The 72,089-nt window shown below is 36.3% G+C and overlaps 1 protein-coding gene across 1 annotated transcript; it reads right to left on the bottom strand.

The window, feature by feature from the left end:
• Positions 1-19,215: 19,215 nt before the first annotated feature.
• On the bottom strand, positions 19,216-48,969 carry TMEM144 (transmembrane protein 144). The gene is made up of 11 exons (XM_047090728.1): positions 48,861-48,969; positions 46,367-46,489; positions 44,277-44,376; positions 42,292-42,372; positions 36,547-36,628; positions 34,560-34,636; positions 32,249-32,367; positions 29,576-29,695; positions 28,362-28,459; positions 24,986-25,039; positions 19,216-19,299 (listed from the first exon to the last, which is right to left on the bottom strand). The coding sequence occupies exons 1-11, from the start codon at positions 48,967-48,969 to the stop codon at positions 19,216-19,218; spliced, it is 1,047 nt and encodes a 348-aa protein (XP_046946684.1).
• Between the last annotated feature and the right edge of the window lie 23,120 nt (positions 48,970-72,089).

Genomic DNA, 72,089 nt, shown 5'->3' with positions numbered 1-72,089 from the left:
GCAGGCTTAAAAAATTCTCAAAGTGATTGCTGGAATTAAAGCTATAATTTACTAGCTCCAGCCCCACCTGCACAATATTCTTGAGCAAATTGCATAACCAAATATAACAGCTTCATTAAAAAAACATGATATTCAAAAAGGCCTAACACATGACCTTTCTTCAGATATAACAAAACAGCAGAAAAGAAGTGTGGGAAGTAAATGACAAATGAAAAATTCACATAAGTAAAATGATTTCTTCAGTATGCAAGAGAATGGGACAATTCTTGGTTTCTAAACATCATTTCCCCGTAAAAAGAACTAATTTCTTTGAAGGAAGTATTGCTAATGGTCTGCATAGGAGAAGGTACAATGTGACTTAATGCACCAGAAAGCAAAAAAGTGCACAAAGACTGATGAAGGAGGCACTGAGGGGTCCTTCCCACTGGCCAACTTTGAGGAATTGAAGTTTTAAAAACAATGGTGTTTAAAATAGATATTGATATATTGAACATAAACAATAAGTTTCCAAGTCCATAGGAAAGGAAAGGAAGGAGGGAACAGTGAAAGTTCATTTTCACAGAAGAATACCAGGTAAAAAATACACAATTAATGACAGAATTACAAAATCACTTTTTTTGCAATCACTGATATAATTTATTCAGGCAGAGATCATCACTGGGTTCTATAGCCAATGGATGAACAGGATATCAACAAACTCTCAAAGTATTTTTTAATAATGTATGAACATGAAAGGAGACATCTTAACCAAATTATCAAACTTACCATCTCTCTGGATATGATACAATGTGATGTTAACAACATTACCTATTGTATTCTGATGAAAATATCTAAACAGAAGCTATTCACAAGTAAATAATCAGAAAAATCAAAATTACAGACTAATTTATAAGACAACAGGCCTGGATTCTTTAATTAAAAAGTCAATGTCATTAATGATAAAAACAGGTAGGACAGGGGACAGGTATAAATAAAAAGGCAATAAAGAAACTTGATAACCAAATTCAATGTGTAAGTCTTGAATGGATGTGAATCAAAAAAGTGGTAAGAAACTATAGAGGGACATTATTTTGACAACTGGGACAGTTTAAATACAGACTAAATGTCAGATAGCTATTGTTGTACAACAAATCCAAATTCAGTGGCTTAAAAAATAATTTATTGTTTCTCAGGGTTCTGTGGGTTGGTTGGGAGGTTCTTCCATTGATATTGTTAGCACTCACTCATGCAGCTAGAGGGAACGACTCGATGGCTGGAATCCTCTCTTCTTAGGCTCTTCATTTTCAAGGCGCCGGATCAGCTTCCTCGGTGGTACCAGCAGCCCTCCTGGAGGATGGCCCCAATAGGCACGTGCTCATCCAGTCTCTGCTTGCGGCAGATTCCTTTGTTGATGTCTCAGAGGTACATAGTGGCCTTTAGTGTAACAGTCAACTACAGATACCATATTAGATAATAGTTTTGGATCAATGTTAAATTTTGTGGCTGTGTTAATAATATTGTGATCATAAAGCACAATATTCTAGTCTTAAGCAGTAAGAGCTGAAGTCATTAACAATAACGTGACAGGATTTGTTTCAAGATTGGTGGAATTTATCTTCAGAAACTCTAGGGAGGGAGGGCAGGAGAGAGAGACAGAAAGAGAGACAATGAGAGAGAGTGAAAGAGTGAGAGAGAGCAAGTAAAGAGAGCAAAATGTTAGCAATCATTAGAGTTAGGTGGGGGTGTAACAGGGGTTTCTATTACTATTCTTTCAAATTTTCAAACCTGGGTTTGTTGCACAAATTTTCAATATGTTTGAAACTTTGCAAAATAAGATTTGGTGAAATTCAAAAGATCCCTGGCAAGCTTGTGAAAAGCATCCCTTTTCCACGTCTCAGGTCCTGGATTCAGGAGGCCTGGGATCTGCCTGTGTGACAAGAATCAAGGTGACTCTATTACCTCTGTGGTTCATACTTGTAGAAACACTACACCACGCTATAAAAGCAAAAAGGGGCCCATACACTTGAAGACAGAAGGTCAGAAAATACAAATTATATGGAAAAAGATAGAAAAAGAGAAGTTATAAAAAATGAAAAGGTAACAAAATAAGATGGAAGAATTGAAACCAAACATAGTGTTTATAGGGATAACCATAAATAGAATAAACTCATTGGTTAGATGAAAGGCCTCACACTGGATCACAAACAAAAAGTCAGCTATATGCTGCTCACCAGCAGTCACCTAAAGATAAGTCAAAAATGCATTCAAAAGACAGAACTTTATAAAGACAAATTTTACCTTTTGCAAAGAAGATCTAACTGGCATTCATTCTTCTGAACTAAATAGTATAACATCACAGAATTCAAGAAGCAAACCTACAAGAAATAGAAAAGGAAATGAATAGAAAAACAATATTTTCAGGAAACGTTAACTCACAGATTAAATTTAAAGGATGCGAAAAAGGTAATAAATAAAGTTGATTTAATTTGTACATGCAACATTTAAACACCTGAGAATGCTCATGACATCTTATTTTCAAGCTTCCATCATGCAGTTATAGAAATTGATCCTATCTTGGTGAATAAAAACTAATTCAATAAGGGGTGGCTGGGTGGCTCGGTTAAGCATCTGACTCATGGTTTCAGATTAGGTCATGATCTCATGGTTTCTGGGTTCAAGCCCCATGTCAGGCTCTGTGCTGACAGTGCAGAGCCTGCATGGGATTCTCTCTCTCCCTCTCTCTCTGTGCCTCCCCTGCCTGCTCTCTATCCCTCTTGCTCTTTCTCTCTCAAAATAAATAAATAAAAACATTGGAAAAACCTAATTCGATAAAATTTCGTAAGTAGAAAGAATATAGATTACATTAATTTTATGAAAAATAAAAATTATAGAAATTAAAATTTAAAACTTTAACCATCTGGAAATTTTAAACTGCTATTACAGTTATTCTTGTGTAAAATGGAATATTGAAACTGGTGGTGCAGAATATATCTAGAAAATGAAAATAAAAACTCTAGATATCGAAATTTAGGTGGCTTGTCTAAAACTGTATTCATAGAAAAATTAATAGATGTTAAGAATTTTTACTTACTAAAAGAGAATAAAATATTAAATTAAACACTTAACTCAGATTTAAAATAAGGAGGACTAAAATGATTAAAACAGAAATAAAAGTTAGATAAATAGAACTGATAAATAAAACCAAGAACTGTTTTTTCCCCCAAGAACTGGTATTTAAAACTGGTGACAATCAAATATAAAACGATGCAGTAGCACAACTAAAATACTAAAATATTTGAAAGATGTTAATTGTCCCTGAATTAAATTTACAAACTTATATGCTATCCAATCAAAATATCAACAAATGTATTGTTGCTGTTGTGTTTGTTTGCCTGGAACATGCTAGACTTATTCTAAGGTTATCTTGAAAAGTAAATATATATATATATATATATATACACTTTTACATTTCACTTTATATATATATATATATATATATAAAGAATAACTAGAAATAACATGAAAGGGACAAACAATAAGAGTGAATATGCTGAACAATTTTAAGATGTATTATTAAGACATAGAAAGTATAACTCTTTGGTCCTAGCATAAAAAAATGACTTCTTGTTCCAGAGATTTACTCAAGTACCTATAGGAATTTGACATACATTAAAAACATTTCAGAACATTGAAGGAAAGCAGAATTATTCAACAAATGGGGTTGAAATAACCCATGAGGTTTTTGGAAAAACACTATAGGTAAATCTTTACCCCTTGCTCTATAATTAACTCCATATGAATTAACATTTTAAATATAAAACATGAAAATAAAAGTGTTAGGAAAAAATCATAGAGATTTAAAAGAATTATTTTGATGGTGTGACCAAAATCTATCATTAAAAGGGAACACTTGATACATTTTACCTCGTAAGACTTAAATGTGTGGGTGGTAATCATCAAAAAAAAAAAAAAACAAAATAAAAAATAAACTAAGAAAAGTATTTACCAAAAAATACACTGCAGGCAAAGGGATTAAATCCCTTAATACACAAAAAGATCCTACAAATTTTAATGTTAGGCCCCCAAACTCCCTAGAAAAAATTGTCAAGAGATATAAACAAGAAGAAAGGTCACAAAAAGGCAATACAAAGAGCTGGTATATGTAGGAAGAGTTGATTAATTCTGCTCACAAACTAATACACACTTAGACACACTTGGATGTTTAGATGCCATTTTAATCTAATCACACTGGGAAATAATTAAGAAAGTGATAAAAATCATTTGGGCAGTGTGTAGAGAATCTGTTAGCAGGGTTAAAATATAGTTACAACTTTTGCTGAGCATTATGGGAATATCTATCAAGATTTAAAATAAGATATATATCTTACGATACAATAATTCTAGTAGGAATAAACATACACAAAAAAGCACAAAATATATATGTATAAACATTAATAGCAGCATTTAATTAGATTTTTTAGTAACAAATATAAGAGATGATGTCTAAGACCGTGTGTGTGTGTATGAAAGATAAAAATTGAGAGATAGGGAGAGAATGAAAGAATCAATCAGGTGCAATTTAATTTTCAGTTTTATACTTTTGTTTCTAAATTTTTTTAAAAGAAACTTGTTTTATTGGTAAGCCAATTTAAACTACATCTTTGTCCATTTCAGTGAGAATGTACATGGGCATCATAATGTTAAAAAAACAACAAATTCTCGTTCTATAAAGAGTTTTATTTTTTAATTAATTATTTTTGTTTTTAAAGTTTATTTATTCTGAGACAGAGAGAGAGAAGGGGGGGAGAGAGAGATTGAGAGAGAGAGAGAGAGAGAGAGAGAGAGAATCCCAAGTAGGCTCCCTGCTGCCAGTGCAGAGTCCGACATGGGGCTCGAACCCATTAATGGTGAGGTCATGACCTGAGCTGAAATCAAGAGTTGGACGCACAACCAACTGAGCCACCCAGGCACCCCTAAAGAATTTTCTTTTAGTGTAGTTTAAACTTCAACCAATATGAATAACAATTTATGTTGATGAGTTTCTCGCTTTCCCTTCTTTTCTCTTTTTCTCTTTCACACACACACACACACACACACACACACAACTAAACTGCATAGGAATGGGGCCATTTTGGCCCTTTGGATTTCTGAGAGACTTTTCTGAAAAGTTTGCCTGAATGAATAGTAGGTCAAACAGCTGGGGCTGCAGAACTCAGTAAAACCACACAAAAGCTGAGGGAAATTATGTTTTCTTCCTTTGATTTATGATCCTGAAACATCTTTTCAGGAGGAGAAATCAATCCCACAAAGCACTGAAGTTAAGAAATAATTAGGCATTTTGAATTTTTCAACAGCCACAGAAAAGAGATCCACATTTTCATAAAATAGTGTAGCATGTAGAGAGAGCCTTGTTTCTGCAGAAAATCCCTCCTATATGGAAGTGTTCAATTCCATATTGCCTTCCAATTGCTCCTCCACCTCCCAAATAAAATGCACAAAAATCTATTGGAATATATTGTGAGATTTAGATTTTCATATATTTTCTTACCACTTATTGAAGAATATGTCACATTCCCATATTAAAGTTGATGGTTTTATTACCAAGACAATACATATATGTGATTTTGAATTTCAGACCTGAGGTCCTCAATAAAAAGCATCACAATTAAGATGATGCAAGTGAAGAGACAGGATTCTAAATGACTTTGTTGTGTAAATGAAGAGAAATGAAGAAGGTTCTGGAAAATATCTCAGCTTATGATCTGAGTATTTTAGACATGTCCAACTTTCCTATCTCCATGGAATTTGCTTCTTGGTAATTTTCCACTAAGAATTTCAGTGCTGAAACAAACAGGATCATTTGGTACCCCACTTTACATCAGACATTTTCCTTAGTAAAACATCATTCTGAACCCAGGAAATAGGAACTGAGGACACACATTTCTTTAGCCAGTCCACCCAGTGATGGTAAGAACCCATAAGAATCCATATCCAGAATCTATCCAATTACAGCAAATGATTACTTAATAGCCTATTGGGAAAACATTTCCGCCTCTGGGTTGCAAAAAGGTCTTCAAAAATAGCAGGGCAGATAGTCCCAGGTCTCTGTGACCTAAAATGTCCAATGAAGCTGAAGAATTATTAGAGCATCTTAGAGAAACCTGAAGCCATTCAGCCTAATGATTTAGTAATGATGTCTCTGTCATCTGGTCAGAGAATAATGTGGCTTCTAGCTTAGTATTTATTCAGCCACATTTACCAGTGCCAGTAGCACTGGCTTTGAGAAATTTTCTATGCCCTGGATATTCTCAGGCAACACACTCTTCTGGTTAAATAACTCTAAAAATGGATTTATTTTGTGATGTGTTCCACTTCTAGGAAATTAAATGATAAAGTCTAACTAATAAAGTCAAATGTAATAAAGAACCAAGACTGAAAAGCAGACATCATGCTGAAAATTCGACTTGTGTGTATGAGGTATAAGAAAAGTTTTTTCTTAGTTCAAATTTTAAAAATCCATATATGGCAAAGTACGATCATTTCAGAGGAGAGATGCAGGGAAGGGGGAGAAAGAAAGGAAGCCCAAACTTAAAAAAAAAAAATCTACATTTTTTTTTTAAACATAAAGACTATCACAATTAAACCTGCACTGGCCTCTGGTGGTCAAAATGGAAAATGTATTTGTACAGATGAATTACATGAATGACTGTTTAATATATATTAACAACTAAAGGTGAGACAACGAGACATTTCACTTTGAGTAAATACTTCATTTTAACCAACTCACTTGGCTACAACATTTCTCCTAATTATTAAAATTGAATGTTTCCTCTTAGGAGAGGTTTCAGTTCTAAAGTTTTCGACTTTAATGCAGGTGCTATAAGCAGTAAGTTGATTGGCTGACACCACTCATAAACTTGGGATTTAAGTATTCACATGTGTTACAATTTATGTATAGGAAAGAATATTTTCCTGGATTTCTTAGGCTACTTCATTTTAGGAAGGTAGCCTATGAATTATTTAATGCCTTATTTTATCATGCACACTAAAAGAACACTATTAGGAACATAGAAACATACGTGATTGTCAAAGAATATCAGGATATAGAATCTTAACCCAGCAACTAAACTTAATGCTTTTTTAGTGGTTACTGTATGTAATATTAGAGACATCTTAGAGTACTGATCCTTAAGCAAAACAAAACAAAACAAAAGATGTATAATTCATTACAGCTCTAAGAAATATAAGATTTTTAATTCCAAGCTTACTTAGAATATTAATTTTTCTATTTCAAGAAAATTAAAGCCTGCATTTTCCTGGCTGTTTACTTTAACATCTTCTTGGATAATTTCATGTGGAAGCCAACAGATTTTTTTACTAATATGTTCCTTGAGCTTAAAAAAAACTACCAAAATGTATAAATCATTTTATCTGGCTCCTCTTCTTATTTTAATAGCAAGGCATGTTTTTTACAAAGGAAGATATGACAGAAACTGTGTTTTACTTTTGTTCTTTCCAATAATTAGAACATTTAAAATGATTTCCTGTTAAACTTTGTAAATTGTGTCTACTGTATTAATTGGATATGAGCTATTATTAAAAGACAGCAGCAACACAGTGAAAGTATAAATGGTCTTGAATTTTAACATCTTAATTTTTCTCAAATAAACTTCTCTCAATATAAAACCTAAATATGTGATAGAAGATAATTTTAGCACCAAACAAGGCCTTTGGGATTTAGCTTATTTCAATTCATTCAACAAACATTCATTGTGTACCTATTTTATAAAAATATTGTGTTGGCTACTTAAATCAGTGAGGGAAAACTACAAAGATAAAAATGTATCTTGAGATTAAGATGCTTGTAGTTTTTTAAGTTTATTTATTTATTTTTGGGAGGGGCAGAGAGAGAGAGAGAGAGAGAGCCAGCGGGGTAGGGCAGAGAGGGAGAGGGAGAGAATCCACTGCTCTTAGCATGGAGCCCTACATAGGGCTCATTCTCACAAACCGTGAGATCATGACCTGACCTGAAAGCAAGAGACAGACACTTACCAACTGAGCCACCCAGACACCCCTGATGCTTATAGCTTTGAGGAAAGACAAGAGGGTTTAAAGAAAGTGAGATTATGAAGTGGATTGTGAAGACATGCATTGTATCAAAGAAATGACACATAGCACACTTAAGCTGAAATAAAGTCTCCTTTGAGGAGAAGGGCAGATGGTAAACTAGAAAGAGGAGCATTATTTACAATTTTTAGAGAGAGAGAGAGAGAGAGAGAGACAGCAGCATTTAAAAAAATATATGGAATGGGACACCTGGGTGGCTCCGTTGGTTAAGCGTCTGACTTCAGCTCAGATCATGATCTCCCAGTTCATGCGTTTGAGCCTGGTTGTTGGGCTCTGTGCTGACAGCTCAGAGCCCAGAGCCTGCTTTGGATTCTGTGTCTCCTTATCTCTCTCTCTGCCCCTCCTCTCTACTTGTGCTGTCTCTCTCTTTCTCTCTTAAACATAAATAATAAAAAAAATTTTTAAAAATATGGAATACATTTAAACCAGAAGAAAAAATTAACAATTTAATAGTGATATGGGTGATAGAAGCAAGGCTTTAAAACTTGATTTGTGTGATGGCAGGTCAAATGTACAACTTTGTAAAAATTTATCAGCATGTGCATTTATTGCATATAAATTGTGCCTCAAAAAAGTAAGGGTCATATTCAATTAAATTTTTTCTATTAGTTGGGCTCTTATTATTGTCTCTTCAACTGCTCTTATCCATGTTCTATCAACTTGCAAATTTCATAAATTGCTTCAAATAAGTGTAATCCTCAAAGTTCCCTCAAAACTTCTCTGTCTTACTAAATCATAGTCTTAACATGTTTTCCCCTCAAAATTTATGGAAGTTTATCACATAATAAAACATTTTATGTATGTTTAAAATTTATCATGAATGAATTGACCACCAACCTCATAATACTGTGCCCAGTCAAGTAAATGACAACTTACTTTACTTCTTCTATTAAAAAAATTCTTTTTGTGTTTATTCATTTTTGAGAGAGAGAGAGAGGAGAGAGAGAGAGAGAGAAAGGGAGATGGAGAGAGAGAAAGAATGACAGAGTGTAAGTGGGGAAGGGGCAGAGAGAGAGAGAGGGAGACATAGAATCTGAAGCAGGCTCCAGGCTCTGAGCTGTCAGCACAGAGCCTGATGTGGGACTTGAACCCATGAACTGTGAGATCATGACCTGAGCCAGTCAGATACTCAACCAACTGAGTCACCCAATGACCCCTACTACTTTGATTTTTAAGAGGTATATGTTGGGTTTCAATTTAGAGATACATTATATATGTGGAAAGAATACATTGAGTTTCCTTCCTCAGAGTGTATATAATGATTTATTTATTTATTTATTTATGGGAGAGTACAAATGGGGGAAGGGCAGAGAGAAGGGGACAGAGGATCTGAAGTGGGCTCTGCACTGAGAGGCTGACAATAGCAGCTTGATGTGGAGCTTGAACTCACAACCTCGAGATCATGACCTGACCCAAAGTCCAATGCTCAACTGACTGAGCCACCCAGATGCCCCATGCATAATGTTTTTAAGAGTTGGAACCATATTTTTATTAGGCTCCTTATCGTTACACTGCCCCCGACCCATGCTTTTACTTAATTTGACTAGAGTTTACTTTGATTTCAATAGAAGTGAGTGAAATTCTAATGTCAGACTAGGTACGACCCAGAGGAAAACTTCCTAAGAATTGCATGTTCTTTTGTGTGTCTATAATAAACAAGGTTTTACTATAGTCTCAGACACATTCTAAAACAATTTCCACAAATAATACCAAGCAGTGTATTTAAGGGTTTAAACTCAAATTCTTTTTATGGTTGAAGAGCTAATTACCACAAAATGGCCTACATGTGATGGTTGATTTTATGTGTCACTTGAATGGGTCACAAGGTGCCCTGATATTTGGTTAAACATTATTCCTGGTGCGTGTATGAGAGTGTTTTGGGAAGAGATTAACAATTGAATTGGTAGACTGAGTCCAACAGATTGCCATCTGCAATGTCAGAGGCCTCATCCAATTCATTAAAGGCTGAGTAAGAAGGGATTCACTCACAGTCAGCCTGACCGTTTTTGAGCTGAAATGTGGGTTTTCTCCTACCTTTGGGGGACCTGGACTCAGAGCAGAACTTAGAGCATTGGTTCTCCTGGTTCTCAGGCCTTCAAACTCAGACAGGAATTTAGGAATTTACACCATCAAGCTCTCCTTCTCAGGTTTGTGACTCGGATTACAACTATATCATGAGCTCTCCCAGGGCTGCAGACTGCCAACTGCAGATCTCAAGACTTCTCAACCTCCATAATGATGTGAGCCAATTACTTATAATAATTTTCTTCATATATATATATATATATACACACATTTATATATATAGGTTCATATATATATATACACATATATGTATACATATGGTTCATATACATACATATATATATATAGGTTCATATATATGTAGGTTCATATATGTATAGGTTCCTATACATATATGTGTGTATATATGTATACATATGTATATATGTATATGTGTATATGTATACACATATACACATATACATATATATATAAAGCGTCAGTGTAAACAAGTGATAAGTAAGTCACAGCACACATATTGAAATTCTCTGTTCAATTTTATTTTTCACTTTCCTCAGGATGCTTAAAAGATAGGAGTTTAACTGTCGTCCAGAGAGTTTGTCTTCAACAGGAGAAAAGTGAGATGACTTCCACATAAGGAGCCCAGTAGCTAAAAAAACAATTGAGTTAACTCTGATATCCTTGGTGTGCTAGAAGAATCTTACTGTAAATATCAAGAAACTTAAAAAAAAAATCCTGCTCTTTTTCTTATCTAATTCCTGTCACAGCTTTTTCTACACAGAGATGTGTGCCTAAAATGCTTTATACAACATTCCAGGTCATATGATTTATTTCTTTCTTAAAAATAAAAAAAACCCAAATGAATATTACTTGACATATTCTACTTTACTTCATGGAGGAAGAGAGTATGCCCCATCCTATACTATCTAAAGATGAAATGCTGAACTTTGTTGAGGCAAAAAAAGCCACTTTTTGAGATCTTCACAACATGTAATTGTTCTACTTATTCTATGTTTGCTTTGTAACTTAGCCAATATCTTTATCTGAGCAGTAGTACTGCTAGGACTAAAGGTTTTGGGTTGCATTTGTGCATCTTATTTTGTGCAATGTCTTATATGCTCATTGGATTAGTTTCCTAGGGATGGGACAACAAATTACCACAAACTTGGTAGCTTAAAACAACAGAAATTTATTCTCTCACTGTTATAGTGGCTAAAAAGTCTGGCAAGAGGGTCTGAGGGAGAACTCCTTTCTATGCCTGTCTCCCAGCTTCTAGTGGCTTCCTGAAATCCTTGGCATTCCTTGGCTTGTAGTTCCATCACTCCAATCTCTTCCTTCATCTTCATGTGGCCCTCTTCTCTGTGTCTCTGTGACAAATATCTCTTTCCTTTCTCTTATAAGGATACTGGTCATTGGATTTAGAGTCCTTCCAAGGTGATATAGAGATCCTTAATTTAATTATATCTGTAAAGACCCTATTTCCAAATAAGGTCATATTCACAGGTACTGGAAATTAGGACTTAGACATATTTCTTGAGGAACTATATTCATGCAAGGATAATGTTTAATTATTCTTTGGTGTTGCTGTTCATGAAAATGTGACAAAAGAGAAATTGAAATTAAAATGTAACAAAATGTTAATCAGAGGATTTATGCTTCTTGCAAAGTTAGAGTAATAAGAACCAGGCTAATCCTTCTACATTAAAGAAACTGCAAAATGGGTAAAATATATGAAACACTGGACCATAGGCAGGACAGGACTATGATCCCTGTTAGAAGGAGAAACAAGTTGAGCCCTATTATTTTTCAATTTTACTGCCTAGGTAGAGTTTACAGGCTGCAGTGCAGTAAGGGAAACACAAATAGAGCCCAGAAGCCTTCCTGAGTTGAGTAGATAGTAATAAGAATTTGGGAAGATCAAGGCTGGTAGAATGTATGTATATATAGTTGGAGATTTAGAAAAAGAGGGAGGGGATGGAGAATCAAAGCAAGTTGAAAACTTATAAGAAATAGAATAAATAATAGAGAAGAACACAAATCAATGAAATAGGAAAGAAAAACATAATAGAGAAAACTCAACTAAATCTAGAGCTAATTTGTTGAACAGACTAATAAAACTGATGAACTTTTAGCTAGAATGTTCATAAATAGAAAAGAAGAAAAAAATTATCAACATTAGGAATGAGAAAGGGACATCACTACAGATCCTACAGATATGAAAAGGAGAATAAAGAAATATTACAGGGGCACCTGGGTGGCTCAGTCAGGTAAGCATCCAACTCTTGATTTCACCTCAGGTCATGATCTCGTGGTTTGTGAGATTGAACCCCACATGGGGCTCTGTGCTGACAGCGTGGAGGCTGCTTGGGATTCTTTCTCTACCACTCTCTCTGCTCCTCCCCTCCTCATGCTCTCTCTCTCTCTCAAAATAAGTAAACATTAAAAAATATTATAAACAATATTGTGCCAATAACGTCTCCATGTTCACGAAATGAGTAAATTCATTGGAAGACATAAATTAAGAAAATTCACTCAAGAGGAAATAGATGACCTGAATCACCCTATATATGTTAAAGAAAGCAAGGCCTAGATAGCTTTACTTTTGAATTCTACCAAACATTCAAGGAAGAATAGTATCAATTCTTAGTAAATGTTTCAAAGCTACTACCCTGATATTACAGACCAATATCCCTCATGAACACAAAGACAAATTAAATCCAGCAATATATAGAAAGGCTAATAAACAGATCATGACCTAGTAGTGTCTACCACAGGAATGCAAAATTAGTTTAATATTTGAAAATCAATCAGTGTAATTCACCATATTAACAGAACAAAAAGAAAAAGCATGATCATCTCAAAAGATGTAATTTTCCCCCCACAAAATATAGTATCATTCCCTGATAAAAAAACTCTCAAGAAACTTCAAACAGAAGGTAATTTCCACAACCTGATAAAGAGCATCTGGGAAAAAACATACAGCTTATATTATATTTAATGGTGAAAGATTGAATGCTTTTCCCCTAAGATTGGAAGTGAGATCAGGGTGTCCCATTTTACCACTTCTTTTCAAAATACGGCAGAGGTCATAGCCAGGCCAAGCAATGAAAAGAGATGAATGGCACCTGGATTGAAAAATAAGAAGCAAAACTCTTTATTTGCTGACATCCTGACTGTCCACATAGCAAATCCTAAGAAATCCATAAGAAACCTATTAGAGCTAAGAGCTGAGTTCAGCAAAGATGCAAGATACAATCTGTGCTCTTTATTTATTTTTAAAATTTTTTTTAAATTTAATGTTTTTATTTATTTTTGAGAGAGCGATAGAGTACGAGCAGGGGTGGGGCAGGGAGAGGGAGACACAGAATCTGAAGCAGGCTCCAGACTGAGCTGTCAGCACAGAGCCAGATGTGAGGCTTGAACTTGTGAACAGCAAGATCATGACCTGAGCTAGGACGGATGCTTAACTGACTGAGCCACCCAGGTGCCCCTAATCTGTGCTCTTTAAAAAAAATATCAAAATAAAAAAGCTTTCTTATAATTCTCTTGGTTTCACCATGAGCAATTAATTTGGTTAAGGGCTCATTTTAAGGATTATCTTTCACGATCGGTTCCCCTTACTGTATTCCCTCAAAGTACCCCCAAATTTTCCTTCACAGCCCTCGAAGATTTTTACCTGATTTCTTAGGATTTTCTGATTAAGTTCCATGGCTGCTTTATTGATGTGTTTCAATGCCTAGCCTGTGCCTCAGCTGCAAGGAAACCACTCACTAAATATTTAAGGTATGATTCAGTAAATTTACTAAGAATGTGTTTTAGAAGAATCATTGGCTAATAAATTTTGGACTGTAAATTAAAGATATTCTTCAGGGTACAATGCAAAAAAGTTATTTTTTTTCTTGTGTGCCATGCATTGTGCTAAGTCCTTGAGGTATAAAGATAGAACAACTGCTCTCAAGGAGTTCACAGTAATTTTAACCATCACATGCATATAAAGCCAATATAATTCTCAAATATTTTTGGAGGAAAGGGAGACAATATAGCCTTCTCTGTTGGAAAGAATTACTTGAGTAGAGTTTTATAAATCAAAACCTTATGGTGTGTATGAAAGATTTATAGACTTTTATTAATGTGAGGTATAAATGAATTAGAAACAGTGCTTATAAGATCCTGTTGGTAAGAGAAAAAATACAGTCAGTGTCTTAGAAGGTTCTTCAGAAGATCATATGAATGCTTTAAGTTAGGCTCTAGTTTGCAGCCTACTGTTTCTATCCTAGAAACTATTCTCATCCACCTCTCCTCTTCATTTCAGTGATTTATTTCATTAGGACTTGTTGGAAATTCTCCATTTTGAAATTAGGATTTTTGAGTGTGTGTGTTTGTTTTCATGGGATTTTGTCAACATGAATTATGTTAGAGATTTTGTTACTAGAGAAAGATATAATTAACCTGCAGAATCTGAGTGAAAACAGACTTGGCCACCAACCTCAGAGATAATTTATGTGGAAGGTAAGTGGTTTGACCCAAAAAAGAAAAATAATATAATGCTCATTTATTATTACCATTGTTTTTTTTTTTTTTTTTTGCCAAATAATTCCATTTAAACAGATTGGTTTTATGCGTTTTATTTTTTTCTCCTAAAAGTCTGCACAAAATTAAATGGATACTTATCTTTAAATTTTCTCTCTCTTTTTAGGAAGGAAAGACAGAATTTTGTTTTACTTTTTAATAACCTAGTTCTTTGAAATCTTTTAAAGAGTAAAGTATAAGTCACAAATTCAAAAATTTTGGAGCACAAGTATGATAAGAATCACCAGGAGTATTTGTAAAAATGCAAATTCACACTTTCCAGCCCTGGAGATTATAATCCATTTACTAGTTGTAGGAAATCCAAGATACACTTTTTTTCAACATGTAGAAAAGGTAGGTGATCTAGTTTAAGCAGCTTAATATTTTACATCCCCTCAAAAATAAACATTATACACTGAAGATGGATTCAAAGAGTAATTGAGAATTTTTCTTAACTATACTATTAATTTAAAACTGAATTTCTGGAACAAGACACATCACATACTTAAATATAACAACTCCAAATGTTAATCATTTTTGTTTTAGTTGTTATTTTGTTTTTTTTTTTTTAATTTTTTTTTCAACGTTTATTTATTTTTGGGACAGAGAGAGACAGAGCATGAACAGGGGAGGGGCAGAGAGAGAGGGAGACACAGAATCGGAAGCAGGCTCCAGGCTCTGAGCCATCAGCCCAGAGCCCGATGCGGGGCTCGAACTCACGGACCGCGAGATCGTGACCTGGCTGAAGTCGGACGCTTAACCGACTGCGCCACCCAGGCGCCCCTAGTTGTTATTTTGAATACACATGTATGCTTTTTTCCACTAGGGAAAATAATTGAGAATGAATTATAATTGTTTTAGATCATAAAAGTAGATTAAAAATGGCTGTAAGATAAAAGAAATCAGACACAAAAGTGTACATACTATATAATCCCATTTATATGAAATTTTAGAACAGGTAAAAGTAATTCAGAATGACAGAAAATAAATTGGTAGCCAGGGTATGGGGATTAACTACAAAGGGGCATAAGGGAACTTTATGGGTTGCTGGCAATGCTCTGTATCTAGGTTGTAGTGGTGATTACATGAGTGTATATATTTGCTCATAACACTTCCACTTAAGCATTTTATTGGATGCAAACTATACCTCGTTAAAGTTGATTAAAATAGGCTATATTTGTGAGGTTATTTTTTTTAATGAGGGTAAATTTCTGAAGCAAGTGTTTTAGGTAGCTCACATAATCTCCAGCAGGACCATAAAATTGACCTTGGAGGCTACATAATCAGGAATGTCACATCCTACTGCAAGGAATTCTAGAAAAGTGAGTTTCTGGATTCGACCTTTAGAAGGTGGGATTTTTAAGTTGGGTAATTTTCCAACTTTGTCTTGATCCCTGTCTTCTTTATTTGTGTGCATGTGTGTGTGCATGCTTTCTTTGGAATTTAAAAATATTAAAAAAATAAAGAGGAACATAACATTCATCCATATTCTCTTTATCTAGACTTAATTACTTTAACATTTAGACACATGCTCTGAGCTCTTTTGCTGTTGATTCTTTAACACATATTAAAGAACCAATGTATGAATTCATTGCCATAAAAATTAGAGAATTACAGATAATGCTCAAGCTGACATTAACCCCAGAGTTGCCATTTTGATCTCATTTACCCTCACTAGAAGCAAACATTATTATGAGTTTTGTGTATTTTTTCTAACTTTTTGCATATATAGGCATGCATAGAAAAATATATATATTACTTTGATTTTTGAAAATGTACCTAAATGGTATCATGCTGTGCACATGGTTCTAGAACTTGCCTTTTTAACTCAATGTGTTTTTCAGTTCTACCAATATTGATACATATAGGTTTAGTGGTTAGCAACTCTAAGTGCAAATAAATGAGCACAACAGGAACAAATGTAGATTTGGTAGCTCAGGAGAAATACTGTACTATTAACTCCATAAAACTCATTAGGAATTTTTAGGAATTAGGAGTTTTTATTCTGCTAAGAAAAAATTTTAATAATCTGGATGCCAGCCTCACTGGTCTCCTACTTCCCTACTTCAGGTAGTACCTTCTCTCTACACAGAGACAGCCAAGCAATAAAGAGTTAAAACACAACAATATGACCATACTAGATAAGAAAAAATAAAGCTGCAAAACTTGGAGAGAGACATTAACTTCCTAAGTTGAGCAAAGAAAGTGTAGAATTGGCAATTGCCTGTTTATTTATTATTATTTTTAATGGTTATATATTTATTATTTAATGTTTATTATTATTTTCATTCTTTATTTATTATTTAATGTTTATTATTTATTTATTTTAATGTTTATTTTGTTATTTTTAAATGTTTATTTATTAAGTAATTTAATGTTTATTTATTTTTAAATGTTTATTTATTATTTTGGGTGCAAGCATAGGAGGGGCAGAGAAAAAGGGACAGAGAGAATCCCAAGCAGACTCTACACTCAGCACGGAGCCCCACAGCAGGGGCTGATCACACCACCATGAGATCATAATCTGAGCCTAAATCAAGAGTTGAATGCTTAACCAACTGAGCCACCCAGGTTCCCCAGTAGTTGCCTATTTAGACTAACCTGTATACAATGAGTTTTTGTATGGTAATTATTTTGAAAAGCTTATTTTTCCCCACACTACTCTAACACTAAAGGCATTGTATGGTAGCAGAAACTATATAGTGGTAATAAGATTAAAACTTTTTTTTTCTTCTGCAATTGTTTAATTTCACATTTAAAACTTTGCATATAAATTGGCAATCTCAACTAAAGAATAATTATGTTAACTTATATTTAAAGTTATCAACATAATTAATGGTATTTCAGGTTAAAGTTAAAATGAGTTTTGGTAAGGTGTGACAATTAAATAATTCAATGAAATCGAGACTCCAGTATCATTTTTAAAAGTGCACTCATTGGGGCGCCTGGGTGGCGCAGTCGGTTAAGCGTCCGACTTCAGCCAGGTCACGATCTCGCGGTCCGTGAGTTCGAGCCCCGTGTCGGGCTCTGTGCTGACTGCTCAGAGCCTGGAGCCTGTTTCTGATTCTGTGTCTCCCTCTCTCTCTGCCCCTCCCCTGTTCATGCTCTGCCTCTCTCTGTCCCAAAAATAAATAAAAAACGTTGGAAAAAAAAATTAAAAAAAAAAGTGCACTCATAAAGAGGAATAAGTAGTTGTTTGGATGGGCTGGCGGTGAGGGCAATAGCTCTTACAAAATATTCTCCAATCTACAGACAAATTTGCTTTCTCAAACAGCACATAATAATAATAACTAAGAATTATATAACGTTTGCCAAGTGCCAGACACTCATGAACACATGGTACAGATTTTAATTAACTTGAACCTTGCAATAATCATCATTATCACTATTTTCCATTTTACAGATGAGGAATCTGATAACAGGAAGCTCAGGAACTTGTTCAAAGTCATACAATTAAGATGAAGAACAAGTGAGATTTAAACCCATTTGGGTTAGCTCTAGAGTGCATACACTTAAGTAGAATGCTATTCTGTCTCTTCTGAATACACACACACACACACACACACACACGTATAAATAACATGTCCATTATTTTCTTTAACCTAATGGAAACCACCGGTTAAAACAGGAAGAAAGTCTCCAGTTTAAAGAGAATTTTACAGAAGTATATTTCAGAAAAAAATAATAAATTATACATACAAAGAAGATTTTGGTCCCTCTAAATTCTCATTCTGATAAGCTAGACCCTCACTACAGCAACTCTAGAATTCCCCCTACATACATACATATGTGTGTGCATTTATGTATGTGCACTTGTATTTGTTTGTGTATGTATTATACATATAATCCCAACGGTGGGAAATTTTTCTTCTCTGAAGAGGATTTTATCTGGAGATAATCAAGAGCATTCTGAGCTAAGACCAGTGGGTGATGTAGAGTTGCGCAATATTAATTTGAAGTAAAAATAAGGTTGGGCTAAAAATAATGAAATGGCCTTTTTAACATTCAGTGACCAACCGTGACATTTACTTTTTCTAGCAAAGGATCTAAATATCTTTGGAATTCCATTATAAGGTGGGTCTTCTATTTCTCTCCTCAACATTTTTCTTCCTCTCTTCATTAATGAGGGTAACATGTTGGAAACTTGGACATATACAAAATTCTTTGTGTATATGAACTCCATACTGTTTTGTAGCTTATGCAACAAGCATAAGTTGCCTTGCCCATTGAGTCCATATTGTGGTAAAAGGAGCACTCTAGTGCTGTGAGAATGCAGACATTGTAGTCACCCAGGAAAGTCTTCCCTTCATAAATAGCAGATTTTTTCATTTTTACACTTGACTGAAACTTAGTTTTCTTTATTTTCACATTTGTGGGGAAAAAAATCATTTACCCAGTCCAAGACAAGTGGAGATCCATTTGCTGTATGAAAATGAACTCTGTCCTTGGCATATTTGTGGAGTCCCGTAGTGGTGTTCTCTTACCCACTGCTGCCATCTGCTGGTCTTATGCCTGTTAGATTTTAGAGTAAGCCGTGCATAATGCTCCAGTCAAGATGATGCAAAATGCAAATATCATCAATAGGTAGTTTTGTAGACCCTGAATAATAAAAAAATGTAACTGTAATTAAGAAAATTTGAATCAAACATGCAGAAAGCACAGACTCTTAAGATTGCTAGGGACCTTGCTAACTCTCTGCTCCAGCCATCTGCATGCTTTTTGCTCTTCCTCCAAGCAATCATTCAGATTCTCTTGAAAACCCACAAGAGCCTTGCTAATTCACCCACTCAGTAAATACATGTGGGCATCCACTTTGCATCAACATGTGCTGGAGTTAAAATGGTGAGCAAAATGTGCCCTTATGCAGATAATTATATAATATGGGAGGCAGAAGTTAATCACAGAAAAGAATGTTACAAAGTGAGAGGAATGTTAATAAGTAAACAAACATGATTGTTTCTGAGGTGTGTTACAAAGGAATCTCAATGAGGCTGGTTTGGATGGTGGAGAATTAAGCTTCTAACTGTAAGTATCAATTAATTGGGCAGGGAAACAGGTAGGGACTCCAGGTAGAAGGAATTTTATGTGCAAAGCTCTGTTGTATGAGAAAGTATGATACTTGCCAGGGAAAGAAAGTCAGTGTGACCCATGCAATGAGTTAAGTGGATAAAAACCAGGTTGGAGGGCTATGGCCCAAACATACACGGGGCTCATAGGTCATGTACAGTTTGAGGTTTTATTTTTCCAAGTAATGGGAAGGCAAAGACATAGGCAGCTGGACATGGTGAAAAGATGGGATTCACATTTTATAAAGCCCACACTTATTTGCAGATGGTGAACAGATTGGAGGGGTCCAGAACGGATGCAAGGAGATCGTTAAGGAGGCAACTAGAGTCTGCTTGGGGACAGATGACGAGGTACAGATGGAGAGATAGAGCTCGATCTGAAGGGTGAGAAAGGAACAGAGAGACTGAGTTTGCCTTGTCCAACTATGGGTAGGTCCACTGATCTTAAAGATGGGAAACACTGAGAACCACTTCCCAATGTGGCCAGTCCATCTCTGGTTAACAAATATCTTTCTGTGTTAAGTAGAAATATTTTATTTACCATAAGTTCTATCTATCTCCAGGGTTACAGATAGATCGATTCTAATCCCTCTCCCACAAGATAAACCCTGAAACATTAAAAAATAACTGTCTTATATTCCTGAAGCAATTTTTTTTCCTGATCAGTATTTTAGCTCCTTTGACCATTTTTCATATGAAATAGTTTCAAGCTCCCAGGCTATTCCCATCTGAATACTGGCCAGGCTGTCTATATCCCACATTAAATATAAACCCTGGTGCTCTAAGGTAAGGTTTGAACATCATGAAGTAAAACAGGACCAGCACCTCCCTAACTGTAGATTTTCTGTCTATGTTTAGACTTTATGTCTAAAAGTGCACTGGGATCTCCTGACAGTCAAATAATATAATATCATTATTAGCTCTTATTAGGATTAATGCTAATTAATACATAGCCAAAATTCCAAAAAGCGTATAGTCTCTTTCTTCAACCTAATAAAGAATTGGGAGAGAATGGATTAATTGACCTGTATTTGATGATGAGAGAAGTCTTTGTAAGTTGAGTTGGGGACAGCTGAATTTTCTGATTCACTGTGAGTAGGAATATTACCCAAAGTTCCTCTAATACAAGTTGCACAAATGAAAACAGCACCACAAAGCCTTGCTAAGTACAGAGGAGCTTATTAACACACACACACACACACACACACACACACACACACACACACACTCCTGCTAAGACTTTAAGGTTCCCTGATATCTTGTCAGTGTTGAAGACTGCAACCTTTACCTAGATACCTGTACTGGTGGAGAGCAAGCACTCAATACCTATTTGTTCAAAGAATGAATACACTCAGGTGATTTCCAAATGTCATTTGTGAATTAAACAGTTGATAGAATTACTTAAGTAAGAAAAAACAACATACGGGGCCCTCACTTATTATCATTTTATAACCTGATTATGGGACTAAGCTCTCTGATTATTTGCTAAGCTCTCTCCTTTATTGTCTATGTAGACAGAAGAATAATGTTCTCAGAGAGTAAAATATTTTTCCCTTTAAGGTGAAGAATCTGTTCAAACTTCCCAGTCTCCTAGAGAAAAAGACCAATTATATTTGGGCAACAGCAATTGTTTCCCTTCATCAAAGGTGAATATTAGCACTTAAAAGATCATGCTAACATTCTCCCCAAAGCAAAAAGTTTTTAACTTGGATTTCTGAAACAGTTACTAAGGTCACAAATCATCTCATCCTCTATCTGAGATTAGCTACTGACCTATAAATTGTTGTAGTGATAATCTCCTGTATTTCTGTAGACATTGTGGCTAATGTGTGTTTCTAAAAATAATAATTTATATCTAGCTTAAAATAGCTAAATATAAAATTCAAACAAATTTCAAACAAAACAAACTTCCCAAAGAGGAACAGATAGCAGATATAAAAGAACACTGGAAGTGAAAAATATCCAACTGGTGCCCTATGGCATTAAGATTAAATGAAGTCATTAAACCCTTTAGCACAAAAAGTACTTGGATCTCAGATTAAGTTCTTAACTCCTGCAGGTTGTAGACTTTCCAATATGTGTCTTTGAGTACTGCTTCAAGACATAATTGGTAGGGCCTAAAAGTCATAGAGATACATGTGTTGCTTTTGTTTTCCTCTAGGGTTTTATCTTGTTTCTAAGAAGAATAATGTTTAAAAATTCTGATAGGATTTTGGTGTCAGTGTTCAGTTGACAGCTCTTTCTTAAACTCGGTGGCATGTAAAGTATTTAAAACTTGCCTTTAAGCCATCCATTAAGAGGCAGTTAGGCACCTGCATTGAATGATAAGCCTCACTGAATACTTCTTAAATTTTGTTTGTAGACAGATTTGTAAGTTCTTCTTCTGCTTTTCTTTTTTTTTAATCCCCAGAAGGTCAATAAAAGTCACTCTCTGCTTTCATCTTGGCCCTCTCTCTCTTTATTTTTACATACATACTTGGCCAAACTCACTCTCAAAATTCCAGAGACAATTGCGCTGGAATTTTGTAGAAATCACACTGAATGTGAATTGGAAATAACTGTCTACTGACAGCAGTGAGCTGCTCCCTCAGGAATACAGTGAGCTTCCCCATTTGTTCTGATATTATGTTTTGTAGGAAGTTTTTGTGGGAAATTGAGTAGTTTTATAAATCCAGCATGTTTCTTGCTGATTATTTTCTTATCTTTTAATAATTTCTATAGTTTTCAATAATATTCATTTTCCACTTTTTAATCAGTTATTGGTATTAGAAAGCTATTGCTTTTATATTTATCCTATATTTCAGCATGTTACCAAATAATCTTATTAGATCTCAAGATTTTCAGCTGACTGGCTTGAATTTTTAACAAAGATAATGTTACATGCAAATGACAATTTTCTCATTTTCTTTCCTACATCTATGTTGCCTCTTTCTTAAATTAATTTATCACACTGGCTAGGATCTCCAGAAAATATTGAATAACAACAATAATGGAGAAATCTTTTGACTTCCAACTTAAAGAGAAGACCTTTTGTTTTCAGCTTTATTGAGGTGTAATTGAGAGAGAACTTTTGTTTCACCTTAGCTATTTGTTTGCTATTGTTTTTTGACAGACAGCTTTCTCCTATTTGAACATTTTGAAGAGTTTTTTTTTTAATTAAAAACTGATTTTTAATTCTAGCACATGCCTTTTGAAAAAATATTATCACATAGCTTTTCTCTGTTTATCTAACATTATATTACAGTGATTAATTTGCACATTATAAACTATCCTTGCACTCCAAAGTTAAGCCCTACTTGGCCATGGCTTTTCATTAAAAATTTGGTGTGAGCTGTCGTTTTAAAGGTGTCCATAAGCAACAAAAATAGCTTTCTTTGAATGTCTTTTAGTTCTTTCTAGAGGACTAAGGAATTAACAGTAGGCTCAATGTTTAGGGTTTCTCTCTCCCAAGAGGTTCTTGTAACTAGAAAAGAAGATTTTTGATTCAGTTACATTATTACTGCAGTAGTAACTAAGGTAATTTCCAAATCCTTTATTTTAAATTTATTTTTGGTTTGTGCTTCTTTTTAACTATAACTGCAAATAAGCTATGCTCACTTGTGATTTTCTAAGGCTTCAGTATGTTATACTAGATAATAAACACCCAATTTTTAAATAGAAATCATGGGGCACCTGGGTGGCTCAGTCGGTTGAGTGTCCGACTTCGGCTCAGGTCATGACCTCATAGTTCGTGAGTTTGAGCCCCGCGTCTGGCTCTGTGCTGACAGCTCAGAGCCTGGAGTCTGTCTTCAGATTCTGTGTCTCCCTCTCTCTGCCCCTTCCCCGCTCATGCTCTGTCTGTCTCTATCTCTCAAAAATGAATAAAAATGTTAAAAAAAATTAAAAAAAATTAAAAATAAATAAATAGAAATCATTACCCTGATTGGGGCAAAGGAAATACTTGCAAAGAGATTACGATATGTTTTGGACATAGAACTACTTTTTGTGGAAAGCAACCCTAACTAAAATAAATGACAAGTGTGTATGAAAGTAATTTATGGCTCTATAAATGTTTTAAGTTGTCTTATGCATTAAAAAAAATAAGATATTGGTGCATATATTCCAAAAAAATTTATTATTTTTTAAATTTGAGAATCTTGTACTGTCAAATTATGGTTTTCTAAATCAAAACATTTCATTTAAAATACAGGAAATGATATTTTATATCTAATATTGAATAATCAATCATTTTAAGGATCATCCAGGTAGATGGGTCGCCTTTTGGTTCCCAGATATTAGTAACATCAGATTGTCTTAGAACCAGAAATTATTTGTTATTATAGCTGCAGATTAAGATAGAAAATATTACGTCTATGATGCCTTGACAGAGTGTCTCTAATTTGTATAAATCTTTTTAGTAAAAGCTATTACAAAAATACTATTCACATATGTTCCTCAAATTAAGGTAAATGGGAAAAATTCTGAAAACAATTAAAAAGTATTTTTTTAAGATTTTATTTTTAAGCAATCTCTACATCCAACATGGGGCTTGAACTCATAAGTACAAAATCAAGAGTCACATGCTCCACTGACTAAGTCAACCATGTGCTCCTACAACAATTTTTAATGAAAACAACACACACACACACACACACACACACATCCTAGAAGTATTTAATAAATGCAATTTTAAATCGCCATCATTTACACTTGAAAGAGAAGTGGTAATAGTCCCTTGCTACCCCACCATTTTCTTATAAAGTTGCTGGTTTGCTATGGAGCCTTTGAGAGACATGAGAACCAACAGAAAAATCTATTCCCAAGGTCCATTTGCCTCAGGGATATTTTAATCTTAGGATAAAAAAATCTTTCATCTTGTTTATCTGCCAGATTTTACATTAAGTAAAATTTCCTTCTCATCATATTTTATTGGTTATTTAACCAAAATCTCTTAAAGGAAAATAAAGTCAACTAAAGCATTTTTGGACTGGGGGCTGGGGTGGAGAGAAATATGTTTCATAATAATTATCACAGCTTTAGTATTTTCTTTCCTTGTTAGGGATGATAACATTTTGAACATCTTCACTTGTTAAATCCTTTCATGTGTTTTCTGCCCTGGGCTTAGGAGTCACATACAGTTTTCAGAAAAATAACAGAAACATAGTATTAAACATAGTATTAAATACCTTTCTTACCTGGACCTACGCCTGTTTTCTAAATCTGCCCTTTCTTGTACATACCTGTATTTCCTTAAACTTGAAGACACCCCACATTGCAGCTATAAATCCTGGACCCTTAAATAAAAAGAAAAGTTCTAATTAGATTAGTTATTTTTCTGTGACGTGTACTCTACATACAGTAAATTGGAGAGATGACCTTATGCTTTGAGTAACTTTTTGCCATGAAAACAATACAACAATATTGTCAGCTTAAACTATTCATAATCTCAGCTCTAATTCAACATTAACCAAGGTAGCATTAGGTAAAAAATAAAGATTTTTTTGTTTCTTTATGATTTTCATATTTATTATATTGATGATGCTGTAATATTTTGTGCCATCTAATACTTTTCTTTAATGTTATCTACTTATAACATTTTAATAAACAAATAGTTTATGTTTTTCTAACAAACTTAGGACAATAGAAATAGGATTTATAGAAGTAAGTGTAGGAACAACTGATAACTTTTTTGGGAATGAGGCAATCTCATAATTGAAGAAACTGTAGTATGTTCTCTGAGACCCAGCCAATAATGTACTTTAAAAAATTTCTTGTGGCGCCTGGGTGGCTCAGTCGTTTGAGCATCCGACTTCAGCTCAGGTCATGGTCTCACGGTTCGTGAGTTCAAGCCCTGCATTGGGCTCTGTGCTGACAGCTCAGAGCCTGGAGCCTGCTTCCAATTCTGTGTCTCCCTTTCTCTCTGTCCCTCTCCACCCCGTGCTCTCTTTCGTTCAAAAATAAATAAACGTTAAAAAAAATTTTTTTAAAAATTCTTAAACTGATACTATTGCACGGTGATGAACTATGTCTAACATTAAATCCCAACGAATGCTAATGACAGTATTATGGAAAGATACAAAAGCCATGTAAAGATAAATAAGCAATAGGTTTATTCAGACAGGAATAAAATAATATAGGAAAAGGAAATGAGAAGAAGTAAGGTAGAAAGGATGATACTGCAGTTTGAAACTTTTAGCTATTAAAGTTTATTAACTTTTTATAGCTGAGAAGGAAAAAACAATTGGAATTTGGTCTTTGTGGAGAAGGTGTATTGTATCAGCATTTTTAGGATTCCTTTTCAAGCTCTGCACAAACTCTGGAAGAGTTTCACAGAAACAATTCCAACATGTTTTTCCCCTTCCACTACTCCAACCATCTACACGGCTGGGTCAGCAAAGTTGGACTCTACTCCCGGTATGTAAGCAAAGCAATAAAAATACTTTACTCTGTTTATCAGCATCTGGAAGTTTCAACATCAAAAGAGCCAGAGAACTAGGTCAAAGGAACTGTCTTTTATCAGTGACGTAAGGTCCTAAGCCTCAAAATCCAAATCAAACAAGAGGCATCTGCGTCCTTCAGGCAATTCCACACTGACTTGGGACAGGATAAGAGGAAACAATAGAATGGGGGATATAATATTAATGTTATCATGCCAATCGCTCAAGAATTTTATCCTTTCTAATCTGAAAATTTATATCCATTCAGAGAACATAATAGAAGACAATGCCAAAAGGTATCATTGCCCTTTGAGGCTTTTTGGGTGATGATTTCCTAAATATTAGTTTAGACGTGGTCTAAGGGTTATTGTAGGGAGTGATGTGGTTATAGGAATGGTGCTTTGCTAAAAGTAATGCAAGCACAATTCAGAGTGTGGACATCCTGTCTGATTCAGGCAGAGGAGAGCCAGGTAGGAAGGAGTTTTGGATAAGAAATATAGCTGATTTTTTGGCAATTGGGATTGCATATTTTCCTTCCATAAAATGAATATAAATTGCACATTTGTAAATCAGCCTTTGAAAATGAGGTGAGCTTGAGCTATCTTCAGAAGCTGAGCTTCTGAATAAACTGATTCAGCTTTTAGATTTATCAGAGAAAACTTAGAGCAGAGGGAACAAGCTTGCTCCTGCTACATGGGTTTTTTTTCTTCTGTTTTCTTCCCTCCCACCTCCCTCTCTCTTTTGCTTCCTCCCTCCCTCCTTTCTTCCTTTCCTCCCTCCCTCCCTTCCTCCCTCCCTTCCTCCCTCCCCCCTTCCTTCCTTCCCTCTTTCCTTTTTAATTATCATTTGCTAATAAATAATATAGATGCTGCTTTCAAGAAACTCACAATCTAGTTACCAGTGAGTACATAACAGTGGAAATATATGCACCTGGGAAGAACAGTGCTCCCGGAATTAAAAAAAAAGTGCTCTTTTGATAAAATAAAATTGATCATATTTATTATTGTTGAAGCTGGGTAATGGGTATGTTTGAAATTTTCCACTAAAAAAAGTTAACGTTAAAAAAATCTAGTTCTCCCAAGAAATGAAATAAAGAAAAATATGAGATCGTTGACGAAAAGACTGAATCTTGTCTGCATGTGGAAAAGGTTGTTTTTGGCTAGAGTAATGAAAGTGAAACCAAACAAGAACCTAGTAGTAATGTTGCTCAATTCCCTCAATTCCCAGGAACACCTGTTTTCCCCAGGTAACAAACCCCAGGCACCAGAGGAAGCTCCACCTGGTAGGTGAGAAGACTTTGCTTATATCACGGTGATTCGAGAACAGTGCTTCAGACAGGCAAGTCTCCAAAAGCCACAGTGATTACTCCCACCGACCATCTGCCCATACCTCACCTACCTCAGCAATTTATTTCCACTGAATTAGGCTTTAATGTTTTGTCCTAAGTCTTTACCATAATTTAATACAAGAAAGAGTGATAGAAAAACCAAATCTCTGTCTACTGTAAATTTGTTTGAGGAATATTATTTATTGTTACTCAGTGTCCTCTGTGAAAGGCCCCATGTGATACATTCTATTAAGAATTTAGTGCCAGAAAATAAATGGTCTCTTCTGAGGAAATAATATGTTAAAAAGAATTAGCTACCCCATTAACTCCCTTTCGTAAGCACAGCGCAAAACTTGATGTTTAATCATATAACTCATCCAGAGACAGTAGTTTGCTTTAGCACTTCCTGAAAGCCTTCTTTAAAAAGTACCAGATGAAGTTCCACATGAGGAGTCTGAAGTACTTTCTGTCTCACAAGGTTTTCATGAGCTTCAAGTGCCAGAATATACTCAAGAGCATTTTTAATTTATAAACTGTCATCTAGAGATAAATACTGTTATAAACAGCAAATTACAATGTATCCAAAATAACATTAGGTAAAATGACCAGACAAAAACTGCAAGGATATCAACGATTAATAAACCTGCTAAAATGAGGTTAGCAATGTTCCCTTAGTGGTCAAGGACATGAGACCAGAGGCTGCTGGTGAATCCACATGAAACTATTATACACATCGTACTCTTAAAAAAATCAAACTCCATGACAGTCCTCAGTGATTCACTAGGGCTGCTTCAGAAAAATCAGATTTACCTTTAAAAAACAAAACTGGGGAAAGATGAGTTAGCTACTTACAGCAGTGATTATTGGAAAACTGACCACAGCACTGAGAGAGTGGTTAGCTATGAACCAACAGCAGGTAGCTATTGCCCAAAGAGCTCCTGACAGGAAACCTGAAACACACACAAACAGTGCACACTTACAAGCCATGTTCCTCTCCTGAAAAATCCATGCTCTAGATACAGCAGGAATATTAAGTTGCTCATATCAACGCATTCCCATTGACATTGTCGGCCAACATGGATTTTTGAGCTGTGTTTTATGATAATTTTGGAAACCAAGTCATTTTTTTTTTTTTTGCTCTTGATGGCTGTGGGTATAATTATCAATTTTTTCACTTTCTTGACATTAAATAAAATACCCAATGTTGTGGTTGAGGTAAAGATTGGGTAGTGGAGAAGGACCAAGGGACGATACTGGATCTGAGCATGCTCTGTGAACACCATTTATGCTAAACTATAAACATAAAGATGTTTAGAGCTAAGGGGGAAAGAAAAGCCTCCTAGAATTTGAAAGAAAATACCAGATATAAATTTCAGGATAGTTTAGCTAAGTGTTCAGTACATATCTTATCATTTTTTATAATGGTATAGCAGCACACATTGACTTTACTGAATCAGGTATTCAAAATGAATCTCTGACATATGTTTTATTTTGTTCTTAAAAAAATTTTGCTTGTGGACTTATGTCCCAAATTGCATTATGGCAAACTCTGAAATAAGTGAGAAATTATATGTATTTTTTACCACCAATGCCGAATGGGTTAAGCCCAAAGCATGCGCATTCAACATATGCTTTTTTCAAACTCTAAAACGGCTTCTTATTATTTTTCAGAGAAAATGTTTGTTGACCTAAGTGACTACAAATTTCTATTTGTTGACACTTTAAAAAAAATAGTCATAGGACTCTGACTTTTAATAAACATCCTGAGGTAATGAAGAAGAAATAATAAAGTCTGATGGTCAATTTACAAGATATTCTGGTGTAGGAAACCAGTGGATCTTAGATTCACTGCTCAAGTTTCAGGTTCTGTGATGACTAGTATTTCATATCCAGTTTCATGGCTTTTAAATCCTTCATATTTAGTTGTGAGTTGGGTCAAAGCAATTAGGGAATGAACATATACACAGACACACACACACAGGATGGCTTGGTTTCCAGATGACAATTAATCAAACTAAGTGAGTGTACTCTCACAGAGTAAGATTTTTTATAGTAAATATTCTTACCTGGCAAGACTGCTTCAGGATATAGCTTAGGGTTATTTTTCATGGCTATACAGTAGGCGAAAAAGTAGACTGTACTTGTAAGAAAGATGCCGCTGAAGTGTGCAAAAACATAGTCTAAATCTGAAAATACATATTATAAAACTCTCAAATGTGTCATTCATTTCAAATATATTTAAGGTTCTAATAATAAAACAAATCCACCAAAATTAACCTTAAAAGTAAACAGTCATTAATTATATTTTATTATCCTAGTTTTCTACATGCTGTGTATATGGAATTAAATTAACATATTTAAAACTTAGAAATATGAAGTGGTCAATTAGTTATTATAATCAAGTCTAAAAGACTTTTTTATGATTATCTTGGAAAGATAAATAAGAAACTATAAACGTTATGTGAATACGATCTTCTTTTTAAGAATTGTATTCAGACTGGGGTGCCTAGGTGGCTCAGTCTGTTAAGCATCTGACTGTTGATTTTGGCTCCCATCATGACCTCATGGTACATGAGACTGAGCCCTGCGTTGGGCTCTATGTTGAGAGTGCGGAGTCTGCTTGGGATTCTCTCTCTCCCTGTCTCTCTGCCCCTCCCCTGCTCACACAGTGCTCTCTTTCTGTCTCTTTTAAAATAAATAAACATTAAAAAAAGAATAGTATTCAGATTTAATTTTATCAATGGCTATAGCAAATCTCCAGGTAGACTGTATTTGGGGGGTGTGTATGAAAAAATTATGGGAGTGCTAATTTTATATGGTGACCAATTTGGAGACCAGCATCTCTGTTGCAGATGACGTTATATGGAAGGATATTCAGGAAGTTATCCCAAAGAGAGTTTTATTCAATTGTTTATTATAAATCTCATTACATTATGGTGGCCCAATATCTGAGAAACTGCAGTTCCACTGATTGTTTGATTAGGTTGTACTCTAGTCATACAGACGGGTGTACTATAACTTATTGGCTGGGAAGGCCACATTGGATGTTCCTCTCAACTAAAATTTTGACAAAGATGAGCGGCCATGTTTAAGGAGAAAAGCTTGAACATCAAAGAGTTTGTCTATTCTTCTAAAATCTTAGACCCTACTTCTGGATCAACACATCTATGGACCACCACAAGAGGCAACATAACACAGTTTTTAAAAGCACAGACCACCTGGGTGGGATCTTCAATTCACTACTTGCTAACTTTGAGACTCAGACAAATTACCTAATCTCTCTCTTAGTTTTCTTAACTGTAAAACAAGGATAATAATGGCATCTAACCCAAAGGTTGCTATGAGGGTCAACTGAGTTATTATTGTAATGTGCTTGGAACAGTGTCTAGCACAGTTCACGTACTACTTATGTGTTCGTTAAATAAATGAAATAAAAAATTATACCTCCCTAGGATTATTTTTGAATAAATTGGAATAAGGTGTATTCCTACCAGACTACATTCAAATTGTCATAGGATAGATCCCTAAGAATTGATTGTACTATTTACATAAAGAGATTGTTGAGTACATTGTTTATTATGTCCCAGGACCAAGAACAACTGTACTCCTGGGTAATTAGTTCTTTTTATCTTGCATTCACTGATTTGTGGGACTGATCTGATTTCCCTTGTGTCTGTAAGAAACCTTAGAGCCAAATTTATGGTTCATTTCTAGACAGTGTACAGATGTGTCACAGAGTTTAGACTCATTCCTGGTTCCATTTTATTTTTTCACTCTTTTTTCTCCTTCTCTTTTAATTTATCCTATGTTACTCTATTTTTATTGTTTTTTTCCTTTACAAATGAAAAGAATAAAAACACCAAAAGTATTGTATACACTCTTATAAAAAAGACAGAAGTTAGTAAAATATTTGAGTGGTGTTCATGGGGCTGAATATAAAAAAGGAAGGAAGAAACAACGGTCTTCCTTCCTCACTCTATCCACTCAATTAACGTTGTTCAAATACCAGCTTTTTTTATCAGTCTTTCCCTCATGACTTTTGCCCTTCAAATTTTTCCCTTATCTGAACATAGATCACATTCATTTTCAGTACCATCTAATTTAGAACTTGATTACCCACAATCTCATTCTTTTATGATTTCATTGATGGAAACTATGCTGTAACATAATGATAGGACTGCTGCAGTAGACACCCTTTCATCTCCTGATGAGTCTGTACAAGGCTATTTCATATAGTGTTAAGTTTATACCAGAGAGACTAATTCTATCACTAGAAACTGAGATAACTTGGGAGCCTATGTTGGGCTTTTCAATGCACTACTTTATGCTTTAAAAACAATATCCTCTAACGAGGCTATACTTTGACCTTTATTTCATTTTAAAGTGATATGTACCGCACTTCAGTTTTTTTCTTTTTAAGAGGAGAAGAGTACATATTTTCCCAGAGATTAACTAACTGGAAAATAATCTCCAAATCTTACTATAAAGCCAGGAACCATGTGTTAACATCCAAGTAGCTGATATAAATCCTGACTAAAGTTGATTATATTTATATTTGATGATCATGTGAAAATAATCAAACAGTCCTTTATTACTTTTAATCTATAGTGACCATTTACAATGCAAAATATCAAATCTATGTGCCAGGATTTACTATGTAATCACATTCTTTTTATATTCTTAAGTAGAAAAACAGGTATGGAGTTTATTTATAAAGTAAAATAATGTTTTACTCTTACCATACTGGCTTGCCCCTGTGTATATGCTATCATTTCTTTTGCTGTGGTCCTTTATATAAATGATTGGCACAAACGTAGACCCGTAGAGTATTCCAGATATCACTGCAAGACTGCAGCCCCTTAAAAAACAAATACATCACTGCTAATCTTGGCCCACAGCAGTATTTCTGACAAACACACAAATGGAATCATAACGAAAGCATGCTTCAGAGTATAAATCACAAGCAGTTAAGCAGAAATCACTCATCTATCTCAAGCTCCATGACTGTCAAAAGTCAAAGAAATACCCTGCAGGGTCAGAGCAGCATCAGGGCACAGACTAAAGCTTTGGTCCCCCACTGTTTAATAGTGGACGTACACAATTTACAGAAGTTATAATGGATTATCATTGTAAATTGTCATTACATAGATAGGACGATTGCCATCATAATAAACTTGGCTCTCTAAATATGAACGATTTGTGAACTGATGCTATGCCCTCTGCTTCTTTTTTAACCAATAACACCCAGCACAGGGCTAGGATAGACAAAATACTAAATGCATGCTTGTTCAAAACAATGATGGAAATCCACAGACTTGCCTATGTCAATTACGCCTTAGTCAACTATGGCACGGTCAAGAAATGCTGATTTAATAAAATAATTTGGATATTTGCAATAAAACATTACTTTTTGTAAAAAGAGAATATTTCATCTTAGCACGGGGTTCATGTTGACTCCTCAGACTTGGGCCTTATTCACATGAAGCAAGTATTCCCAATAATCTTAAGGAGAGATGATTAATATTTTGGAACAATCCCTTTAAGTTAATACAAAGGATAATGGCATGAAACAAGAAAGTTTTAGGCAAAAAAAACCCCAAAACCAAACAAACAACAAAGCCAAACAAACAAAAACCAAACCCATTTCTTTCCAAGCTTAAAAACATATTCTTAAAATTTATTTTAATAAGTGCTCACAGGACCAATCAGCTCTATCCACACTGGAAATCCCTGTGTCCTGGTGAAGCCTGGAGCACATAGTCCTGAAAGGGGTATCCCAGGCACAGACTGGACTAATAGATCAGGTCTAGCCAATCATGAGACAATCAAAAATGGTCAGAGAAAGACAGGTATCACATGATTTCACTCATATGTAGAATTTGGGAAACTTAGCAGATGATCATAGGGGAAGGGAAGGAAAAACAGAGAGAGAGGCAAACCATGAGAGACTCTTAAATATAGAGAACAAACTGAGGGTTGATGGGGGTGGGGGGCTAAATGGTGACGGGCATTAAGGAGGGCACTTATTGGAAGGAGCACTGGGTGTCATATGTATGTGATGAATTACTGGGTTCAACTCTTTAAGCCAAAACTACACTGTATGTTAACTAACTTGAGAATTAAAAAATAAATATACATTAAAAATGGTTTTCTTAACAATCCCTTAAGAAGGGAGAAACTTTGTGAAAAAATGTGTTTTTTTTGAGAGACCAGTTTTACTTTGAAGCAAAAACAGCAACATGTTCATCTTCCAAAGCTCATTTGTGAGCTCATTCTTTCATTCACTCAATTGATTTAAACATTCATCGAGCATTTGTTATGCACCAGGCACTGCCTCTTTCCCACTGTGAGAATAGTGTACATACTAACAGAGGAAATGCTTTATATTCTTCAAGTGCTTATGTGTGTCACCACAGAAGGTCCAAAACAGTCATTGACTGTAAATCGCAAGCTATATGCTTACACATTTTCACATTTCTCTGCGAATCTAAAAACGTCCCACAAGAAACTCTAAAACACAGGGGCTGATGGTAAGCCAAACTCTCTCAGTCTTTATGATAGTGGGGGGTAGAAATACATGGACCCAGAGTATACTACTATATTTGAAAATGAATATCTTGAGATTATAAAATCATCTAGCACATGAGTGTAGGGACTTCCAGCGGACGGCAGGCCTCCTGGGCAGTGCAGTATTAGATAAGTGTATTTCCTAATTCGACTGTGATTGCTGAGAGCATATCAGTCATTCTGTGCTGTGGCCTACATTACCTCTTTTACTTTAGGCACAAAATTGCTGCAAAATGAGATTGCTTTAGTCAGCTTCTTATTGGCCAGAGATACTGCACTAGCTTAAGAATTCCATGAAACACTGAGATCAAGGACCTCTGGACCTAAAAACTCAGCAGAGGACAAGAAGGTCTCTCCACCATCAAACTACAGGAGTCAGAGCTTATGTTACCATTTTCTTCTTGAACTCAGATGAGTATCACTTCACTCCAGTAACGCTTGCTTTACCCAAATATGAAAGAGAATAACGGAACCTCTTCTTACACTATGCGCTGTTGCAGTGTAGAGAGTTTATCCACCCAGGAATAGTCACGACAGGGATCTTGAATTTTGTTGATCACCTATTGAAAATATTGGCATGAACCAAAACAAAACCAGCACTCCTTGATAATCACATTGGTGCCAAAAAGATTTTCAGTGTTTTTCTCTTCTTTCCCAAACGTACTTTAAAATATGAACAATTGACATTATGCATTCTGATTCTGTGGATATCTCCAGACTCAAATGTTTCTGATTCTGTTCCTCTTTCATTCAGAATGGTTTGGCAGTTGGCAACTTCTCTGTTTAAATTTTTTCAGTTTAATACATGGCTACTTTGATACACCTATCAAAAGTAACAGAAGTTAACAATGCTTGTGTTTCTTTTGCATATTTTAGTAATCTGTTAAAAAAATTAGAACCAAGGAAAACTCAGACTCTTCTACGGAATACCTAAGATTGATAGGCAGTTTTCTTAGTTTTTGTTTTTGTTTTTTTTTTTTTTAACTGAATTACTTAATAAAACATGTCCAGCCATGTTTCATGATTAGGTTAATATTCTGAGTCAATAAAAATTAGAGGCAAATTTATAACATTTATAATATTGAATATGATCATCTTTGCCTTTTGGCTGAAGTTTACTTGATGTAATACTCTTACTGCTCTTGTAAGAGATAAGAAGTAAGATTTGAATTCTTTGTCATGTGTTAAGTCAAGTTTTCCTTTGGCAATACTGCTTTCTTTTGTGATGAGGAGTTCATAATGTATGGCTGTGTAATACCCAATCATGCTGCTTATGTATCTTTACACTTGGTTTGCTCATATCCCTCCATCTTGCTTAGGAAAATCTAAGGCAGTTAGCCTACAATTGATCTTGTACCAGGTGACATTTCTTTTCTCGTTCTCTCCCTTGGCTTGAAGAGTGGTTTGAAGATTCAGGAGGTATCCGAATCCATAGGGTAGGCAAGGAACATGGGAATGCTCCTTCACTCAGTCGCAATTTGTCCCTTCTCTCTGTGACATTTTCCAGAATAGAGATGTCTATGGGTTAGCAAATCTCTTTCCCTTATACTTCAGCTAATTATTAGTTAACTTTTTCAACCTAAGGGTTCAGTCACCTTATTTGATGAGGGTTTTGATAGGGGAAGAGGGAAGAGAGAAGAAAATGTTAATTTTGAAGTAAGGAGTACAGGGAGCACCCTCAGGGAGGCAGTACGTCAGTGGGGGCATGGGATTCCAGTTTCAGAGGGCATCTGGATAGCAATGGAGCCATGGCAGCTAGGAGAGATACTTGAAATAGAAAGGACTAGAGTCTGGGCTCATGGCAATGGGGGTTCACCCTGAAGTCATTTCTGTGTATGTGGTCACTGGCACCTGTCTTCTGTCAGATCTCTTATAAATGTTGTCCCTATTTAATATAGATTTGCTACTCCAGACTCATTTAGGTTCTTCAAACTCAACCAGTGATTTGTTACATATTTCTTGTCTTTATCTTTGAGTGGGAAAGGATGTGGCGAAAAGAGAAAAAGGAAGAAAATCAAGTCCTACTCCAACTTCCCTATGACTTGATTTATCCTTTCACTGGCTGCCTTTGATCTATTTCCCACTACTCTCTCAGGGCCTTACTTTCAGACCTCCTTCCTCTCTCTTACTAAAGTAACTTTCACATTCTTCTTCAGCCTTTAGGGTCTTCTTATCACAGAAATCCTTAAACCGTTCCAAAATATGGGCTTGTTTATACATCTCCTAGTTGGGATCTACCAATAATAGATAGAAGTAGGTCTCTGTGATTGGTGAAAAGCTTTCCTGTGGCAATCTTGATGGATCACTACCTAGACCTAACTATAATAAATATGTAATATGAAAACATATTTTAGACAGCCCAGATGAAGGAAAAAAAGAACTACTTTCCCATCTGTGTTTCAAATCTATGCACTTTCCTTTTACCTTAATTTTATGTTTCAAATCATATGGTTTTTCATATTCTACTCACATGCTCTGTCATTAACGGTGTGGTGTCCACATAACTCGTGCTGCTTGGTATTTCGCTTTTGATGAACAAAAATATGAAAGCACTGTAACAAAAGTAAATTTTAGTGATGGTTATCATAAGCCTGGTTCATATCAAACTGCCTGCATTTTATGAGAAAACAGCTTAAATCTAGTCCTGACGATATGATTACTTCCAAACTGCCTCTTCAGTGGCCCTGTCATTTCTCTAGAACTGCCATTCTCTTTGACATCTCTCATTGTCCTTAATTGCAACAAGTTAGAGGCTTAACTTATAAGATTTCCCCTCAAATCGGATTTTTCTCTTGATGCTATTGTTTCAGCCAATAGCTGCATCTTTCTTTTCTTACTTAACTCTGGAATCACATGGTAAAAAATTACCTTGAATGAAAACCACCTTGAATGACTATTTTGCACCTATGATGCCAACAAAACCCTAAAAGTTTAAGAGCATCCTCAGGTGGACAGACAATAGAAGACAGATAACCACTGATGTGAGTGCAGAACTATACAACCCCCACTGAGGAGACTCTGGGGCCCTAGAACACGGTACATCCACACTCAGGTGAGGCCACCTTCATGGTTACACAATGGGATGCTACATGGCTACAAAAAAAGAAATGAGGCTGACCTCTGTGCTCTGATATGGAAAGATCTCCAGAGTATATTTTAAGAAATAAAACACATACACATAAGCCTGATGATTTTTTCCCGTTTAGCATTCTCTCATAATGCATTGTCTATTCACGTCCAGTATCTTTGTAACAAATGTTTCACTTAACATTGACTTTTGAACCATGCAAATAGGTTAAAATGTGTTAAAATACTGAATGAACTTCAGAAAATTGACACCTTTGGTATACTTTTGGCATTCCTTTAAAATTTTTTTTTATGTTTTTATTTTATTATTTATTTATTTATTTATTTATTTATTTATTTATTTTTGAGTGAGAGACAGAGTGCAAGTAGGGGAGGGGCAGACAGAGAGGGAGACACAGAATTCGAAGCAGGCTCCAGGCTCTGAGCTGTCAGCACAGTGCCTGATGTGGGGCTTGAACTCATGGACTGTGAGATCATGACTTGAGCTGAAGTCCGACGTTTAACCGACTTAAGAATTTAACCGACTTAAGAATTTAACCGACTTAAGAATCTTCCTCTTCTCTGAATCCCCACAACACTAAGGACAGTCATCACGTAATCCAGACCATTTACCACAAGTCCTTGTAAACTTTTTTCTCTACAGGTTTTCTAATTCAATGGAAGATATCATATCCTTCAAAGTTCTCAAAGTACTTAACACTCAGTAAAAATGAATGCATAAAACCTAATTAAATGTGTATTTCTTAGTTAAACATGTGCTTACATACATGTTAATTTGCAAAGCTATCATTAGACATTTCAACTGCATTTTCCTCACAAAGTTACAGTAAAAACCCTCTACTTTGTATCGACCAGTGTGTCTTCGTAATAACAATACAGGATGGTAGAAATACTTGAAGGGTACCAATGTTTCTTCAAACAACTGTACGACTAGGCAACAAACCCGTTAGCCTCTCTGACCCTCAGCTTTTTTTATCTAAGGAAATGGGGATGTACCCACTTTTTCATCTAAGGAAATGGGGGTGTACCCACTTAATTCTTTATAGAAAAGAATTGATAAAATTTTCAGTGTACTTTTTGGAACATGGTAAAATCTCAAAACAGGTTAGTAAATAAAGAGTCTATTGGGTGGAAGAGGGAGTTTTGAGCATGAGAAAAAGAAATCAAGACTAAGCAATCAGTGGTTCTTAGCTTGTGTGAGCAGTGTTTGTCATAAAATAGGTAAGTCATCTCGATTAGATCAAGAGGGGGTACAGGGCACTAAATTAAGACAAGGTAATGGCATTTAATTTATGTATGTGAACATAAAACCAAATAGATCACAAGGTCTTTTGGGCTACAGACTTACAGAACTTGGTACAGTGTGTCAGACACAAAGTTTCACGATAAAGTCTATGAATATTGTCAAAAGCATGGGAAAAAAATCAGTATGTTTTACCTAGGGGTGCTTCTCTAAATTTTCAACCTTTCCAGTCCCCCTAGATTTGTGACCCTATACATCTTACTATTAGTAAAACTGGTGTATTTGTTTTTACACTCACAACTGAATTCAACAAACCTTTATTGAGCAGCTATTAAGTGTCAAGCACTGTGGCAAAGTCTAATGGTGATGGTGGGAGAGATGGTATAACAGAAATTAACAGACTTTGCCCTTCAGGATCTCGAAGTTCAAGGATAAAGGAACTGTATGAATAATATAGAACAGACCCTGAGAATTTCTGTAATAGAAGAAATACAAAATGCAGTGGAAGTTTAGGAATGACTCATTCGAATTAGGAAGAAATCAAGAAAACACGTAAGATGGAAAATGTCCATTGATGTGTAAAGGTGGCCACAGAGGCTGAGGAAAGGGTCTTAGGGCTGAGGGAAATGTCTGCAGCATGTTGTGCTAAATAATCCTGACTCAATGACTTGACAATACAGGGACAAGGCTGATCTAAGAAGAAGGGTTGAATCTGTAACTGTGGAGGACATGCCAGATTAAGGAGACAGATTTATTCTGAATCCAATGGGGAGTCTTCCAAGGTTCTTAACCAGAAGAATGATGACTGATTTGATAGCAGATACGAGCAAGTTAATCCGGCAATAGGAAAAACTGGAATTAGGGAAAGTAGATGTGAGAGATTTTTATAATCATATATAGGTGGATATATCATAGGGAATTGGTGGAAGGGAGAGGAAGACCCTGTGAAACATTAAGAAAAAAATTTGCAGCAGGATTAGATACAGGATGGGGTATGAAAGGAAAAAAAACTCAAGATGACTAAGGTTTTGAATTTGAATAACTGTGGCTAATACATTCTGCAAGAGGGGAAACACAGGAAGAGGAAAGAGTCTGCAGGGAAGGGTAGAAAAAGGAAAGCAATTCTGACTGCGAAATACTGAAGGCAGAGAGAAAAGAACTAAAAGTCTAGTGTTTGTGGAATGCTGACCATGTGCCTGACCCACCAGGGTCCTCTTCCGTGCCTTATCTCACTTCAGATTGGGTGCGAGGTGCCTGGGGGGCATCTATGTAGAGATAGAGATGTATAGCTTGGTCCGTAGTTAGATATAAGGACTGTGGCTCTGAAGAAAAGTAATGGCCAGAAACAAAAATTGGATTTCCTCACAACACGACTCTCCAGGATAAGCAAGTTAAGTGAGAAAAAAACGGGGAACAGACTCAAGGATAATCCAAAGCATTTTTTAATTGGAAAGGAAATCTGCTTTTTTATGAACTCTGACTTCTGGATCTTCATTAAAGTTTAAGAGAACATTGTTTCTTAGTTTCAGCTCTACTCCCATCACCCACCCTTGTATATTCTCTCCTGAACCATGGATACTAGAAGGCTGAAAACTATCTTCCCAAACTGTATTAGCAGTTAGGTTTGCCAAGGGGAGGCATACAGATAGGCTTAAAGGTTGGGGGAAGCCATTTTGTTTTGATGGTGGCTCTGGTTTCAGGAGCAGTGGTAACTCAGGGCAGAGGTAACCGTATTGATTGGAGAGTGAGCCCCAGGGCTTTGGGAAGAGCCCATTCTCCTTCTGCTTCACTGGGCCTTATCACAATTTTGTAAAAATATTCCCTATGTGAAATCCTCTGCTGTTTAAAATACACAGAGTGGTTTTGGTTGTAGAACCTGACTGATACTTACCTTACATATAGGAAAAATGTAAGGTTAGAAATAATTTAACCAATCCTTTAAAAACTGGACTGTATAAACAATTGGAGCAATGGCTTCAGTTTTAAAAAGAAAAGCAATATCCCAAACAAATGTGACTGCATTCCAAATTTCCTTATACTGGCCATGAAACTCTAAGATTTTTCAGTGGATGCCCTTTGAACAAACTGATTTAACTGAGTTAAAATGATGAAATTAAAGTTTCCAGAAGGGCTGCTTGGTAAAGAAACATAGAAGGGAGCTGGAATGCACTGCAGGAAGAGAGCATTACATTTCTGTACCACAGACCAAGCTTCAAACCAAGCTGCGTGATTCCCCAGGTGCACTGACTAGTTTACCATAGAGCTGAACAACACATGCCCACGGGGAAAACAGTAATTGAACATGAACTAGTTATTAATAAAAGTATGATTATTATAATAAAAATTACCCAATTTATAGAGGATTAGCCATGTGTCTAGCAATATACAAAGCACGTAACATATTTCTATTCATTTCCTCTTCAAAATATCTGACAAAGCTGGCACAATTATTATCCCTACTTTAACACCAGATGAAGAAAACAAGGCTTGGAGAAATTAAGAGATTCGCCCAAGGTCATACGTGTAGAAGTGGTAGAACATGAGTAATTTGCAATTTTAGAGAATGTGCACTTTCTAAAGAAAGAAGAAACATGGAGAGAAACAATGCCTGACGGACTGAGTAAATTGGCCTTAAATTACCATTAAGTCAAACCTAAGGGCTGCTGCATTACAATTTAGGGGTGTAAAGAAATTGTTTTTGAGAGAGATATTCAAAGCTAGTATGCTGTATGAATTGTACAAAATACATAAAATCACCTCTAGCCAAAAATGTCAGGAATCTGCTATTTTAGAATAATCTATGTTATTTCTTCTCCAATTGGCCTGGAACCACTCTCTTAGGCAACATTTCAATGACAAAGAGATTGTTCCTGAATGTGGCTGGGGAAAAGCCATCATTGCAGGAGGAAGAGAAATATAGTGTTCTGTCCCTGAAGAATAAAAAAGTACTAAAATCTTTCCAGGCAGTGCCATCCATTATGTGAAGCACTGACAGGGTATATAAATGGAGTCGAGAAAGGAAAGGGGACTGAATTTAAGGTGACCTAATTCCTGTTGGAGTTTTATTGATTGACCACTGCCATATAGAGATTTAAAGTCATTTTCATCCTCATTCATATAGTGCATACCACTAGATACAGATACATCCAAAAATACATATTTATATGAGTATGTGTTTTCACACATGAGACAGTAGTTATCTAACTGGGGTAAGAAGAAGAGATTAGGTGGCAGGAATGTGGAAACTCTGTGGCAAAGAGTAAGTAAGTAATGCTAAGAGGAGAGAATCAATGACTATTCCAGGGGCATCATAACATTTATTAATATAGTATTTAAAAAAAAATTTTAATGTTTGTTTATTTTTGAGAGAGAGAGCAACAGAGTGTGAGCGGGGGAAGGGCAGAGAGAGAGGGAGACACAGAATCTGAAGGAGGCTCCAGGCTCTGAGCTGTCAGCACAGAGCCCGACGCGGGGCTCAAACCCATGAACCGTGAGATCATGACCTGAGCTGAAGTCGGACGCTTAACTGACTGAGCCACCCAGGCACACCTATATAGTATTTTTTAGTTTGCAAAATAATGTGCCATTTGATTCTAATTCATGAGCTATGTACTGTGATTTTTCTAAAAAGTCACAGATAATGAAAATGAGCTTCAAAGCAGCTGATTTTCCTGAAGTCTCAGAGCTTTTGAGAACTAAAACGGGGCCTGTGACCCCAGACCTGACCCTTTTTGTCCTCAAAATATGTGAACGTAGATAAAGAATCTGAGGACAAATCATGTCACTTTTATGAAACACAGGCTTAAAAAAATGTAAACACACTGAGATCTCTGAAAGATATTCTAGATGTCTGGAAGAACAGTTAAATTAGAAATGACTGTATACCTTACTACCGATAATCCAGCTCCAATGTAATTTAGCACTGGTTTTGACACTTCTTCTGCATCCATTCCAAACCAGCCAAACCTAGAATTGAGAAAGTTACATCACATTTTTTTGAAAATGTGTTCATCATAGTGTTTAAGAGCATGGACTCAGGGTCAGATTCCTGGATTCAAATCCTAAATCCCTCTCTTACTAACTGTGACTTGAATAAGTTAACTATGTTTACTGTGCTCGATTCCCCATGTTTAAAATGGGGTACCCATATGGTCGGTATAATTATTATACATATACCTTCCTTCATATGAAGATTCAGTGAGTTAGTATATGTAAATTTGGATGTTCTTTTCTTATTAAGACTAAGGAAGAAGGAAGACAAAATAAATGATTGAGTAATTGAATGCCGATTCATTGGCTGCAATTTTGTATAGGGTTTATTGAAACAGACTTTTTTTTTTCAATATATGAAAATTGTTTTCCATACAACACCCAGTGCTCATCCCAAAAGGTGCCCTCCTCAATACCCATCACCCACCCTCCCCTCCCTCCTACCCCCCATCAACCCTCAATTTGTTCTCAGTTTTTATGAAACAGACTTTTAAATAACTGCTTGGTTAAAGATCACTCCTTTTTGGCATCACCTTAATTTTTTTTTTTTTTTCATGGCTTGAGTTTATAGCGATGATTACCAACAATCACTGTGAACCATTCAGGGCAAGAGTGAAAGAGGCAATAACAAGAAGCAAAAGAAAATAGCACTTGTAAGGTTGGAGGTCAGTTTGTTTTGTTATTACTGAGGTTGTTATAATGCTTTGAGAGGGAAGAGGAGAACAAAAAGTAAGGTAAGGGTGACATCCTCCCTGCTTCTTCTTTTTTTTAAGTTTATTTATTTATTTTGGGAGAGAGAGAGAGAGAGAGAGAGAGAATTCCAAGCAGGCTCTGCACTGTCAGCACACAGCCCGATGTGGGGCTCGAACTCACAAACCATGAGATTATAACCTGAGCTGAAACCAAGAGTCGGATGCTTAACCGACTGAGTCACCCAGGCACCCTGACATCTTCCCTTCTACTTGTCTTCCCAAACTCCACTTAAGTGTTCATTTTAATGCTTAACAAGGGGAGCACAAATAGAACTTTCTATGATGATGGGGCACTTCTACTGGTGCACTGTATACCAGGGTAATTTCTAGCCATATATGGCTATTGAGCTCTTGGTATATGGGTAGTGTGGCTGTGAAACTGAATGTTTAATTTTATCAAATTTTAATTAATTTAACTTTGAATATAAATGGACACATATGGCTTCTGGTGACCCTGTTGGACCCCTCTGGAGCTGAGGTTGGCATACTTTTTGCTAAAGGGCCAGAGAGTAAACACTTTAGGCTTTGGGAGCCAGATTGTCTCTCGTGAGCCAGACCGTCTACTCAACTCTACCACTATAGTGTAAAAGCAGTCATAGACAAAACGTAAATGGATGGGTTTGTGTTACAAGAAAACTTTATTTATAAAAATGGCTGGTTTGGTGACCCTGACCCAGGCTCTAGAAAGAAGATGTGCTTTAAGACTAGAAGGCCTAGATTTGAAGCATATCTTATTCATTCTGTGATATTCAGCAGGTTATTCAACCTCTTTGGTAGCTCTCTAATAAGGTAGTGCTTACCTCATCTTTGTAAAAATGAGAGGAGAATGATGCACATAATGTATCCAGCAAATTGTCACACACAAAAAAGGGAAAATAAACACCAGTTCCCTTCCTCTCTTCCTTTTTCTGTTCTAAGGAGACAATTCTTTACTATATCTTAACCAATATCTAGACCAGATATTAGAACTTAGAGCAAAGAATAATTATAAGTAGCATATTTTATGTGTATGTCTTACCAGCTATAATCTCTGTGAGGTTAAGAACCATTATTCCTCTCAGCTAGCCCAATCCCTACGACTTGTCTTACATGAGTGTAGAGAATCTTACAGAAATTGTTTTCTGTTACCTTGAGCTTGCCCAGCCAGTTAAGGCATTAAAAGATCCCCAGATTAATATTCCAAGGCCTAAACCAATGGTTTTGATAATTGGGACAACAGCAATATTCCCTGTAGATGTAACATACAGAAAAAAATATGTTATTTCTGATAGAAAAAAATACATTTATTTACAAATTGAATTAGTTTTTAACTTCAACTGAAGCTTATGAGATTTTGACAAATTTAGTAAAGTACAATTCCTTACTTTTTAAATAAAATAACTACATTTTTGGCATTGAACTCATGGTTATGATTGCTAAAAGAAATAAACATAAGACAAAAGCTTACAAAGAAAAATATTAAATTAGCTCTTTGCCTAGTAGCACCAATGCTTTTTATCCTTAACATAGGTCTCTATTCTGTAACTTTTTGCAGAAGCTGTAATGATAAAATTAGTGTCAACAGTAAAATTAGTCTTAGACTTGAACCAGGGCCACCACTGGTAGAAGTTTCTGGCCCAATATGGCCCCAGACTTTGCTCTTCCATGCTCACTGACTTGTCTTTCGGAATCCTGCATTCATTGCTTTGTGCTCTGGAAGGTCACTCAAGGCCAAATGCATGATTGTTTTTTTTTGTTTTTTTTGTTTTTTTTTTTTTTTTTTTTTACAATTCTTAACCTTTCAGCAGTCTGGCTTCAGTCCTGCAATCGCCTTTTAAAAGGTTTCCTCTCGTAGCTTCCAAGATGCCTTCATTTCCTGATTCCCTCCTCTCTCTCTTTAGCTCTTTCACTGTTTGCTCTCTCTCGGCATATTTTCTGGATTTAGATGCCCCTTAAGTATTTTCCCCTGAACACATTCTTCTTCTTGCTATATTCTTCTTTGGGTACTTGACCTAATTTCAGGATTTCAGCTGTCAGTTAGAGACACATAGTCCCAGTGGTATTGTTCTAGCCTGGACTTTCTCCAGAGTTTTAGTGCTATGCTCCCACCACTATGAGAGGCCTCCAACCAGAAGTCCTCCACTGTGGGAATGTCAGGAACTTCAGACTCAAAAGGTCCTAAGCTGAACTATCCTTTTTCTTTTTGGACACATACCTCTCTGTATTTTCAGCACTCATGTCAATGGTACCACCACCCTCCTCATCACCTATAATAAAATCCCTACATCATCACTCGTTGCTCCCTTTCCTCAACTCCCCATATCCATTCAGTTACTATGACCTATTTCATCCACATCTGCAACATTTCTCAAATTATAGCCCTCTCCACTGAATCCCAAAGGAAACTGCTGGGTGATTATAAATACTTTAGTTGTGATAAAGATCTGGAGGATAGATGGATGCTTTCTTTCTTGCCCTCTCCCCATTAAACATAATAAACATGATCATGTGAATGGAAATTTAAAAGTGAACTCTTTTGTCCTCCAACTCATGAACTTCACTAAATCATTTAATTCTGCAGAGACTCAAAATAAGTGGGTACCCAATACATTGTTAACATTTTAGAATTTTTTTGCTTTTAATCAAATTAACCCCTGAAGAGCCTTGATACTTTGAATTCGTTTTGCCAAATGGAATAGAAATCTCCTGGAATGTATTTATATTAATGGAAGAAAACCATCCTGACTGTCCAAGCAAAGGTACACATTCTTATATAGTTTCAGGAATTGATAAAGCAACAAAAGGAATATTTTTGCTTTTATTTTTTTGCCAGTACTTTTGAAATGATAATGTGTGCCTGTTTGCCTACATTTAAGGACAAATCTTAAAAATATATATTAGTAGAGGCTACTATTAAAAAATATTTTCTGATAAACATAGAGAAAAAAAGGCTGGAGCACTTAAGCTAATATATGAGTTATGCTTGAATAGATAGGGAACAACTGAAATATATTTGCTATAATTGTCTACCAAGAACTAAGAAAGAAATCATTAAGAGGAAAAAAGAAATGCACCCAAAATATTTATGCAGCATCTGAATGAAAGAAACAAAATTAATTTCTAGTATCTATGACTAAGGATTGCTCAGAATTGCTGTTGATGCTATTTTCTTTTACTGTGAATCAGAGTCATTTTGATCGGTATTAAATGATTAAAGAATAAATTATATCATACATTACCTGTTGCCCAAATGCAGCCCCCAACCATTGCAAAAGGCCAAAATTTAGGGCAGTGTAGTATCAGATTGACCGCCAGGGCAATCATCCATATGGCAGCACAAAGTACCCACTGGAGAAACATTCCTGGAAATAAGAGAAATTGGTTTCTGTTGTTCAAACTGATTTGAATAAATTTAATGGTTGGAAATATCAAAGAGATATTATTATAGGAATAGCTGCAACTTATCGAATGCCTGTACGTGGGTACTTCGTACATTGAACTTTTACAACTGTTAAGCATCATAATTAACCCTAGTTTGAAGATGGAGAAGATGAATGTGAGATGAAGCAACTTGGCTAAACAGCTAATGGTTTGTAGACCTTGAACTTAAACCTAGGCTGTTGACTCCGAAGCTTACCAAATACAGTGCATTCCTGCCTAAGATTCTTTTGTTTGTTTGTTTGACCTGTTAGATACATCAAGAATTTTCTACCAAAGAGTACTGGCAAGACCAAGTCTATATACCTTTATTCAGATGCTGCATTTATTGCCACCTCTCACCAAAACACAGCATTAAGAATTACAGAACAGCATAACAGTAATTTAAACCTTCAGGGATCATTTGTGCCACCCTTGGGATAAAAATAAAGCCATTTATGGCCACACATAGACCTCCTACAGTTAGCGTTGAATGCCTGTGATGAGCCAGACATTACAAACCTGAGAATAAGCGTTCTGGGTCAGCGAATTCTCTTTCTGGGCTCTGGGTTGCCATTTGCTGCCAGTTATCAGAAGATGACATGGAGATATGAGGCATATCTCTACCTGACGCCTCTGTACCATCAAGGATTTAGGGATTAAAAGGTTAAAGAAAAAGTCTACACTGGAAGAAAGACTAGGGCAGTTATAACTCAGTGTAGCTCCTCTGACTCTAACTGGGGAAGATTTTTGCCTATTTCCATTCAATTTCATGTTGGGGGAGAGAAAAAAAAATGGCTGTTAACCTCTAAGACAAAAAAGGAAGATCGCAGAGATGAGAGGGAACTTCATTTGACAAGTTCTTCATTTCACAAATGAGAAATTGAGAACAAAAGAGCTGATGAGACTTGCCCAGGATCACACAGTTGTTGAGAGACACCTAAAAGCCAGTTCCTCTACCCCTTCAAATATATTTTGTTCTTCTTTTAGTAGTTTCCATTTCCATCCTAACTCCAAAGAAAAAGAGAAGAAAAGCTCTGGAAGAAAAAAGATTTGTAATTCTATTGTTTAAGTAAGTAACAAGGTCTAAGGAACTGAGGGGATAACACAACTGTTTCCCACCCAGGTGTTCAGTGTAACATCTCCAGTTCTTTCTCCTGGCTACAATACGGGGCATGTGGCAAATATGGGGCATCTGGGTGGCTCTGTCAGTTAAGTCACCGACTTTGGCTCAGGTCATGACCTCATGGTTCGGTTGGTAGGTTTGAGCCCCACGGAGGGCTCTGTGCTGACAGCTTGGAGCCTAGAGCCTGCTTCGGATTCTGTCTCCCTCTCGCTCTCTGCCCCTCCCCCACTTGTGCTCTCTCATTCTCAAAAATAAGTAACTAAATATTAAACAAATAATAAAGGCAAGTAGATTTTTAAAAAAGGAAAAAAAAATCCCTCTTGCTTCTCCTTCCCTGAAGTTCACATTACTGTCAAGTCGACTGTAGTGTGCCATGTCTAGAAACACTGAACTATGCAAAGTCATATAATAAACACTACAGAGTTTTTATGGGGAAAAGGGTACAAAACTCAAGTTTCATCAACGCATATGAAAAGCAAAGACAAGAACCTAATAAAAATGGTAGTACAGTTTTACACTGGCTAAGCGGTGAAGAAATTCACAAGTATTACAATAAACATGGCACTTTAACTTGAAAAAGACTTGAGGTTTGCTTATAGAAGTGGGCATTGCAAGTGTGGCAGCTTGTGAGCTTTTGTGAAGTTGGTGGATGGGGGGGTCCTAACACCAGACGTGAATGGGTGTGGTGCTGATGGAGCTGAGGGATGTTGAGGAGTGCGTGCGCAAGTGCGTCTTGTGCCTTACCGTGCATCTTTATTCCTCTGGGTGCAGTTTTCTGTGTTCACCTAGTGTTGTAGCAGAGTCGAAATCATACCTAAGCACAAAATTCATTTCGTGCTCAAACTGTTCTCTATCATACAAAGCTTGTTTGAAACTCGTGTTTTCGAAACAAGTGTATATTAGTAGCACTGACTAACTTCCTTTTTTTGTAAACATAAGAGATACGGCTAAAAAGCCTTCCTGATGGTCTCTCTCCTAGCTTTACCATGACACACAATTTTAAGATTTTCCTATACTGACTAAATCTCAGATAAACTGGCATGAGCATTATTAAATGATGTATCTTAAGCTCTATTCATTTGGCACCAGGTACAAGAAAATTGGTAGCCATCATTAAAACAAAAGACCGAAAAAGGGAACTTCACGTTTGAAAAGAATATAAAGTTAGCGTATTAAGGAAAAATAATTACCATCACCAGTATCATATTTTTTGAGTGGTACAAAGTTTGAGCCAAACAAAAGGACAGCCACAGAAGAGGAGATGAAACCAGTGGTTAAGTCTGTTCCATTATTGCTCATGGTTCCAGTACTGCCCAAGAGTGAGCCGGTTCACTTTAGACTTGATGCACTTTTCAAGAGCTTCTGAAATAAAATAAAAATAAGACAACTAAGAAGTTGTGAATCTGTGAGCAAGTTGTGACTTATATGTGATATTTATTGAGATTTTCCAAAGCATGCTAAGATTCCTTCCTCCAAATAAAAAGTTAGGACGTTATGAAATTATGTATTCTGTTTACACTCCATGTTCATTCATCTGTTGTTTTGTTTATTTTACCAACAAATACTTTTTGATCACTAATCTACAATTAAAAAAACTTTGGGGGTGCCTGAGGGGCTCTCAGTAGGTTAAGCGTCTGAATCCTGATTTCAGATCAGTGACGATCTCACGGTTGTGAGATCGAGCCCTAAGTCGGCCTCTGAGATGGGCATGGAGCCTGCTTAAGATTCTCTCTCTCTCTCTCTCTCTCTCTCTCTCTGCCCCTTCCCTGTTTACGTTCTCTCTCTCTCTTTCTCTCAAAAACAAAACCCAGGGGCTCAGTCGGTTGAGCGGCCGACTTCGGCTCAGGTCATGATCTCGCGGTCCGCGAGTTCGAGCCCCGCGTCGGGCTCTGTGCTAATAGCTCAGAGCCTGGAGCCTGTTTCAGATTCTGTGTCTCCCTCTCTCTGACCCTCCCCCGTTCATGGTCTGTCTCTCTCTCTGTCTCAAAAATAAATAAACGTTAAAAAGAAAATTAAAAAAAAAAACCCAAAAGAAAAACTTTGTTTTCAGAGCTCGAAAACCTTATTTCTTCCAAAATCTGGAGACAAGTCTTATTATATTATAAAAAATTTTCTCTTGTGTAGGCTGACTAGTAAAATGAAAAGATTTGTGGGCCAGGGCTCAGTTTACCTCAGTTAGTTGTGTGACAATCAAATGAAAGAGCACATGTGAAGACTTTCAGAACTCTCAGTGCCTCAAAAGCAAATCGGAGCCTGAGGACACATTTAGGTTCTATAGCTGCTACACACTCATGATCACCTAGAGGCAAAGGCACTTATCAGTAGTGCCCTCATGGTCTGTATTTGTTTAAGCGATTCATGAAACTTTGTATCTTTCTGACTTAAAAAAATGAACACATAGAAGAATCCTTTAAAGATCTCTTCAAGAATTTCTTAAGTCTCTTCAAGATTTTCATCCTTGAAGAATCCCTTCAGGAATCTCCTACAGTATAAGATCAACAGTGGTATGATGCAAAATAGCTTCACCTGGTCAGCAGAACTATGTGAGGCAGCTATTCGGCTACCTGTGCAATCTGCTGGCCACTAGCCATGTATAGATAGCTAAATTTTCATTAAAAGGAAGCAAAGAACATTCAGTTCCTTAGCCAAGCTAACTAAATATCAAGTGCTTGATAGCCACAGATAGCCAGTAGTTACCATTCTGGGCAAGGCAGATTATAGAACATTTCCACCATTGCAGAAAGTTCTATTGGACTGTACTGCTAAGCTTATTAATAAGTTCTGGTTCCCTATGATGAAAAGGACCAAAGCCACAAATACCCAAGAATCAGATATTTTTCATAACATTTGGAAAAGGCTATTGAACGTAATTCACCCTTTTAGTTGTCGAGGTTATGTGAGAAAAAAATAACACAAAAAAGTCATTTTATCACAGGAGGTAATCAGTCTTTCCACAATACCATTTTGAAATCACATTTTGCACCTTGACGTTTTGGTTCACCTCACCTCTTTAAGCCCTTTGGAATAGAATTTAAGATAATCCAGCCTTTCTTTTCCTCCAAACTTAATGTTGTGATGACTTCTTGTGGATATGTATGGAATAAAGTATATCTGAAATCGACCTTCCTTGTTATTTTATTTTATAGTGATAATATTTACTTTAAAGGTGTTTCATTTTTTCATCTATTGTTCCTTATGTGTTCTTGCAGAGAATATTAAAAAAAACCCTACCAACAATATATATATATATATTCTTTGGCATCATTACGGATAATTTCACTGAAAACAGGGATAGCTTCAAAACTGCTCAATGAATCTTAGTAAGAAAAACATCTATTTGAAATTGTATGTGGTTTCTTAAAACAAACCCAAACAAATGCTGGTAAGACAATCTCTCCCATGGGGATGTAGTTGAGGAAGAGATGTTGAGACGTAAAGAAACACGGACATAGTAACACTACTTCAATAAAAATGATAGTCTTACTGTGAAGCACAAAGAAAGTTTTGGCCCTGCAATGGCTTACACGGGCTATTGTTCAAGAGTCAAGCAGGTGGATTGCTGCTAAGATGTCAGCACAGTAATAGGTCAGAGGAACTGGATATCAGGGGGCTGAGAAGACACATGGTTTGGTGTTATCTAAGAAATTCGTTTTTTTTTTTTTCCCATTTAAATTGAAACAAAAACAAAACAAAACCTTTACAAGCACACTAATAAGAAAATGCCTAACTTTCAAAAGTGGCAAATTATTTCAGTGAAAAGATGCCTTTATGAAAGCCTATGGACAGCCTTAAACCTCTTAGGTTTCACTCCAATTGAAATAATTTGAGGAGCTAATCAGAGTTCATGAACTGCATTTTGAGTGCTGAACGAACATTATCAATGTTAATTTATTTAAAGTTTTACCTGCTGATAAATGAAATTTATTGCATACAGCTCTGGTATGTTTCAGAAAGCAAGTGATCTAATTTCAAAGAGGATTGGCAATATGCACTATCTTTATCTAAATCAATGAAATTTATGTGAAAACGTAAAGCCACATCACGTTTAGCACATTATTCCCAATTCTTTTTTAATGCGGACATGTTGAGTTAACAAGTCTCAAACCACTTTTAAACAAAAGTAGTTTTTAAATGTTTCTTTTTCAGGTGTCCTCTGATATTTTATTAAACTACATTCATTCATTTGTATTTTTAGTACCTTTGTTTCATTTATTAGTGAATACTTTTTTTCTGTTCATTTCGCTTGTTAATTTAAACTTCTATTGTTAGTATTTGGCACGTTCTGATCAATAATTCTTCAACCAAGAGTTCAGTTTTAGTTTCATGTTAATTTCCTCAACTCCCCTGGCAAGCTTTGCCGGCATCGTGGCTAACATTCGCAGCGCCGGAAAGGACATATTCAGAGATCTGATCTTTTCTTTTGAATCATCAGCGCATTCTGAAAAACCACGAGACACTCCACTGCAAAGCTACTGGGTTTCCTTTGATTGCGTGTACTCACTGCGCTCAGGGCTGGCGCTGAAACTCCCTCCAGCACAGCCCCCGCTGAAGCCTCCACCGTGCGGCTGCGCCCGCCTGCCCTCTCTGCTGCCAGCGCGGCCAGCCTTTACTTCCTGCTGGGTGAGTTACCTGTGACTGGGCGGGAGAAGGGAGGGTTCTAGCACCTATGACTCAGAAGTCTGTTGCCTCGGCTCGACCTGACTGCCCGGCCAGCCACTACTTCCTGTGGGGACAATTACAGACAGACCGACGAGTGGAGGAGGAAGCGCTCTAATAAAAGAGACCCGGAGGCAGCCGAGGGCAGCAGGTTAGGAAACACCTTTCTCCAGCACCGGAGTGCAAGGTCTTGTGACTCACGTGGCTCCGAGAAGGCGTCCTCAGACCATCTGTCAATCAACCAGCAAACTAGAAAGACTTTTGTGTATTTTAGGAGGTGATTGCTCAGGGAGCTCTTTGTGTGTCACCCTTTAAATGTCACGGGGCTTGGTAGTATCTTGTACTGTTCGTGGATGAAACAAAAGGCCAAGGAATTTCACACAATCGTAAAAGGCTATGTGAAAACTGAATTTGCTTTCACTATCAAGAAATTCATCTGAACCACTAAGGTCACTAACATCTCGTGACATCACAAGATATCACTTGTAATCAGTATAATCAGTAATCCTTTGTAAATGCACCCAGACCATTTATCTGTAAATCTATAAATCTATAAATATTAGATATTTAATATCTATAAATATATAATATCTATTTATCTATAGTATCTATATATCTATATAATATCTATCTATAATATCTATATATCTATATCTGTATAATATATATTTATAAATCTATAAATATTAGATATTTAATAGGTACTGAGTACCTTGTGAGAATGTATGTTCTGTATCTCTTAAACTTGATTGTGTGTTACAATCACTGAGGAGGTTTTCTGTTTTATTTAGTTTTTAAAATACTAATACCTGGACCCCACGGCCGACCAGCTGAAATAGAATCTCTGGGGATGTGGATTAAGGATGATTTTCTCCTCCAGGTGATTCTGTTGGGAAGCCAGCCTCGAGAATCATATTCTAGATCAATAGTTGTCAAATTTTTATTGCTGGTAACAATTACCTGGAGAATAAGTTAAGATACAGATTCCTGACATCTCGATTTAGATTTTGAGAAAGACTTCTCTAGTCCTCCACCGTCTGATATGTAGCCTTTAATTGCATATGGCTATTCTAATTTAAATTAAAAATTCAGTAGTTCACTTGGACACTTCTTAAGTGTTCAGTAGCCACATGTGCAGATTATAGAACATTTCTATCATTGCAGAAAGTTCTGTCGGACAGCACTGTTCTAGACTCAAGAGCCCTGGGAGTGCAGCAGTGGCCTAGGGAGACTCTTTCCTTCATGTAGATTCCAGAATAGCAAGTGGCACAGATATGAACAAATAAGTTCAGAAAAGGGAAAGGGGAAGTGCTGGGTTCTGTCCCAGTCGAAGAGATCAAGGAAGTCCTCTCTGAGGAAGTGACATTTAACTGAGACAATTCAGTGGTTGGTAATGATTGTAGAGTTACAAGTGGGAGAAAGCGTAAGGCCTGCCCAAAGAGGCCTTATCCTGGAAGGAAATTCTGCTTTAACATTATTCACTTTTATAAGTGATAGTGTAAGACGCACATGGGAAGGAAAAGCATCATGTCACTGAAAGAATTAAGAAAGCTAAGGCTTCTTACCTAAGGGAAAGGATTAATTTAGTGGTTCAGAAAATTTTTGAGGAAATGAGTTCCCCTTTCCTAACAAACGCTCTCCCCCACAAAATATAGGGCCGAAAGCCAACCTAGAATTGTTTCACTTCATGATTGCAAGAGACCTCAATGATCATGTGCTTTATCCTTGCTTCGGATTTGCATTGAGAAACTGAGCCTCACATTGTTGTGAATTCCCTAAAATCTTTTTTTTTAATTTTTTCATTGTTTATTATTTTTGAGAGAGACAGAGAGACAGGGAGCAATCAAGAGAGAGAGAGAGAGAGAGAGAGAGAGACAGAATCAGAAGCAGGCTCCAGGCTCTGAGCTCTCAGGACAGAGCCCGATGCGGGGCTTGAACTCACAGACCCCGAGATCATGACTTGAGCTGTAGTCAGCTGCCCAACCGACTGAGCCACCCAGGCACCCCCGAATTCCCTAAAATCTTAAAGTGAGTTGGGGGCTGAGTCAGGCTTGAGGACATTTGTTAGAGGATGTTCCCAGGGCCAATGCTTTTCACATCATGCCACAGATCCAACCCAAACATGGATGATCCTCTATTTAAACTCAAATTTTCCTTTGAGGTTGTTTCCTATGCACTAATGTCTAAACATAAAGGTCTATGTTGAGGAGCACTAGGAAGTCCAGGTTAGCTTCATCTACTAGCTATTTACCTCTGGAAAAGTCACTTAATCTCTCTAAATCTGTTTCCTTTTATATATTATTACTGACATAACAAGATCTGTGTACCTCATCCTTTTATGTGGTCAAAGATAAAATGCCTAAAAAATACTATTAGGACTTCTGGTTTCTGCCATGGCATTTAAAGATCTTGGGCGTTATCACTTCTGTCATCAGGACAAGAAGAAGGCTAAACACACTGAAAATCAAGAACTCTTCTTAGATCTACCAGATCATTGAGATCACAAGGTAAATCACCTCCCTGAAAAAACGGTAGAGGTAGGTGAATGCAGAGCATTGCACCTTATGAGCCACTAGAGCCAGTAATGGGTAAGGGCTCTTCAACAGTAATGGTGAGGACCCAGGGTCAGGGGAGCATGTACACTGTAACGAGTTTACCTTCAGGAGTCCTGCCAGGTTCTCTCCATGAAGATCAGAGAAAAATTCCCTCTTGATTCTGGCAAGGGGAGGGAAAAAGGAGCCGTTATGAAACACGCCCAGAGCCTTCTGCTCTCTGAAATAAAAACTAGCCTTCTAGGTAAGCTTCTTTATCAGAACTTTACCTGACTTGGAAGAGGAGCAATTGGGTGACTTAAGCCCCTTTTAGTCTTCCTGTGTCTCATTGGGGGAGAAAGAAAAAAGGGTCCAGGGATTCCAGCTCACTAAAATTAAGGAGTACATAAGATTAGAATGCTTCCACTCCCCAATATCTTATCACCATGTTAAAATTGTTCCGGTTCAGTAACAGTGGATTACAAGTGAGAGAGCTGGAAGACACAGACACTGTTTAAGAAGGAGTTTCTGGGGTGCCTGGGTGGCTCGGTTAAGCATTGGACTTCTGCTCAGGTCATGATCTCATGGTTCCTGAGTTTGAGCCCTGCATTGGGCTCTGCGCTGACAGCTCGGAGCCTGGAGCCTGCTTTGGATTCTGTGTCTCCCTCTCTTTCTGCCCCTCCCCCACTCACACTCTGTCTGTCTGTCTGTCTCTCTCTCTTAAAAATAATAAACATTAAAAAAAAGAAAAAAACGGGAGTTTCTAAGAAAACACAAAGGCAAAAGAAGAGACAGAGGAAGGACATTAGGGGAAATTGAAACCCATGACAACTACAGCTGTAGCAAATATAAACACAGCCTAACCCCTGGTTATGTAAAAAGAAAACCTCACACTAAAGGCCTGTTTACAACAGTGTCTATTATTTGATACATCATATCTAGCTTATAAAAAAATTGCTAGAAATAGTAAAAGGCAAGAAAAAAACACAGACTAAAGAGATAAACCTGAGAACGAGACTCAGATATGGTAGACATTTTGGAATTTTCAGACTTCAGATTTAAAATACCTATTATTAGTATACTAACAGCTCTACTGGAAAAAGTTAACATACAAGAAAAGATGTATAATATGAGAGATGAAAACTTTACGAATCAAAAGAAAATGCTAGAAAACAGACACACTGCAACTGAACCAAAGAATGCTTTTTTACAGCTGAGAACGTCAGTGAGCTTAAAGATATATCAGCAGAAAGTTTGCAAACTTAAATGTAAAGAGAACATAGCATTAAAGTAAAACACAACAGAATATCCAAAAACTACGGGAAAATTACAAAAATGTGTCAAATATGGGTAATGAGAGTACCCATAGTAAAAAGAGAAAGGAACGGAAGTATTTGAAGTAATATTGGCTGAGAATTTTCCAAAATTAATGATATATGATACCAAGTCACAGATCCAAGAAACTCAAACACCAACTAGGATAAAAGCAGAAAATATCTGCATGTAGGCAGGTCACATTCAAATTGCAAAAAACAAACAAAAAAAAAAAACAAAAAAAAATCAGGCAAAGAAAAAAGAGAAGGAAAAGAATATAGTTCAGAAACTTGGATTCAGATAAAGAAAGGAAGGACATTAGGAAAAAAATAAATGAAGACAAAATAAGACCTTTTATTTTTCATTCTTAATTGATCTAATAGATAACTACAAAACAGTAAGAGCAACAGTGTATTAGGTGGTTACAGATTATGGTTATAGCTTAAATGGTCATACAGATTATAGCACAAGTGAAACGAATGACAGCGATTTCAGAAGTGACAGGAGGGAAGAATTAGGAATAGTCTATCATAAAGTACTTACACTATCTGTGAAGAGGTAAGGTGTTATTTGAAAGTGAATTTAGATAGGTAGTAAATGTATACTGCAAGATCTAAGGCAATTCCTAAAAAACTGGTAAAAAGAAGTATAGTTGATATGCCAAGAGAGAAGAGAAAGTGGAATCATAAAAAATGCTTAAATGAAACCAGAGAAAGTAGAAAAAAAAGGGGAGGGGGAGAAGACAAAGGAAACAAAGAATAGGTCAACAAATAGAAAATAGTGTAGGGTAGGTATTATTCCACCTTAAATGTGAATAGTCTGAATACAACAATTAAAAGATAGGGCAAATAAAAACAGAACCCAACTACATGATGTTTACCGGAAACCCATTTTAATTATAAAGACACAGATTATATGGGGTGGAGAAAGCTATACCATGCTAACACTAATCAAAAGGAAGCTGGACTAGGTATTTTAATTTCAGATAAAGAAGACTTCAGAACAAGGAAATTATCAGGGACAAAAAGAGGCATGACATAATGATAAAGGGGTTAACTCTCCAGGAAGACATGACATTCTTATGTATGCACATCACTGCAGAGTATCAGAATATATGAGGCAAAAACAGTTAAAATTGCAAGAAGAAATTGACACAAATTCACTGCTCTAGTTGGAGGCTTCAACACCCCTCCATAGTAATTGACAGACCAAGCAGGCAAAAAAAAAAAATCAGTAAAGATAGAGTTGAACTGAATAGCAGTATCATCTTCTGTATCTAATTGACAGTTATATAATATTTCATCCAACCACAATAGACTACACATTCTCCTGAAGCTCACATAGAGCACGGACTAAGAGAGACTACATTCTGGACTATTTAATATATCTTAACGAATTTAAAAGAATAAATATCACAGAAAGTATGCTCTCAGACCACACTGAAGTTATACTAGGAATAAATAATGGAAAGAGAGCTGGAAAATCCCAAAATATTGGAATATAAAAAACACATATAAGTAAGTCATGAATCAAAGAAGAGCTCTCAAAATAAAATATACTTCAAACTAAATGAAAGTGAAAATATTATGTATGAAATGTATGACATGCAGTGAAATCAGTGCTTAGAGGGATAGAATTCATATATTAAAGAAGAAAGCTTTGAAATTAATAATCTAAGTGTATACAGTAGGAAACCAGAAACAGAAAAACAAATTAAATCCAGAGTAAGGAAAAGAAAAAAAAAGGCTAGAGTATAAATCAATAAAATTGAAAAACAGAAATCAATAAAGAGAATCTATGAGACAAAAAGCTGGTTATGTGAAAAGAGAAATAAAATTAAGAAATCTCTAGCCAGGCTAATTAAAAAAAGGAAAAAGAAGACACAAATTACTATTGCTAGAAATGAAAAAGATGCCATCACTACTGATATTCTGGATGCTAAAAAATAAGGAATATTAAGAACAACTTTATACCCACATATTTGATAACCTAGATGAAACAGACCAATTGCTTGAAAGACACAATCTGCCAAAACTCACTCAAAGAGAAATAGATAATATCTGAATAAGCCTGTATCTATTAAAGAAATTGTATCAATAATTAGTAGCCTTGTAAAGAGAAAGCATCAGTCCTAGAAAAGTGCACCAGTGAATCAAACATTTAAAGAAGAACTTATACCAATTATCTACAATGTCTTCCAGAAAACAGCAACAGAAACACCTCCTAACTTATTCTGAGACCATCATTGCCTTAATACTAAAACCAGATAAGGAAGTTACAAGAAAAGAAAATAACCGACCAATATCTCTCATGAACATGGATGCAAACATCTTCAACAAAATATTAGCAAATATAAGATAACAACGTATAAAAAAGTATTGTATGCCATGATCAAATGGGATTTATCCCAGCTATGTAAAACTGATTGAACAATCAAAAATCAGTTTCTGTAATTTATCATATCAATAGCTTAACAAGAAAAGTCACATGATCCTATCAATAGGTACAGCAAAAGCATTTGACAAAATCTAATACCCATTCATAATAAAAAAATACTCAGCAAACTAGGAATAGAGAGGGAACTTCCTCAACTTGGTAAAGAATATCTACAAGAAAACTACAGCAAACATATTTAATGGCAAGAAACTAGAACTTTCCCACTAAAGTCAGAAGCAAGAGACAGGTGACCCTTCTCACCACTGCTTTTTAACATTATACTGAAAGTCCTAACTAATATAATAAGACAAGAAAAAGAAATAAAAGGCAACAGATTGGGAAGGAAGAAATAAAACTGTCTTTGTTCAGAAATGATATGTTTGTACATATAGAAAATTCCTAACAATTGCCAAAAAGAACTGAAACTAATAAGCAATTATAGAAATGATGCATGATACAAGATTAATATAGAAAAGTCAATTGTTTTCCTGTATACCAACAATGAACAATAAAATTTATAATTTAAAACAATTCCATTTACATTAGCACTCACCAAAATAATTTGGTATAAATCTAACAAAATATGTACAAGATCTATATGGGGAAAACTACAAAATTCTGGTGAATGAAATCACAGAAAGACTAAATAAATGGAGAGATACCATTTTCACGAGTAGAAGACTTAGTAATGTTAAGATGTCACTTCTTCCCAAGTTGGGCTTGATTCAATGCAATCCCAATCAAAATCCTAGCAAGTTATTTTGTGAATGTTGACAGACTGATTCTAAAGTTTATATGGAAAGTCAAAATACCCAGACTCACCAACACAATACTGAAGAAGAATCAAGTTGGAGAAACGACACTACCCAACTTCAAGGCTTATTATCTAGTACTGCAATGAAGACCATGTGGTATTGGTGAAAAAATAGACACATAGATCAGTGGAATAGAATAGATAGCTCAGAAACAGATTCAAACATACATAATCATCTGTTCTTTGGCAAAGAAGCAAAGGCAATTCAGTGGAGAAAGTATCGGTTTTTCAACAAATGGTGCTGAAAGAATTGGACATCCATGTGCAAAACAATGCTAGAGGCAGACCTTACACTTCTCACAACTGAATATGTACCATACACCTAAATGTAAAGCACAAAACTTAAAAGCTTGGAGAAGATGACGTAGTACAAAATCTAGGTGAACTCTGGTTTGGTGATGAGCTTTCATAAACAACCCTAAAAGCACAATCAGTGAGATACACAATTGATGAATTGGACTTATTAAAATGAAAAAAAAATGTATGCTCTCCAAGACATTATTAAAAAATGAAAAGACAACCCTCATACAGGAGAACATACTTGCAAAACACATATCTGATAATAACTTCCATCTAAAAATATTTAAAACTCTTAAAAGTCAACAACGCAAGTTGAAAAGTGGACTAACGGTCTGAACAGATCTCACGAAAGAAGATATAAAAATGGCAGATAATCATACGAAAAGATGCTCAAAGTAATATATCATTAGTCAATTGAAAATTGAAACCGCAATTGCGAATTAAATTGCAGTTTGAGACCATGTACACCTACTAAAATAGCTAAAATCCAAAAATCTGACAATATAAACAGACAGGCTGTGGAGCAATTAGAACCCTCATTCTTTGTTGGTTAGAAATGGAAATGGTATATAGTTCCTTTCAAAGACAGTTTAGCAGTTTCTTATAAAACTAAACATAGCCTTACCATATTATCTAGCTATCATGCTTCTAGGTATTTATCCAAATGAATTAAAACTTAGGTCTACACAAATGTTTATGGCAGCTTTATTCATAATTGCTGAACACTAGAAGTGCCCAAGATGTCTCTTAATAGGTGAATGGATAGACAAACCATAGTACATCGTATGGTGGAATATTATTTAGAAATAAAGAGAAATGAACTATTAAATTACAAAAAGACATGGATGAATTTTAAATGTGTAGCTAAGTGAAAAAAGCTAATGGGAAAAAGCTGCATACTGTATGATTCCAACTCTATGACATTCTGGGAAAAGCAAGACTAGGGAGACAGTAAAAAGGCCTGTGTTTCAAAGAGTTCAAGGAGAGGAGGGGATGGATGAATATGTGAAGCACAGGGATTGTAAGGACAACAAAACTATTCTTTATGCCACTCTTGTGGTGGGTATATGACATTCGACATTTGTCAGAATCCACAGAACTGTGCAACCTAAAGGGTAAACCCTAATATAAGCTCTGGGCTTTAGTTCATAGTAATGTATCAATATTGGCTCATCAATTGTAACGAGGCAACGCATCATTAATATGCAAAGATGCACACTAATGAACCCGTTAATAATAGGGGAAAAGTGAGAGGGGAGAGATGGGCCGTATATGGATACTCTGTCCTATCTGCTCATTTTTTCTGTAATCTGAAACTGTTCCAAAAAATAAAATCTACAAAAATATTATTATTTCGAGTTTGTGATTATTTTATAGCAGCCACACTCTTTTCCCCAGTCAGGTGAAGCATACCAAGTACATTAAATTTAAAATACAGTGATATATATGTGTATACACACACACGCGCGTGCTATTTGTTTATCTTTTACAACCATTCACTAAATATGAGAAATACTTCTAAAGTGAGACTTCTGTCAAGTACTATTTTATTCTTCCCTAAAGAATCAAAACCACTGTTTCCCGTGTGTAATCTCAGAACTCATGTTTATCATTTTACGACCCTTTGGGGTATGTATGGATGTAAGAGCTTTAAAAAATCTGTTATTTTCTCTGCTTCCCCTAGTTGCTAAGTGATCCTAGAGGCTCCTATAAGGTACATTTTGAGGATCTCTATAATGAGAAATTACAAATGGTGTGAAGGCAGAAAAAAACCTGCTGATTCATCAGATAATGTAATAATGTACTTTAAAAATATTTTTAATGTTTATTTATTTTTGAGAGAGAGACAGAGAGTGAGCAGGGGAGGGGCAGAGAGAGAGGGAGGCACAGAATCCAAAGCAGGCTCCAGGCTCTGAGCTGTCAGCACGGAGCCTGATGTGGGACTTGAAACCATGATCTGCAAGGTGGTGACCGGAACTGAAGTCGGATGCTTAACTGAGTCACCCAGGTGCCCCTGTGATCATATGCTTTAGTGTTTAAAAGAGCTCTTCCTGGTTCTTTGGAAAAGATGGAATCAATTTAACATGAATAATTTTCAAGAAGAGTTTTACTGCATAATGAAACAAACAAAAGTTTCTAAGAATAATTTGAAATTATTAGGTAATATTAGATAAAATACACTATGGTACTGAGTGTTGTTGACTTAATGTTGAGATAGATATTCCTATCTTGATCCAGAGCATATTTTTCATGTTAAATATTTTATAATAAAGTTTATCTTGTTGAATAATAAAACTATTACCTTATGTTGACTTTTTAGAAAGGTTCACAAAAATTAAAGCTTTGTTCCTTAAAAAGTTCACAATTCTGTAAGTATGCTAAACCAGTGATAGTTTTAATCTCCTGAGTTTAAGAAAACACAAACACTATTTGCTTGTTTTTTATTTATATTAATTTTATAATGTCTTTAAAGCAGTGTAGAATGAGAACATAAACTGAAATAGTTAAGAATAAAGGATAAAAAACAGGGAACTTATGGCTTGCCTGGGTGGGTCAGTGGGTTAAGCCTCTGACTCTTGGTTTTGGCTCAGGTCATGGTCTTATGGTTGGGTTCATGGGATCCAGCCCCCATCAGGCTCAGTGCTGACAGTGCAAAGCCTGCTTGGGATCCTCTCTCTCCTTCTCTCTCTGCCTCTCCTCCACTTGTATGTGTGCACTCTCTCTCTCTCTCTCAAAACAAATAAATAAACTTGAAAAAAAGAACAGGAAACTTAGGAAAAAATCAAGATAAAATAAAATAAAAGGTACAGATCCTAAGGACTCATATAACTACTATAATTTAATTTCAATTTTGGTCTGAGTTTCACAAAGAAAAAAGGAAACGATTGGTTAGGATAGTTTGCCATTTAACTGCTATTTTTGAATTTTTTTAAACGTTTATTTATTTTTGAGACAGAGAGAGACAGAGCATGAACGGGGGAGGGTCAGAGAGAGAGAGGGAGACACAGAATCCGAAACAGGCTCCAGGCTCTGAGCTGTCAGCACAGAGCTCGTCACGGGGCTCGAACTCATGGACCTCGAGATCACAACCTGAGCCGAAGTCCGACGCTTAACTGACTGAGCCACCCAGGCGCCCCTTAACTGCTATTTTTGTAAAACAATCATTCAGGAAAGAAAGGTACTAACAGCACATTTTAGAAGCAGCTTTATAAACTTGGAGTGGGTCACAAAAGGTCTGTGTTTGAAGCATTTTTAATGTTACTATTAATTGAATTTTCTTATATCTTTACCATTCTTATGCTCATTGGATAAATCTTTATGAAGTATGTATTATAATAAATCAGGCACTGCTCTAGAGATTGGAAGTAGACAAAAATCTCTGCATCAAGTAAGCTTTCACCTTAGTAAGGAGAGCCAGATAATAAGTGATATATATAGTATATTAAATAGTAATATATGGAAGGGGAAAAAAGAAAAAGAAAGGAGGAAGGAAATGCAGAATGTATGTGGGTGTGGGTGTGTGTAGAGAAGCTGCATTTTTAGAAGGGTAGTCAGGAAAGGCCTCACTCAGAGAGAGACATTTGAGTAAAGGCATGAATGAGGTGGGGGAAGTGTGAGGGACTGGTGAGCACAGGCCCTGAGGCATATTTGAGGAATGGCAAAGAGGTCACTATGGCTGGGACTAAGGTGGAGAGAAGGGAGAGTGGTAGGAGATGAAGTTAGAGAGGTAATAGTGGTGAACAGGATGGAAGTCATCGAGAGGACTGGCTTTCTTTGGGGAAAATTGGGAACCACTGAAGTATTTTGATCACAGTGGATGTATTAGTTATCCATTGTTGCATAACAGATTATCCCAAATGTAGTAGCTTACATAACACTTATCTCTCACAGCTTCTGTGAGTCACGAATTCAGGAGTATCTTCGGGTAGACTCTCACTGAATGTCTCATAAAGTTGCTGTCAGATGTTGGATGAGGTTTCAGTCATCTGATGATGTAGTTGGGCCTAGAAGGTCTACATTCAAGTTGCTTTACTCACATGACTGTCAAGTTGGGTCCAGCTAATGGTTGAAGACCTCAGTTCCTCTATACATGGGCTTCACCGTGGGACTGCTTGAATGTTCTCATGACATGGTGGATTTTTCCCTAGTGTGAGAAATTAGAAAAGGTGGAAGTGTCATTGTCCTTTATGACCTAGCTTCTGAGATCACACACCATTGCTTCTGCAGTATTCTATGGGTCACACAGTTCGTCCCTGATCCAGTGAGAAAGGAGACTACGTAAATGGCATATGGATACCAGGAGCTGAGGATCACTGGGGGCTGACTTAGATGCTGATTGCCAGGGAAAACGGGAAGAGAATTACTGAAATAATGCCCTTGCATGGGCACAAGCACATGGGATCTAGCACAGAAGGAGAGGGAATAGCCCTTGTTAGGTGCAGAGAAGTCACTGATAGGAACAGTGTATCGGTGCAATTGCAAAAGGGTGAGAAGTGGGAATTTGACCACACTCTTTTCTGGCTTTTCGTTTTTTTCTGCTTCTCAATGAGGTAGAAAACAAGGTCATAGGCCAAGAATGAGAACTGGGAAGAGGTTTTTGAGGTTCATATTTCAAAGTTTTCAGTATCACTCAAGTGATACGGTGGTCGTTGTCATATTACTTGTTTCATTATATTAGTAAGAAGAAAAACCCCTCTTTTTGACCATTGTTGTACTCTAAGAGGCACAGACCACATTTTAGTAGAGTGAAAGGAAACCAACTCTGTTTTTTTTTTGTTTTTCATTTTAAAGTCTGATTTTTTCCTCTTTGGTCTCAAGACCTTTCTATTATAATATGGAAACTTTTATCTATAAACATACTTTGTTTTGCAATTAGGTTATTTTCTTTACTTCCGCTTATGGAATAGGATAAAATACAGACAGATCAATGTGCTTAAAGGAGACTCTAAAATGTGGGACATGTTTTTTTCCTAGCCCAATCAGGCTGAGACCATATGGGACAAACCTTACACTAAGTAAGCCAGATGTACAGACTCACTGAGATGTGGGAGACAGCACAACAAAGGAATTGCGGGATGTTTCAGCAAAGGAAGGAAAAGAGTTAAGGATTTTACCAAAGATTGGAGTTTGGGTGCAGTGTAAATGCAGCAGTGTTTTGATGGGCAGTATGTAAAGGGACCAATATCAGTTCTGGACTGTGAAATGTACCTTTTTTTTTTTTCTTTTCCTTTTTAAGTAGGCTTCATGCCCAGTGAGGAGCCCAAGTTGGGGCTTGAACTCACAACCCTGAGATCAAGACCTGAGCTGAGATCAAGAGTTGGACACTTAACCAACTGAGCCATCCAGGTGCCTCTAAAGTGGACCTTTCTTGGAAAGAAAGTTAAAATAGATGTCAAGTGTTATTCGCAGAGACCTGCTATCTGAAGCTCTGCACGTGGCCTGTAAATCAAGGCTGCTTCGCTTTGTCACAGCTGAACTCTTCCAGACAAGAGTGGGATGTTTTATTACTACTGAATCATTTCAAACAAAAGTGTTTCTGATAGTCTATGATTTTAGAGAAAAAGATTTCTCAGTAAGAAATCAGTAGATGCTCCAATATTTGCGCTCTTATGACACTTTATGGCTGCAGCATATATTTGGGAGAAATGTTGTTTTCTGATAAATTTTCACTTGGCTTTATCTACAGTTCTGATTCTGGACTGATGAATGGTAGAGAAGATTTTTGCTTTGTTTTGCGTTGTTTGTTGCTATTATTACAACTTCCTATAGTTTAAAATATTGGGACCTAAGTCGCTGTCTCTTCCTGGGTAATCTTGTTCAAGACACTTGAAGAGATTGTATCTAATAAAAAAATGTAGTGTAAGGATGTTGGGAGAAATCTTCATCAGTCTTTATATGTAAGATTAAGCCTCTTTTATTCTTAATGACCAAATTACAATGCCTCCCACAGTATGTTGACAAGACCTCAGCATCCAAGAGTCTTGCAATTATGTCTGGCAATCTCCAAAGGGAGCCTCCCAAGTGCTCACACTCCCAGTGTGACATCTTCGTATTCTTCCTTTCTTGTGTTCGCTTCCCCAGGCTAACAATCACTACCATCCAAGTCGTCTGAGAAAGACCTCCTCTTGCTGTGACTGATGAGCAGGTGGCACCCTAGCCATGTTCTCATAGCTGTTGCTCACCAAGGGAGCAGAGCATTGAATGGTTCTATATGGACCTCAGGGGATGCCTCTTCTCACTATGATATCTTCTGGGTCTTAGAGCATTCTGTTCATGCTAAGTCTTTCAGGAAAGCTGCTTCTCTCTTCTGTGCCTCATCTCTTGCAAACAATCCTCAAAAACATAACAAACAAAAAGAAAACAAAAAATCAGAGAAATAAGTCAACCAGTAGTAGTAGTAGTAATAATAATAATAATAATAATAGAAATGAAGTCCGTATTCTCACAGATCTAACTCTGATCCTACCTTGCATAATGACGGATCAAACTACAACACTTGACTTCAGCTACAGAGTGCCACAATTTTGTCAAGAACAAAGAACTTGCCTTACATTTATATAGCTAAAGGGATCACCTGTTGATTTTCTAAAAACAAAGGAACGGTTTGTCTAGGTAATTTGAAGGCTACATCTTTAGAAGACCAAAACTTATTATAGTGCTACATTCAAAGTTTTTGCTTAATTTTACTCTTCAGAAATTTAAAATCTCTTGACTCAAACCTTAGCTAAAAGGAAATCCTTTTGCATAAATAATCTTTAACATGCCCTCCAATGAACATATATGGCCTCTCATAGCTTGCTGGTTGGTCTGACCATGTGGTATTTCTTTAACAGTGTTCCACAAGGTGAAAGTCAGCATACTACTTATGGTGGGATGACAAAGGAGAAAGATCACTGGGGGTGCTGATGAGCATATCATTGATGAAATCTAGCAAGAGCTCTAAGTGAGGTAGAGAATTAAGTCAGGAAAGAAAGGCACTGATGGGGCTCTAAAAGAAAGCCCTCTGGATGGAGTATAAAAACAACACAAATAATAATTATTGAACATTTACTTTGGGCAGGCACGGCACATAAGACCCTTATCTTCATTACCTTGTTCCAGACTTAGAACACCTTGAGGAGGCACATGCTAGCCTTATCTCCATTTTATGGATGAGGACACCCAAGTTCAAAGAGTAACTTGCTCAGAATCACTTAGCTGTAGTAAGTGACAGTGGCAGTTGTAAGCCAAAATGTCTGTGATTTCAGTACTTGGAGTTATTAGCTCTCAATACAATTTTCAAAATATCGTGAGATTTGTGCCTTTTTCTGACTAAATAGACCTGAAATGCACATGCAAGTCAGTATCTGACACAGGTAAAGAACTAATACATCTATGTGTCTTGACACGCATACTCGAAAATTCTCTAAGCTTGCTTCCTTCACTGATATAGTCAGCTACATCTTGACTTTTTTGGTTTCTGGCTTATGAGTCCTCCTATTTTTACTATGTTACCACTATCCTTGTATTTTTCGGGTAGATGTCTCATTTTCAAGCTTATCATATTGATTTCTCCCTTTAGGATGAAAATTGGATGTAATTCAATTTCATGGACCAGAACCACTAGTAAGAGATAGCTTTACGGTTGCTAAATAATCACAAGGAAAATATTAGATATATTTGAAAAAAATTGTAAACCATTAGCTATGCATCTGATGTGCAAAGTGTATTAATGAAAATTTATAATGGATCCAGCAACCCCATTTCTGGGTATATATCCAAATTAAATTAAATCAGTATCTCAAAGAGATATGCATTCCTATGTTCACTGCAGCATAGCCAATGTAGGGAAACAACGAAACAACCTAAGTGTCTGTCAACAGATGAATGGATAAAGAAATGTGATATATAATGGAATATTATGTGTGTGTGTGTGTGCGTGTGTGTGTGTATATATATATATATATATATACATACATATATGTATATATATATAGTGATGGAAGAGAATTCAACCGTAAAAAAAGAAGGAAATCCTGCCATTTGAGACAACATGGATAAGTCTAGAGGATGTTATACTAAGTGAAATAAACCAGTCACAGAAAGGGAAAAAAAAAAACCTGCATGATCTCACTTGTATGTGGAATCTAAAAAACTCAAACTCAGAGAAGCACAGTATAGAATGATGGTTGCCAGAGCCAGGGGGGAGAGGGTGGCAAGGAAAATGGGGAAATGTTGGTCAAAGGGTACAAACTTTCAGTTATAAGATGAATAACTTCTGGAAATGTCATGTATAGTTGGTGACTAGTTAAAATATTGTTTTATATATTTCAAATTTGCTGAGAGAGACCTTAAGCCTTTTCACCACACACACGCACAGAAAGGTAACTGGATGTAAGGTGATGGATATGCTAATTAGCTTGATTGTGGTAAACATTTCACAATGTATATGTACGTCAAATCATCACATTGTACACCTTAAATACACACCATTTTTATTTGTTAATTACACTTCAATAAAACTGGAAAAACCATACTAAAAAGGACCCATGAAGGTGAAACACTTAGCACAAGCAAAAAATCCAATATGAATATAAATGTAGTTCCTTTAGTTTAATCTTTAGTAGATTTGATTTTTCTCTCCACTGCTCATGAGAAGGAATAAAAAATTAATTAAAAGCCGAGTCCAATCTATTCATTTAAGCAGAAGCTTTATCTAATCCTTGGTCTCTCTTAGCAAAATAAAAGCCACACAAATAGTGCCCAGTTTATCAAATAGCCTCTCAGTTCCCCGATTTCTCTCTCTCATGGTGTCGCTGGCTATAGGGGAAGGGTGTGGCTTATGGAACAACATGAACATGAAGAGTCAAGAGTCCTGAGATGTCTTATGCATCTTCTAGTTTCCAGAACTGCATCCAATTTAATGTTGGTATTTTCTGCTGTCATTCATGGTCAAAGTGTAACTTTTGTCTTTTGCTTCTATCACTTAATGGAGACTGTCAACATCATTGGTGGCAGCCACATTGCTAAATCCAACAATTATGTCTCTGTCATTATTTACGTGACCCTTCAGCAGGATCTGTCATGGTTGATTTTTCCTTTCTTTTTGCTATTTTTCATTGATATGGCTTCCAGAACACCACATTCTCCTGGTTTGTCTCCTATCTTCCGAAGGCTCCTTCATCAGTCTGCTTGGGTGGTTTCTCATTTCATCCCTGACCTCTTAATGTTAGAGGGCCCAGATTGCTCTTCTGAAATCCAGTCCCATATTTTGAATAGCTTACCTGAAAACTCCACTTAAAGGTCTGAGAGAAAACTCAAACTTACCCCCACTCTGCCCTTCTTGTAATCTTCCCTTTCTTAGCCAGTGGCAACCTTATTCCAGTTGTTCAGACCAAAAATCTTGGAGTCCTGAGGTTTTGCCAGTCCATGACCTTGTCTCATGCCCAATACGAGGGAGACAGAAATTAGGATATTTTGTTCCTAAGTTCCTGCCTTTGTGATTCCCAACACTTTCTCTTCTCTTACCTCACAATGTCACTCTACTATAGCACATAACCACATGATTGTTTTGAAAACTGGAGTTTTGAGTAATCTTGGGGTAAAATTATATATAGTTTACAGTTTACATTTGCAGTTTATAGTCTGAGGTGATCTGTTTCATCAGAATCAATTATATCCATCAATTGTCCTCTGTAGACTTGACTGATAATTTTAACTGGCCGCATTTCCTTGGCTTTCTTTTAGCCCTGCATTGGGCCTCAAATTCAACAATGTCTAAAACATCATCTTTCCAGGAAGGGACACTGACAGCTATGTTTCTGCTTCTTCTAAGAACTAGTACTGCAATTCTTTTCAGAATTACTCCTCTGTCTCCTCCTTGAGCTTCCTTGAGCATTGCTATTTTCTTACGTGAGTCTGCCCCGCTGGCCTCATTTGGTTGGTTCAGGGATGTCAACCTGGCCTAAACTAAGCCAATCATAGTCTTTAAAAACCCTAGTTACAATGAACTGATCTATTATTATATGACACTAGGTGGGTCAATTAGAATCCTTTCTTAGAATTTTTGAACTTGGACGCACAGAGAGTAAAAGGCAGAGAGTAAAACTGCCATTTACTCTCTGTGCGTCCAAGTTCAAAAATAGAGATAAAAACCTAGTTTAAAAATAGAGATAGAACCAAGTTCAAAAATAGGGATGGAACCTATGAAAAGTGAAACTAGGGAGCTGTTGTGGCCACATTTCCAACTCTGTAAAAGTAGTCTGTAGTGAGAGAGAATGAAACCAATATCCAGAGAGAGGCACTGATGAAAGGGGGGAGGACTGGTGATATTTCAGTCCCTGGATCTAGTTTCCCTGAGGCCCAGTTGTATCTCTGGCCTTTCGGAGGTATTAACGGAGAATAGTATACTTTGTATTACAGAGTCCCATTGCTAACTAGCTTAGGGGAGAAAAAAGGAATTTATTTTCTTATATGGTTGGGAAGGAGCTTACAGTAGCTAATATGATCAGTGAAATAACTGCATTAACCAGGCCTCTATTTATTTCTGGAACTGACACTTCAGAACTGCCAGATCTCTTTTTATCCATCTTGCATCTCTGCTTGCCTCAGCTTTTGACTTGGTCTCAGTTGAACCCCCGCCATTAGGCTTTTTCTAGGCTGCTGAGGAAGACAGTCGTAAGCTGCTCCAGTCTTTCATCTATCCTAAACTGTGACCCCAAAGACAAAAGCTCTAGGGAGAAAATCTCTGTTAGTTTTAATGAAAAGTCTCCTGAGGTCCCTGATTGATTGGCTTAGCTCAGGTCTTAGGACCACCTCTGAGCTAATCACTCTGGCCAAAAGCATGGGTGCTATGATTGGCCAGATCCAGTTCCTATGCTATTTCTATGTGCGTGACATAGCTGTAATCAAAACATAAAAGTCTTATTAGAATGGATATCAAAATATATTCTAGGAAGACAGCACCATAGCTCTCACTGTTCACTACCCTATTGTTGGTTTAATCCTTTCTTAGATTCCATGCAGCAAGAAAAGTCATTTTTTCCCTAAGCCAAATGAGTTATTTTCTTTCATTTGCAATCAAGAGTCTTGATGCATATACACTTTTTCATCTCTCTTTTCCTTAGGTGCTTGTCTTCCAGAATGGGAGCGTTTGCTGAATCACCCATTTTGGATATGTGGGAATCCTCTTCCGTTTCTGCCTATTCCTCATTCTCCATACCCAATCAAATATCCTATGTGAGTTCTAACTAAAATATTTCTACAACCAACCTCACTGTTCCATCTGTATTGTCACCACTGTTCTTCATGCCTTTATCATCATATGCTTGATTTGCTGCCTTCATTAGTCTTCTTACTTTCAGTCTTGTTTTTTGCATTCTGTCCTCCACTGTATTGTGCAGGTAAAATGGTAGTGTCGTTTCTCTGAATAAAATTTTCTCTTGGCACTCACTGCTAAGAAGCTAAAAACTTCTTGGTGATGTGTACAGGAGCTTTTGTGTACTTCAGCTAAGGATGCCTCATGTGTCCCTCGGTGTTCAGGTCTTCACATCCGTTCTTACCTGTGTGTCACATTAATTGGCTTTGTATTATCTTTGTCCTATTCCTTGCAAGCATTGCTGCAAAGCTTGTCCTAAACGCCAATATCAAATCAGATGTCTTTTATTTGCTCTTGGGATGCCTTGATAACCTGACTCTTTCTGCCTTTATTATTTACCAGGTTCTCAAACATACTGTTACACATAAATCACTTACGGAGCTTGGTCCTTACCCAACCCAGACACATTGCATCAGAAATATTTTTTTATTTATTTAAAAAAAATTAATGTTTATTTTTCAGAGAGAGAGAGAGAGAGCAAGCGGGGTTGGGGCAGAGAGAGAAGGACACACAGAATCTGAAGCAGGCTCCAGACTGCATCAGAAATATTTTTTTTAAATGCCTTTCAGAGATTCAGAAACAGATGGTTTGTAGAGCATTCATTTGGCTGACACTGTGTTTGAGTATCTCTTGCTACTGCCTGCTTTTGAAGTTCTGATTCCTCTACCTATTTCTGAGACTTCTGATTGGCTGAACTGTCTTTGAAGTCTCTTCAGGTTTACATCCTAGTCATCCCTGCTCTAGACCTTTGTGCTATCAATTGGGAATCAGCTATTTCAACCATTGACCTCTCCTATAGTTATATAGCCCCTTCATTATTCCCCATTCTTGGATTTATTCTATTCTTGCTTTATCATCTCAACTTCAACTCCTAGTTCAAGTATAAATTATTTTTCTCAACTAGTTTGGCTATATCTCCAATCACAAATTCTCCCTCTAATTTGAGAGCCCCGAATTATGATTGCTAGATAGTTACTAGTGCTTTTATTTTATTTTATTTTATTTTTTTAAA

Source organism: Lynx rufus, unplaced genomic scaffold (assembly GCF_022079265.1).
Source record: "Lynx rufus isolate CCGP_SWC_20201006 ecotype Redwood Valley unplaced genomic scaffold, mLynRuf1.p SCAF_3, whole genome shotgun sequence".
In the NCBI taxonomy this organism is placed as follows: domain Eukaryota; kingdom Metazoa; phylum Chordata; class Mammalia; order Carnivora; family Felidae; genus Lynx; species Lynx rufus.
This window is presented reverse-complemented; position numbering and strand designations above follow the sequence as displayed.

Coding starts and splice junctions, on each gene's coding strand:
- TMEM144 (XM_047090728.1), bottom strand. CDS start 48,969: ATGAGCAATAATGGAACAGACTTAACCACTGGTTTCATCTCCTCTTCT. Junction 42,373..44,276: donor ACTGGCTGGGCAAGCTCAAG/GTAACAGAAAAC, acceptor TCTCAATTCTAG/GTTTGGCTGGTTTGGAATGG. Junction 28,460..29,575: donor TCCTGAAGCAGTCTTGCCAG/GTAAGAATATTT, acceptor TGTGTGTTTCAG/GTTTCCTGTCAGGAGCTCTT.